General features: G+C 42.1%; 2 protein-coding genes across 2 annotated transcripts; both read left to right on the top strand.

Moving 5' to 3' along the window:
- The first annotated feature begins 39,149 nt into the window (after positions 1-39,149).
- Positions 39,150-40,942, top strand: LOC141629555 (uncharacterized). Its single transcript, XM_074442535.1, has 3 exons — positions 39,150-39,301; positions 39,367-40,321; positions 40,436-40,942. The coding sequence occupies exons 1-3, from the start codon at positions 39,150-39,152 to the stop codon at positions 40,940-40,942; spliced, it is 1,614 nt and encodes a 537-aa protein (XP_074298636.1).
- Positions 40,943-41,995: 1,053 nt separating this feature from the next.
- On the top strand, positions 41,996-66,230 carry LOC141629554 (uncharacterized). The gene is made up of 4 exons (XM_074442534.1): positions 41,996-42,215; positions 63,108-63,612; positions 63,820-64,785; positions 66,068-66,230. The coding sequence occupies exons 1-4, from the start codon at positions 41,996-41,998 to the stop codon at positions 66,228-66,230; spliced, it is 1,854 nt and encodes a 617-aa protein (XP_074298635.1).
- The last annotated feature ends 5,859 nt before the right edge of the window (positions 66,231-72,089 follow it).

The following is a 72,089-nucleotide window of genomic DNA, read 5'->3' as shown; positions in this document are numbered from 1 at the left end:
GTCTTGGTCAAAGAAGCAGACGGACAACAAGACCCCGTCTATTATGTAAGTAAAAGTCTACTGGATGCAGAGATCAGGTATGGCCTACTTGAAAAATATGTTTTAGCTTTAATCATGAGTTGCACAAAATTAAGACCATACTTTGAAAGCCACCCTATAATAGTCAGAACCAATCTTCCTATCAAATCGGTACTTAGGAAGCCGTAATTATCCAGGACGAATGTGTAAATGGTCGATCTGACTAAGCACATACAACATAACATTTGAACCAAGAACAAGAATTACGTCACAAGCACTAGCAGATTTTGTGGTGATTTTAGTCCAACCCTAGAACCCGACCTAATAAAAGAAGTAAATAAACTGACCGGCGACAGGCGGACCTAGAATGGACCCTATTTGTCGACGGTGCAGCCAACATGAGGGGCACAGGCCTGGGGTAGTACTAAAATCACCACAGGGGGATAAGATAGTACGGGCTATAAAGTCGTGCATTTGAAGCCACCAACAATGAAGCGAGAATACGAAGCCCTAATAATTTGGACTAAAGGTATGTATTGACCTTGGTGTACAAAACCTAAAGGTACGTACCGATTCCCTCCTTATTTCAAATCAAGTAAATGGGATATATACAGCTAAAGACTCAAAGATGATGCTTTATTTGGATGTTGTTCAAATGTTAAAATAAAAATTTCGCAATTTCAATATTGACCAAATTCCCAGGGATTTGAATACCCTGGCCGATGCTCTAGCCGGCCTACTTAGGATCCAACTTGATCCCCTAGACTTCGACAAAATACCCATTGTACATTTACTAGAACCTGCAATAAATAAACAAAATGAAAGCTTCCCAATTTATATTGCCAATTCCCCGGACAAAACCCTACTATGATCTGGCTACAACAGGGAATCCTTCCCTAAATAAGCAAGATGCCAGAGCACTAAAAATAAAAGCTGCTTCGTATACTATTATTGACAACGTGCTTTTTAAGAAATCGCAGCCGGCCGTACCTCAGTGCCTGGAACCGCAAGAAGTCGAGCAGATACTATCGAAATCCATGAAGGATACTTGTGGAAATCATAAAGGTGGAAGAAGCCTGGCAAGCAAAGTACTCGAACAAGGTTATTATTCGCCTACCCCGAGAGCCGATTGCCTCGGATTTTAGCTCTAAATGAAAAGCTTGTCGATTCACGGACCATATATCCATCGCCTATCCGAGGAACTACATTCCATATCCGCACCGGCCATTTATGAAGTGCGGCATGGATATAGTAGGAAAACTACCTCAAGCACCCGGACAGAAAGTTTTCATGCTAGCAATGACCGATTACTTCTCCAAGTGGATAGAAGTGAATCATACAGTGCAAGTCAAGGAGAAGGATGTCATAGCATTCATCAAACACAACATCATATGTAGATATGGCATCCCCTCCGAAATAGTATGCGACAATGGCACACAATTTGTGGGAAAAAGAAAAGAAATTTTTCGTGCTCAATGGAGCATCAATCTCGGTAACATCCACACCAGGATATCCAAAAGCCAACGGTCATGCAGAATCCAGTAATAAGGTGGTAATCAGTTTGCATAAAGAAAAAGTGGAAAGAAGAAAAGGTAGATGGGTCAAGAACTCCCCCTGGTCCTTTGGGTGACAGAACCACGCCTAAAACATCCACCGGCCAAACCCCCTACTCCTTGGTCTATGGATGTGAAGCAAGTAATCCCGCCGAGGTGGACATTCCATCGCCAGATGTAGCCCGAACACAATAACAAACAATATACCTCTAATGGAGGATAGCCTAGACTTAACAGAAGAGCTAAGAGATGCAGCAAGCATCAGATTAGCAGCATATCAGCAAAGAGTTGCGAAAAGCTACAACAAGACTATCAAAGCCAGGGTATTCAGGGTAGGAGATCTTGTCCTCAGGAAAGTATTCCAAAACACAAAAGAAAAGAATCTTTGGCAAATTGGCCCCAACCTCGGGAAGGTCCCTATCGATTGATTCAATAGTCGGCCAGGGAGCCTATAGATTACAAACCCTGGACGGCGAAATGATCCCAAGAGCTTGGAATATTGCACATTTAAAACTATTTCACATATAAAATACATCTCTCAATCCAGGTATAATTCTTCACCTTGACATTTCTTGCCTGGAAACTACATGTATGATACTTGCAATTATATGAATAAATGCCGTATATGATTTCTTCAAAATTATGTGCCCAAGTACTTATCTATGTTCTCATATTTACTTAGTGAAATCTTCAATACTTGTTTTACATATTGCATTTTTAAAACAAATCTTAAAGATTGGGGGCCAACCCCATCAAATATCCAAGCGATATCCAAATTTCGATTTGCAAAACAGCCTTAAATATTGAGCTCCACTCAAACATACAAATCTGGAAAACTCCTTCCTGACTTGTATAACATAGATGGGTCATAAGCCCTCCGACAGCGGGGACATAAGCCCTCCGCATGTGCAACAACCCCACCCATAACATACAATAAAGACGGCTAGATCAAAGACAAAAACCGGCCCGATCCAGTCAAAAAACCGGTCGATCCAGTACACATCCAACATCACAAAAGTACCTTGTCGTAACACAAAAAGAAACAAACAAAGACCAAATATTTATTCATCCAAAATAATTGGCCTTACCACACACCTAATAACCATCCATTCCAGGGACATCCCCTCTGGATGGGCCAAAAAATGTTTCTAAATATTCATTCCAGGGACATTCCCCCAGGATAGACCAAAACCTAAAAGAAAAACAAAACTAAGTTATCTTTGAGCCAATGACCGACTCGCCCATCCGCCATTTCCTGGTCATCGACTTTGCCTTGGAAGGAGGAGAATCCACTTCTTCTTCTTGACCCATCTTGGCCAAATCAGGATACTGAGCGTCCAAAGCTATCTCATCCCGGTCCGGATTCCATTAGCTTGGTCGGACTCCGGATCCCTCATAGCATCGACCCGGCCTTTCCCGACGCAAAGATCGCCCAACCTCGCCTCCACAAATTCCTTTTCAAAGACAAGCTCCTCATTCTTTCTCAACCGATCCCGCATTGCCGCTTCTCACCTCCAACTCTTGCCCGACATCCTTCTCAAAGCATTTTTTGCAGCCACCTCACAAACTATAGCACCCTGGTAGCCTCCCGGGTCGCCCTAACCGAGATTGAAGTACTACTTCATTACCCCGGATGTGTGCAGTCACGGTTAAGTTTATCCAGTTTTTCCTCCAAACTAGAAACCCCGGCCCTGGGCATCCCCGAGCCGACAAGCGAGCCAACCCAAAGATCCAATCCCTACATATATATAAAATCAATCACCAAATACAAGGCAAAACAAAAAGCACATGAACAATTAAAAATATCCCTTTACAACTAACCTCCCTAGCCTGGGAAGCAAGTTCAGACCCTTGTTACAAGAGAAGTCGAATAGAAACCACTCGGTAGACGACTCAAGGGTACTAGCAGACAATAGCTGGTCGCTCATCTTTGCAGAAAACTCATCTATCCGTGCCCGGGCATCATCCATGTCATCAATCCTAGCAGGCACTTGCCTTATACTCCTGATTGGCTGAGCCTGGATAGGCTCTCTCTCTCCTTCCTCCTCTTCCAGGATAACGTCTTCCCTCTTTCTTTTTTGAGCATGGACGATCTCCGTGACGCTACCCCTGGGTGGATCTTGAGAAGGCTTGGATATCGAAACCAGGATATCAAGCGTTTTGTCACTCCCACTAGCCTCCGGCTCTTGGACATTAAAGCAATCCTAGCCACCCCCGCCTTCAAATCCTTTGCGAAAAAGCTGGCCAGCCTAGCAGAAGACCTAAATACCGAATATATAAAAAATATACGTGAGTATCAAACAAAAACGACAGGAAGATAACGTCTAACATAAAAACATACGTAAGACGTACAGAAAGAGCAAAGAGAACTAGGCTTGCCTTTGGGTACTCTAACCTTGATCGGCTTGGTCTTCATATACGGGCAACAACTCCCGCCCAAACTAGCGGCCAGGTCCTCTCCTCCTCGGGAATAGCAAGGAAAGCCTCTATCCTGGAAACAGCTTCCTCATCAAGAGGATCGAACTCCAATCGGGAGCCGCAAAACCGTCAAAATTACACACGTGGTAAGAATCAAAATCCATTAATTTTATGTAATGTATATTGCAAAATAAAAAGTACAGGGAACCTACCACTCTCCAAGGGAGGATATCTCAGATAATCAAAGCCAGATCCCAAAGTCTCGGTCCGGACAAACAGGAAAGTCTTTGCCCAATTTTTATCATCTCCGAGTCCAAGTTAGTAATTAATGGAGACATTTTCGATTTTATTCTCAAATTAAAGCGACCATCAACAGGATTTTTCATATGATATCCGCCTTGATATCATTAATAGTAATTACAAGATTGTGTTTAGCACATAAATTTTCAATAGAATGGACAAGTTTCCAAACCATTGGCATAATCTGAAAAGGGGATACCTCCATAGCACGAATGGTGTCAATCATTAAGGGAGTAAAAGGTAACTTACGGACCGCTTTGAACGCCCATTCAAAAATACGAGAACCGAGCCAGGTGATACCCGATTAGCCCCCGACCAGGACAAGACTCGGGGATCCATACCTCAGTTGACTCGGGACTTATTTTCTTCTCCCTTAGAATCTTGTCATAGTTTGTTTTTAGTAAGTTTTCCTCGGGAAAGAAGAATCCGAGAGATTGAAGAGCGCAAAAAACAGAATCCACGATACTTGAAAGCCCAAAGACGAGGGGAGGATCAATTTCCCTCACCTCTTCCTCTTGGATGTCGTGAGTTCAGCTCTCAGCAGCAGACTCTCTTGGATGCATGACGTTTTTGGCTCCCATGTCTTTTATTGTCGATTTATTGTGATGAAGTTAAATTATTTATAGAGTATAAACTAGCGAACAGGGATTCACGAGAAGTAGGGAAGAATTTTAAGAAAATTTAGCAAAGAAAGTGGAGGAAAATTGGTGGAGAATAATCTCGTCCAATTTACCGTATTTATAGAAGATGAGCAACGGCATGAAAACCCTAGAAATTGCAAAACTCTCAAAGATGACATCACCTAGCCGTTACGGTGTCCAACGGTAACTAGGAGTCTAAGAGTCATTGATTAAGTATAATTCTCTTTATCATTTAACCCGGTAAAAATTGACATCTCACCCCCGGCCCGGTTCAAAGACGGGTAAAATGTCAAGGGGCAATTGTTAGGCCCAGATTAGCCTGGCCTGACCATAACCTGGCCTGACTTTACAAGGCTGACTAAAGAAGACGAAGACCAGACCATTCTAGCTATTACTGCAATAAGCTTGCCTTATACTGGAAGAGAAGCCTGAAGGAAAGCATAGAATAGCCTGGAAAAGCTCTCGAGCAGGCTGTATTGAATTACCAGACAGTGTGACTATCACATAAAGGAAATGATCATGCCCTATTTTCATGGAAGACTAAGTCCAATTCCAAAAGCATCTTATTCCCATATAACTGATCGTATAAAAGGAAAGAAGCCCACGTTCATTGAAGAGGACTCAGTCAAGCGGATTAATAGGAGGTGTGCGCTATATTTCAGGAAGTAGCTACCAACGGCTAAGAGGAACGTTGAACAGTATCCAAACGTTATCATTTGAGAAGTATAAATAGAATGAAAACACAATTGTAAAAGATATACACTTTTTGCTTATTAATCAATATATATCACAAATTATCCTCTATTTTCTCTCTAGTATTTGAGTTTATACGCATGTTTGTATTTAGCCTATATTAAAAACATAACAACACAATTTATATCATATTCTCTTCTGTCATTCGTTCATACTTTTATTTCTAATTTATAGAACTAGATACCCTGATCACGTAATAAATAGGCCGGATCCTTTCAGGAAAATCCTGCTAAAACATATATATATATATATATATATATATATATATATATATATATATAAACATACATCGTGTTTGTAACCACAAGTAAAAGGAGGATAATATAAAGGGCATACGATTTTTTCTAGGACGAGAGACCTAGGAATTTTAGAAGAACATTGATGAACTTTGATAAATAAACAAATTAAAAAAAAGGAGATTAGAAGAAGAAAAAAAGAGAATATAAAATTAATGTGCAAACTATTAATATTTCGCTTATATAAACACATCAATAGTAGTCATAACAATAATGAGGACCTACTCCCTCTGTCCATGTGAATAGTTTACATATTGTCCGAGACGAAAGGAGTATATCATTTAGCTTAAGTTTATTATCCCTTAATTTTATTTAATTAATGAGATAAAAGTTTAAATTGGAGTTCACACTCAATTAATAGTTCTAGGGACTCCCGACTAAGAGGTTCTCAAACATATAGTGGTGAATAATAATAATTAGAATCATATCGTGTTGATTATAAGAGTAAGGGTTCCAAACATTAGCAAAATCTCATTTTTATACACAACACAAAATACATATGTTTTATAGAACCGTATTTTTAACGAGCTCATATAAAAACAAAACACAATTTAGTTACCGTGCAACGCACGGGCATGAAATCTAGTAATCAATAAAAAGATGATTGGACATAGGCCTTTAAAGCGTTGGCCGAACCAATTCAAAACTCATTGGGTTGATCTCTCGTTACTTTTGATTCCGCTGCAATTAGTTTACTTTTTCTTCATTTGCATTTTCCTTTAAAAACAGCCCTGAATACTGTTACTTCTGGTCTGTAGCCTTAACTGAATTTGCTAAGACAAACAAGTAACAGTCAGAACAACTGTTGTTTCCTGATTTCAGCAATTCTCTTTCACAATGTGATACACTTCTAATTTCTCGATTTATTTGATGTATCCACTTGTTTCTCATATTGTTAATCAACTTACTTTAAAACAATAAAGATTAAGTTGAAATTTTTAAATACTACCTAATTCACCCCCTTACCCTCTTAGGTACTTTGAATCCTAAACCGACTCTGTTTATTGGAGTTTGGAGGATGATTACTACAGTTGGATTGAATTGTGTATTGGTTTGTGCTTCTGTGATTTCTTATTTTTGTTATGCAGTTGACTGACCCTGTTTATTGTTTTCAAAACTGTGGCAATCCTTCGGGGATTGTGAACAGTTGGCTTAGCAGGTAATGGCTGTGGATGTAGCTCGCGAATTATGGATGGGGCCGAGTCATCTCTTTGTGTTAAGCTAGCTTCCGCTGTCGCATGAACTTTAGTTTCTTTTTGGTTGTTTTAGTTTGTAAACAGATGTGGTTTTAACTTTGAGTTGTATTTTGATTAAACAGTTTTGTACTCTTAATAAATTTTCTTTGATGGTCTATTTGATATACTTTACCTTGGGCAACCGAGATGGTAGCACCTTGATAAGATAAGGTGGTCTTGGTAAGGGACCTTGGTGTATAGGGGTGTTACAAAGTGGTATCGGAGCGACGATTTTGGAAACTAAAACCAATGAACAAAATGAACATATGGCATCTAATAAAATGAACTCGGGTACGATTGTTTGGAGCTACCGCAAAGGTTTGGGAGACGTCCTAAAACTGCAATGTTGCCCTTACAACTTCGAACCGGTCATTATGGGGTGTGTCAAGGGGATCGTTATGTGTATGTGTGTTCGATGTATGTGTGTGTAGAATGAATGTATGTATGCTTATAAGAGGTGAAGTATCATGATGTGGAGTATATGGAAATGGAGTGAAGATATAAAGTGGATATAGTGTGACATGTTATATTTAATTTATATGTTTGTATGACAAAGTTTCACCTTGGGTACTGGTTTTAAGATTGTTGAGTTGTTATTGTTTGCTTTGTTAAAGTTTAAGTTGTTTTGTTAAGGAAATTTGATTTGTATGAAGTCTGATTATGGAAGGACTGTCTTTAAATGGTCAAAAGTTTAGTTCTAGGAATGATATTCATATGATTCCAATTGGAGGTGATATCTTGTTCTCTAACGATTCTAACGATAGGTCACACGCCCAAAATAACCAAGAAATGAGGGAGATATGACCGTTTTACGAAAACTGACGCTGCTGAGAATTTTGCAGGGTACTCGAACGAGTACTTCAGGTACTCAAAATAGTAAGCGGTACTCGGTCGAGTATCACTGGCACTCGACCGAGTTCGGTGTTTGTGATTTTGCAGTAGCTACTGGAATATGACCACTCGGCTTAGTAGAGGCATTACTCGACTGAGTGAGGCGTACTCGACCGAGTATTCTTTATGTGCATTTTAGACTAGCCACCGGAGTTGGAATACTCAGCCGAGTAGACAGTATACTCGACCGAGTAGCTTGTACTCGATCGAGTACTTCCAGGTACTCGACAGAGTACCTCTTTTGGGGATATGATATTTGTTTTGAGTCATAGACTATGTGCTTACGTTTATCTTGGGTCTTAAAGCATTATTTTACATATGTGTTGGTCTTGATGCGTAAGTTACCAGATCTTATGACCTGGAGAATACCACCTTGTGATGGGTGTGAGTTTAGTGTATAGGGGAGGACATGTAGTTATACGTGGTTATGGTGGATAGTGGAAAGAGGAAGTGAAATTAATGAGCTTACTGAGGAAAGCGGCACATTTTGTGAGGTATGGTGAGTGTTATAGTCATGAGCTTGGGTAATGTGTTAATAAGTTTATATGTTCAAGGGGTAATGTACTTCTGAGGAATGTGAGAATGAAAAGTTTGAAATGAGGGATGTGAATTGTGGTAATTTGGGATATGTAGGGGTCTAATAGAGGGAGATGTATATGACAATGTTGGTGGCGGATATGTGTAATGGGAAGCCGTGATAGAAGAATGGAAAGGAATGGTGTTTAGTGAGCCTATGTCAATGGATGCCGCAATGGGGATTTGTATGTAGTGGTTGTGTAATACCCCGTATTTTATTATCTTGGCCAAAGGCTAGTCAGCAGTAAATGGGTAAATATATTTTATAAATATATATATTTTATATTTTTATACGAGTTATGCATGAGACGGAATAATAATGAAAATAATAATAATAAGTTGTAACGATAATAATTCGATACGCGTATACGTGTATACGTATACGTATACTTATACTCCACCTTACCTCATATACTCCACCCTTATCCACCCATCAACCTTATCCTTTCATAATCCAACAAAATCCACAAAACTTAGAGAGAAAGAAGAGAGAAAAGACAGAAAAGGAAAATGGAGATTTTGTCCCTCCGCGTCGAGATCGTAAGGGAAAACCGTCTTAAACTAGTTTATTTATTATTTATTTAATACCGTTGACCCACCTTGACAGCCGACTCATCTATGATTGTCTTTGACCGAGCCATTGACTACCGTTAACCACCAAATATCGAGTTTGACCAAGTAGATCTAGGTTGTTTATGTGTTGGTGTGACCCGATTTTGGGTTGGGGTTTTGACCCTCGAACCGTGGCTGATGTGGGGTGGTTGTGGGGTGGTTGTGTCGGGGATTGAGAGGGGGAGTTGCGTGGTGGCCAGTGGTGATGGGTGTAGGTGGCGGTTTTAGGTGTTAAAAAGGGGGTGGGGGGGGTGCGAGTTGGTTATGGTTATGTGTTGTTGAGGTTGTTGTTCTCAGTTTGTGTGGGTACCATGCATGGTGTTGGGTCAGCCATGGCGGTGGCTGGGCAGGCCATGACCGCTGTGGCCAGGAGAGGGCGTTGGTGGTGCACGGTGGTGTTTGGTGGGTGTGTGAGACGGTGGTGAAGTAGTGTTGTTGTTATTGCCGTGGGTTGTTGGTCACAGTAGGAGCCGACCTAGGTGGTGGCTGCCGGAGTAGGGTGGTGGTCCACCGTGTCTAGGTGGTGGCCCACAGTGGTTGGTGGTTAATCATTGACCTTGTATGGGACGGGTTTGGATAGTTCAAGACGGGTTTTTTTAATTAGATTTCGTATTTAATTTAATTAGATTAATTAGTAATTATATCAGTTAGTAATTATATTTAATTACCGTAATTAGGTGCCGACTTTATGGAAGAGCATATTTGTATCCGGTTGCTTTATTGTTTAGTGGGATTTGCTAAAAGGTAGGTTAATCCTACTCAGTTTCAATATGCATTTGAATAGTCATGTGAGTCGTATTTTAGCGGTCTTTGCATTATAACATGATATTGGTTTAGACGATTGGATGAGTCGGTAATTGGCATATTGTATGGTATCTTGCATTATTGTATTTATCATGTATATTGAATATTACGACGGTTGTGATTGTTTGGTTGTTGTTGAGGAGACGGAAGGCGGTTGGGAGACCGTCTTCCGCTTGGGTCGTCTCTTGGAGCTTCCCACTCCAAGAGGGATGTACACATTAATAACTTGAGTACGGAGGGACTCTTGTAGTTGAGACACGACGTCTGGCAGGGGATCCGGTTGTCTTTCAGACCCGGTATGTCTTAGCGTGTCCCGGTCTATATTTGTGGTTGTTGTTATATCTGGGTGTGTCCCGGTACCAGTGTGGTTGTCAGTATGTCTGGGCCCGTCCCGGTACCGTGGTGGTTGTGGGTACGTCCGGGTGTGTCCCGGTACCGGAGTGGTTGTTGTTTGATAGCGTTTCATTCATATTATAATCATGTTGCATACTCACACACTTTCAGTTGTGTCACACTTTATTTATTGAAACTGACGTTTGTGTGTCTGTGTAATTGTTACCTATTTTCAGGGTGGCCTGTGTCGATCCATATGATATTTCCGATCATATGAGAAGCAGGTTGAGTACAGGTTTTGCTTGTTGACGTGATCGGGATTCGGGCCGCGCTACGGACTTTGGAGTTCAGTACTTAGCTACTAGGTGGATGATATCATCATAGACGAGTTGTATTTCATTTACCATTCGTTTACGTTTATGGTTTGTAATCACTAAACTCATTTATTTATAATAAATGTTTCTTGATTGTATTTCCGACCTACCGCCTTGGGAAACCGAGATGGTAACATCTCCCAGTTACCTTGGCGGGTAAGAAGGGGGATTTACAAAGTGGTATCAGAACGACGATTTTGGAACCTAAACCAATGAACCAAAATGAATATAGGAGTGTCTAATAAAATGAAAACGACTGTAGATACCCAGTATCTGCTGAGACTCCGACAAACACCCGAAGATTATCGGACTACAACATGCTTTGGAATCGCGTCGTTTGATCGATAGTTCGTGTACAACTTTACAAAAGTACCTAGAGTGTTTAATGCATAACGACGGGGTCGCAATGACACTAACTAGAGTCAAAACCGACACTGGACCAAAAACCGACTCAAAAATTCAATTTCCAACTCCAACAACGAGTCAAACCGAGTCAAACACAAAAAACAAACCATTCAAACGCTTCTATGTTAAGATTTGCCGGATTCGTGTATGGTCAAGTACCAAACATGTGCATACAAATCCTAGGATAGAATTGTTCCGGGTGTAATTCCAGAGCAGTTATTTGTTACCACCCGTGCTTGTAGAATGTCGTCTTTGGTTGAATCCTCCTCGCGGTCTCCTGAAAGGATGAACAAACTGAGCGCTCGGCTTTGGACCGAGCGAACTCACTCCGACGCTCAAGTCAGTAAACTTAAAGAGAGAAGTTGTTGTTACTTGGCGAAGTATATATTGTAGAGAGATAAGGAAGATATTACCAGATGAATAGTGATTCTTAGGTTAAATTGTGGATCCTCTCCTCAATGGGAGTTGAGGAGTATTTATAGACTTTCACCTTTTGTCACGTAGTGGCCAAGTGGCCAAGTGGCTAGCAGGTGGAAAGACTGATCTACCCTCGGCCGAGGGACCCATGGCAGGCCAGCGGGCCCTGTTGACTCGCCGCCGAGGGGTCTTGGATATGAGTTCGCGGATATGTGCCCTACCGGCTAGTTGTCCTAGCCGAGGCACAAGAGACAGACCGACAGGCGGCGTCGGTTAGGCTGTCTAAGTCGTTGACTTGCTTGTGGATATCTTTGACCTTGCTCAATGTGTTGACTCGGTCAGCGGGTGCAGAATATGCCCAATCAATTTGCCCCCAGCGTAGTCTATGCCGTGGTATGGGCTCCGATGTGTGTTGAGCGTATATTCTGCGTAAGACAAAATTTTCTGCCCCGGCTACTTCTACCTCGGCTTGGTTCTGCTTAGGCCGTACCATATCCCCCCTCCACATGGATGTGTAAAGGGCATCCGATGTGGAAAAGAAAGTGACGCTAGCCGAGACCAGGGTTGAGAGTGCCGGTTGTTTTTGATTGCCCCCGGCCGGTGCTACCTAGCTTGGTTGATCATGTGGCCGGCGGAGAAGAGACGCTTAGGAATTTGTTGAGGAAGATGAGTAGGCAGAGAGATATGAAGGGGCGTGTTGAAGACACTTGGTCACTGTTGCATTGATTGACGTTCAACTGTTGCAACGATTGACATTTCGTGGTTGCATGTCTGACACGTGTCTGTTCGCCAAATAATTGGCCGACGTTTTTTGGGTCGTGCCCGATTGGTCCTTCATCATGGGCTTTCCCCTATAAATAGGGCAGTTAGTCCCTGAAATTGGCCACCAATTTCATTCTCTCTAAAATTTTCTTCTCTCTAAACTTTCAAGGGCTTCTTTCTCTTCTAATCTTCAGAGTCGTTGCTTCGGCTAGTGCTTTTCTTCAAGGTAAACAAAATTTTTTCTTAATCTCTTATTTTGTTAAGTAATTGTTGCTACCATGTCTTCTGTCTGGGACCGGACCTAGTAACCGTGCGCCGGGGTTCCTGTCGCGTCTTGATGAAGAGGAGGCAGACGGCCGCCGTCCCGCTAAGGTCCGGGGTCCTAGGTCTCCTTCTCCCGAAGTTGACCCGAAAGTTTTGGAGGGTTGGGAGGATGATGACGAAGCTGATGAAGACTTTGATGATGACGGTGAGGAAAGGATTCCTCCTGGTGATGAGAGGCCGCATCTCCTGGATCACGGCAAGGCCTGCATGACTGGCCTTGACCGTGCCTGGACCAATAAATTTGCCAGTTGTTCGGTGGAACTCTTTTCGAGGGTCATTTCTCCATTGGTGAGGGGTACAAAATTGTCATCCCTGAGGAGGGTCAGGCGGTCTGTTGCCCTCCCCCGGGTCATATCGGCGTATATATCAGGCACCTGGAGTATGGGCTCCGGTTTCCTTTGAATGAGTACGTTACGGCCATCATCAAAACTATGAACGTCGTTGTGGCTCAACTGCATCCGTTGGCCATTAGAACGATAGTTGGCTTCGTGTGGCTCTGTCTCTTTAAGGGGGAGGCCCTACGTTAACTTATTCCGCCGGCTTCATCATCTTCGGCCATCGACCCCCGGTAAAGTGGGGTGGTACAGCGTGCAGATGGAGTCGGGCTACGTTTCCGTTGATAAGCTTTCCTCCTGCAAGGAATGAAAAGAGCGGTGGGTGTACGTTAAGGTGCCGGATGACTATCCACTGCCCCGGTCCTTCCAGCACCAAGTCAACTTGCGGTGCGAGAGTAAGGGGGAGCGTGAAAAATGGGTCTCCCGGAGTAAGCTCAAGATGGACGCCAGTAGGATTCCTCTTAATGCGGATGAGGAGCGGGCGATGCAGCTGTTTGATGTTGAGAAGGGATGGGTGCCCCCGACTCAGATTATTCTTCAGGATGAGCTGCTTTGCCGCGTCGGCCTCATACCGGCCCTCAACCAGGGTGAGTAGGGTCGGTGTGAGGCCCCTCTTTGCCTGTTATGCTCCTGTTTTTAGAGCTTTGTTTTACTTCTTTTATGTAACTCTTGTCTGGTTTCTTGCAGACCGGTTTGGCCAGGATCTGTCTGAGGGGACCTTGAAGAGGTTAGGGCTTGATAAGGACGGGAAGGTCGTTCAGCGGCGTCCTCAGGCTGATGCGCATGATCGTAGAATGGCTCCCAACGAACTCATGGACAAGCAGCTGAAGGCACTGGATCCGGCGGTGGCTCAAGCACGGGTTCTCGGAGGCGTGCCGAAGAGAAAACCAAAGGCAGCGTCCAGGTCGGCGACGGCGTCGATCCCAACTCCCTCTTCAACCCCAACGGTCCAGAAGGAGAAGGTGGAGGTCGTCGATGTTACCGCGGAGGTGGTGACTGTTGCGAAGGGCCCTCCTCCTCCAAGGAAGAGAAAAGAACCACTACCGGCTTCTACCATTGCCGGGGGAAAGAATGATTCACCCGGTCCTTCATCTAAGAAGGTACAGACTGGTACGGACCTAACCTGTGGTTCAGACTTAGCTGGTTCATTATGCATTCCCGATGACAGACTCTCTGATGTGTCAATGAATGTTGACATGGATGCGCTGTGTGAATTTTTTGTAGATCCGCCGTCGGCAGCCGCCGTTCTCACTGATCGGTAACTAGAGAAGCAGCCTGAGAAGGCGGGTGATAGAAATGTCACCGTTGACTCCTTACTCCAGAAGGTTCCCCCCGCCGAGCTTGTGGCAGAGGGTACGAGAATATACAAGAGGCTGGCGAAATGGACTCAACTAGCCGGCTCCCACAATATGGAGCAAGAAAGGCTATGGCCAAGCTGGGCCATTGATCGAACGGCTTAAGTTTGATCTTTCCGCTGCAAAGGGGGAAGCCGGGAAGGCTAAGCTTGACCTCATTGCTGCACGAAAGCGTGTGGAGGAAGCTGAGAAGCTGCTATTGGCCGAGAGGGCCAAAGTTGAGGCTGTTGATGCCAACGCTGCCAAGTTGCTGGAGGAGCGGGACAGGTATAAGGGCGGTTACGACGTCGTTGTTGCCAAGAGGGAAGAATGGAGGGAAATGTATTTAGCTCAGTCGGAGGCGCATAGGGACACAAGGGCTGTACTTGCCCAAAGAGAGAAAGATATTGAGATGCTTCAAACTGTGATCATCCCTAACATGTGCGCTCAATTCCGGGATCAGGCCGAGGAAGCGAGCAGGGAGGCAATCAAGAAGCTCATCCCTGAAGGCTCCTTCCCGTGGGAAAAATTTGAGCAGCTTCTGGATGAGATGGCCAATGCTGCGGAAAAAGCGGCTGCGGAAAAGGCAGAGGCGGCGAAGGCGGCTCAGATAGCCGAGGCCAAGGCGGCCTACGATGCAAAGGTAAAGGAGGCCAAAGAGGAGGTCGAGAGGCTAAAGGCACGTGAAAATGACGAGCTTTCCTCCGGGCCGGCCACCGAAGATGATCTTCTTTGCTGCCGATGGTGGGCAAAGAACAAGCGTAGGGAGACGGGCGGTTGTCACCAGACTCACCCGGCGTCTCGGATAGCTTTAGCTGTTCGGGGGCCAACTATTGAGCCTTTCCTCCCTGCCATCTTTTGGCGCTTCAAATGTCATGTCTGTAACCTTTTGCTTTTATTTTCCTTGTTTTTGTAAAACTTTGGTAGGTTGCGTTTTGGCTTATCCCTATGGGGACGGCCGTCGTCTGTATCCTTCTCATTTGTAAACTGTTATCATTTTTAATAAGAGTTTGCTTATTTTGCCTCTGGCTTGGCCGAGGTCTTCTCTTGTCTTCTTGCGTTATTAATTGAGCGCTTTTTTCATTTTTACCTTCGGCTTGGCCGAGGTAGCTAGAATGCGTATCTCAACTGCGTTTAACGTCTTTTTCTTGAACATGTTAGCATGTTGGTCGCTTCCTCTTTCACTCTCGGTCTAGCCGAGGCGTCGGAATTGCGCTTCCAACCGCCGTTGTGAACATGTTAGCGTATCGACCGTTGTGTCCTCTGCCAGGCCTTCGATTGGCCGAGGCGACTAGAGGTTACGGCGCGACAGCCGTATGTTAGCGTATCGACCGTTGTGTCCCCCCGCCAGGCCTTCGGTGGGCGAGGCGACTAGGGGGCACCGCGGCGCCGCGTTCGTTAGCGTATCGACCGTTGTGTCCCCTGCCAGGCCTTCGGTGGGCCGAGGCGACTAGAGGTTACGGCGCGACAGCGTATGTTAGCGTATCGACCGTTGTGTCCCCTGCCAGGCCTTCGGTGGGCCGAGGCGACTAGGGTTACCGGCGCGATAGCGTTCGTTAGCGTATCGACCGTTGTGTCCCCGCCAGGCCTTCGGTGGGCCGAGGCGACTAGGGGTTACGGCGCGACAGCGTATGTCGGCCAGATCGACCGTTGTGTCCCCTGCCAGGCCTTCGGTGGGCCGAGGCGACTAGGGGTTACTGGCGAGAGACAGCGTTCGTTAGCGTATCGACCGTTGTGTCCCCGCCGGGCCTTCGGTGGCCGAGGCGACTAGGGGTTACGGCGCGACGGCGTTCAGTATCTGCTCAATCGCACGGTAGTGATCGCCATGGCGTCTACTTCTTGGGTGACTGCTTGCCTTGGGCCGTGGCGTCTACCTCGATATGACTGCGGAGGGGATAAACACTTTGATGGAAAAATTGGGTGATTCTTCATTAGATGTAAACATGCGTTGGGGTGCCAACAATTTTTTTGGACACCTCCGCCGCTACACAAAGTATTTCCTGAGATTGTCAGTGTTCCAATGGCTCATCAAAGGCACACCCTCCATGTCGATCAGCCGGTATATACCCGGCCTCATTTCTTCAACCACTTTGTAGGGACCCTCCCAGTTGGCCGTTAGTTTACCATGAATGTTTCCTTTGTTGGTGGCGGCCGACTTTCTTAGGACTAGATCCCCTACTTTCAAATCCCTTTTGTGGACTCTCCGGTTGTAAGCTCTTCTCATTCGGTTTTGGTATACTGCCAAGTTAAGGCGTGCTGTATCTCGGCTTTCTTCGACCAGGTCTAGGGAGGTTCTTAAGCCTTCCTCATTTTCAACCGGGTTAAAGGTGGTCGTTCTGAATGTCGGCACCGTTGCTTCAACTGGCAGGTGATACGTGCATTTTATATAGTCTTTTTAGTCTATTCTTGCACGCATCTTTATGCTATTTTAGTAGTTATTTGCTACGAATATGCCCCGAATTGCATACTTTGGAAGTTCTTGTCTTATTTGCAGGAATGAGCCATAAAGTAGTGAAATCAAGTCATTTACCGTCCGTTTTGCATGCATTTGGAGGAAGAGATAATTTGGAGCGGGAAATATTGCTGTCTTGGGATGCGTGAAGCTATTTCGGGAACTAAAAGGCCAAGTCAAAGAGCAAATTACAAGACCAACATGAGCTGGAACCAGGAACCACTCGATCGAGCAGTTTCTTTTGGTCGATCGAGTAAACAGACGCAGGAACTGTTCGATCGAGTGGCCAACTGTTCGATCGAGCCTTATCTTTTGGTCGATCGAGTAAACAGACGCAGGAACTGTTCGATCGAGTGACTTAACTGTTCGATCGAGCAATTACAAGCTATTGGGCCTCAATTTACGTTAAGCTTAGATTAGGTTTATGCTTTTAGACTATAAAATAAATCTTAGAGGAGGACGTTACTCCCCCCCCCCCCTCTTCACCTCTCTAATTACTCTTAATACACGACAACTTTTACACTGTTACTTTGCTCTTCCTTTTCCGGATCAAAATTCAGTAATTGTTTCTCTCCCTTTTCCCTTTCTTTTTAATGTTTATTTATTGTTCTTATTTCTATTATTCTTGTTTCCCTTTAATTATGTCTAGCTAAATCCCCTTAGTATGTTAGGATTAGGGAAGCCATGGTAGCAATGTTTTAATTGACTTGAATGGATTAGTCTTGCGATAAGAATTGTATTAGGCAATTTAATTGTTATTACGTCGAATGAATGCATGCAGGAGACCAATTTATCTAGTTAACCCCGACCTGGATCGAAAGATTGGAAGGGAAGGCTTGCTTAATTACAATAGGGTATCGTAGTGTGGGCGAAAGTTAAGCTATTTACGCTCTAGGGTGGTTTAAGGACCAAAAGGTGACGACCATAGCTCTTCTTATCAATAGTCTAATCGCCTCAGTATTTCCGATAGTGTAGCTGCCACGGTGGACCGACTCTTAGCATACTCCCTTCTCTTACTGTTAATTCTCTTATTCATTTCCCTCGCCTTAATCTCTAGTTTAGTTAAATCAATCAAAACCCCCATTGTGACATCCGACAGACCAAATGAAACAGATATTTAGCAAAATAGCCTACCTGTGGAGATCGACCCTACTTGCTGCTAGCTTCTGTTAGTTGTATTTAGGTATTTATTTTTGGTACAAAACGACAGTATCAAATTTTGGCGCCGTTGCCGGGGAGGCGACGTTTTTTATCTGTTTTATTTTGTTTGTCCTTTCGCCTCAAGGGAAGACTAAGTACCTTGAGGCCGTTCTCATCTTTTTCTTTAGTGCTGTTTTGATAGGCCTACAGGTTTATTAGACAAAGCACGAGGGAGATTATCGAAGGGAAGGCTTGAGTACCTTCGACCCCTCTTGCCAAGATGACATCTGTCTCCCAACTAATTGCTCGGTTTGAAGCCCAAGTGAAAAACCTGCTAGTTGGGAAAGGAAGAAATCTTGGGGATGTGGTCTTCTTGAGCACAATGCGGTATAGTTGTGCCGCCACATCCACCCTATCAATGGCCATCGCAACAAGACCCTCCTGATATACAAAAAGAAATTGCGGAGCTGAAATATTTAATGCAAGAATATGATAGACGAATTTTCGCGGGCGTTGATGAGATAAGGTCTGGAATAGCTCAGCTAACAGCTGAGTCGGATAATTGGCAACCAGAAGAGGTGTACTTGACCAAGAGCGGTTTTTCCCATGAAGAACCCGTGTTGCCCAATGCTGAGAATGATTTTTATATTTCGGATGACGAATTTCTATCGTATTTCCAAAGTTTATGCGAAGATTTTAGCCCTGTACAGGAGGAATCACTCGATCGAGTGACTTATATTAGTCGATCGAGTGAATTCCCAGAAGAAAGTGCTCGATCGTGTACAATTTCCACTCGATCGAGTGGAATTCAGGAGGAAACTGGTCGATCGAGTGGTTATTCTGCTCGATCGACTGGATTGGCCATTGGGAGCTTTGATTCGTCACTTGGGGTCATTTTGGATGACGATTTTGACGATGATGACGGTTACGGTGAACCTCACTTATTCACAGCCGAGTCGGATACACTTGAAGCTGCGATTTACGGGATGGATTCCACTGAGGAGGTTGATGAAGAAGCAGCTGAGTCGGTAATTGCTCCTAGCACAGAAGAGGTAATAAACTCTTTTACCTATGATTCCGTCATTGAGAGCGACCAATCTGAGGTAGTAAACGATAATTTTATTATTGTTTGTTCTAATAGTATTTTGCCTCGTTTGACTTGCGCAATTTCTTTTAAAATTATACCCCCTCTCAAGTGGACGATTAAATTAGCAAATTCTCACCGTACATGTCATCTCAAAATTGCTAATCTGAATCGGGACCCTTATATATTGACAGTTGCTCCCGCGCTCCTTTATTATGTGGATAAATTTAGGAGCTGTCATAGGAAATTTGTTAGACTTAAATGCTTACATATTTTTATTTCCTATTTCTGTATTCCACTTTGGTGCTACTTATGCTTTTGTGTAGCACATGCGCAGATGTATGATTTGATGTCGCGCTTTGAGTGTTTTGATTGTGACTAATTATAGAGGCTCGAAGAAAAAGAAGGTTTTGGGACTGATGAAGCTAGCGCTACCCGGGAGGCAACCCGGCGATTTTAATTTTGCTTTTTATTTTATTTCAGTTGTAATAAATGGTTTTTATACCATAGACGGTCTCAGTTAAGCTTGTCTTTGTTAGTTGCGGGCTATTTTTATTGCGTTTTGCAGGAATTACACCGAGGATCACTCGATCGAGTAGTCATTCTACTCGATCGAGCACTTTTGCTGCTAAATTCACTCGATCGAGTGATTAATCTACTCGATCGACCACCTGCAAGATGAGGAACTACTCGATCGACTGCAATTCTCTTCGATCGAGCAGTTTTTGGATGCCCTTTCACGCTTTTGACTTGGATTAGCTTCCTGAGACGGTTTTCCGGGCCCTTAGCAACCTCCCATTTCATGGTCGGTTTGGGGAGGTCCCTTATTTCGCGTATCTTGTGAGTTTTCCGTAATTACTCTCTTTCTCCTTTAGTTTGCATTTCCTTTCCATGTTTTAGTACAATGGGGGCATTGTACGGTTTGGTTTGGGGAGGTTATAAATCCATATCTGTGTCTGCATATTGCTTTTATTGCATTTCAGTTATCACATTTAATTTATTTTTGCATTGTTGTTTATTTTCGTTAAAATTCAAAAAATTCAATAAAAATTGAAAAATTGTTAAAATTCAAAAAATTTCACGTTTATTTTAGCATGTAGGTTGAGTCGGAACGGTAGATTTCCATGATGATAATGCACTATAACTTGTCAATTTACTTAAGCCTTGCACTTCCGTTGATAGTTTTTAGCTTTGTCATACGCATAATCTACGAAATTTCGTTCAAATATAAGTCGATGTTTAGACTTGACCTATAAATTGGCAAACTACTTAAAAATTCTGAGATTTAGAGCCCATAACTGGTGACATTCATGACCAGTTCATTAGGAATTTTGAGTAGTACTCCTTGCATAGCATGTTCGTCTCTTTTGCACATTTATGACATTCAATTTCTCGTCAAAATGCACATATTCGGGTTCGTGGTTGGTGTCACATGCAGGGAGGGCCTTGCAAATTTCCCTTTCCTTATGTTTTTCACCCATTTAGCTCCACGTTAGCCAAATTTGCCTTTTGACCCATTAGCTACATCCCAAACTAAGCCTGCCTAGTCAAGCTAGTTAGTATGTTCTTTTGTGGTATGAGTTTTCGTCCGCAGTTTGGCCGTATCTCTTTTGTATGGAGTTGTTGGAAAATAAAGGAAGGAGGAAAGAAAGAAAAAAAAAAGAATTGAAAAAAGAGAAAAAAAGATGATACGTGAATAAAAGAAAGAAAAAAGAAAAGAAAAAAAATGAAAAAAAAGACATGGTGATTCACGTAAAAACCAGAGAAGCAAAATTATCAAATTTTTGAACTGGTTGTATTTCTAGACTGTATATGCTTATCTTTATCTTGTGACGGTCTCCCCTCCTCCGTTTTATTCATATATTTTTGAGGACATAGTGTATTTGGATGGTGAGTTTTGTGCCAATGAAGGGCACTTGTGTTTATTTTTCAGTCAGTTGAGATTGGGACGGTCTTATATGGTCCTGTTAGGAACTAGCTTGACGCTTTTACCTCCACATTTCCATAACATGTTTTGCCCTTTCTCACCTGAACCTCACTGTTCCCAAATTATTTGTAAGCCCTCGGCTGTGACGGACATTATTGGTTGGAGTATGTGCATTAGTACTTGAATTGTCTTTCATTTTTGTTGCATGCATGCTATGTAGGTCGCAGTTAGGTGAGTGACTGTCCTTTCTTCTCTCTTTTACATATAAATATTCACCCTTTGCTTCATGAGAGAAGAGTGACCACGAGAGAGTCCGATTTTGTTGGTCTTGCAAGGTCGATAGGTTGGCTATAATTCGAACACTCATAATTCGTTTGCGTATTGACCGCTTAGCTTAAACTATTAATCTTTGTTGCATTAAATTGGTTCAAGTAGACAAGTTAAGCTAGCTCTGAGTTATCTTTTTCCGTTCCTTTAGTTGCATTTAGTTTACTCGGGGACGAGTAAAGGTTTGGTTTGGGGAGATTTGATACGTGCATTTTATATAGTCTTTTTAGTCTATTCTTGCACGCATCTTTATGCTATTTTAGTAGTTATTTGCTACGAATATGCCCCGAATTGCATACTTTGGAAGTTCTTGTCTTATTTGCAGGAATGAGCCATAAAGTAGTGAAATCAAGTCATTTACCGTCCGTTTTGCATGCATTTGGAGGAAGAGATAATTTGGAGCGGGAAATATTGCTGTCTTGGGATGCGTGAAGCTATTTCGGGAGCTAAAAGGCCAAGTCAAAGACCAAATTACAAGACCAACACGAGCTGGAACCAGGAACCACTCGATCGAGCAGTTTCTTTTGGTCGATCGAGTAAACAGACGCAGGAACTGTTCGATCAAGTGGCCAACTGTTCGATCGAGCCTTATCTTTTGGTCGATCGAGTAAACAGACGCAGAAACTGTTCGATCGAGTGACTTAACTGTTTGATCGAGCAATTACAAGCTATTGGGCCTCAATTTACGTTAAGCTTAGATTAGGTTTATGCTTTTAGGCTATAAAATAAATCTAAGAGGAGGACGTTACTCCGCCCCCCCTCTTCACCTCTCTAATTACTCTTAATACACGGCTACTTTTATTTGTTACTTTGCTCTTCCTTTTAGGATCAAAATTCAAGAATTGTTTCTCTCCCTTTTCTCTTTCTTTTTAATGTTTATTTATTGTTCTTATTTCTATTATTCTTGTTTCCCTTTAATTATGTCTAGCTAAATCCCCTTAGTATGTTAGGATTAGGGAAGCCATGGTAGCAATGTTTTAATTGACTTGAATGGATTAGTCTTGCGATAAGAATTGTATTAGGCAATTTAATTGTTATTAGGTCGAATGAATGCATGCAGGAGACCAATTTATCTAGTTAACCCCGACCTGGATCGAAAGATTGGAAGGGAAGGCTTGCTTAATTACAATAGGGTATCGTAGTGAGGGCGAAAGTTAAGCTATTTACGCTCTAGGGTGGTTTAAGGACCGAAAGGTGACGACCATAGCTCTTCTTATCAATAGTCTAATCGCCTCAGTATTTCCGATAGTGTAGCTGACACGGTGGACCGACTCTTAGCATACTCCCTTCTCTTACTGTTAATTCTCTTATTCATTTCCCTCGCCTTAATCTCTAGTTTAGTTAAATCAATCAAAACCCCCATTGTGACATCCGACAGACCAAATTAAACAGATATTTAGCAAAATAGCCTCCCTGTGGAGATCGACCCTACTTGCTGCTAGCTTCTGTTAGTTGTATTTAGGTATTTATTTTTGGTACAAAACGACAGTATCAGCAGGACTGCTTCGGACCCGTAGACTAAGTGGAATGGACTGTACCTCGTCGCTTCTTTCTCCGTGGTTTGCAGGGACCACAGGACGCCGGGTAGTTCATCGGCCCATCTTCTCTTTAGGTCTTCAACTGTTTTCTTCAAGCCGTTGAGGATTGTTTTATTGGCTGCCTCCGCCTGTCCATTGCTCTGTGGGTGGCAGACGGAGGAGTATGCAAATTTGATACCAAGTTCCTCCAGCCAGCTCATTATTGTGTCACTCCAAAACTCTCGGCCGTGGTCGAATACCATGACTTGGGGTAACCCAAAACGAGTTATGACATTTTCCAGCATTACCTTTCTTACGCCGTCGTCTTTGCAGAAAATCGCTACGGCCTTCAACCCATTTGGTGAAGTAGTCAACGGCGACAATCAAGAACTTTCTTCCGCCGGATGCCGTTGGAAATGGCCCTAGTAGATCCATCCCCCACTGTGCAAAAGGAAGGGGACTAAGTACTGGCTGCAGGTCTCGGGATGGCGCATGTATCACCGGAGCATGCATTTGACAGTTGTTTCACTTTTTGGTTTTGGCTCTAGAATCCGCAAGCATGGTGGGCCAGAAGTAGCCGGCTCGGAGAGCTTTGTGGGCTAGTGTTCTTGCCCCCATGTGATGGCCGCAGATGCCTTCGTGAATTTTCGGTCACAAGATAGCTCGCGCGCCGGGCCGACACATTTCAAGAGTGGCCTCGTCACGGACCTCCTGTACAATTCCCCTTCAAACACCAAGTACCTTGATGCGATCCTCTTTATCTTCTGCGAGAGACTGCGGTCCTCCGGTAATTCATTTGTCAATTTGTATTTCATTATTGGAGTCATCCACGTCGTCTCGGTCTCTATGTTACCCACCATGCCGACGGCCTCAGTAATGCTCTTGGCATTCCGATGTCCACCAAAGCACGGTTGGTGACATTCTTGATGGTTGAACGGCAAGCTTCGAGAGAGTGTCGGCTCGGTTGTTCTCGGACACTGGGAATGCATTGTATCTCGAAAAGATTTCAACTTTAAGGTGTCGCTTTTACCCTTTCCGGGTATCTTACCATTCCGTCGTCTCGAGTCTCGTACTCTCCTCTGATTTGATTAGCCACTAAAAGTGAATCTGTTTTCAAAATGATGTGCTCCGCCCCGGCGGCTCTAGCTAGCTCGACTCCGGTTATCACCGCATCGTATTCGGATTCGTTGTTTGAGGCCGTGAAGGTAAATTTCAAGGCGTACTCAAACTCGTCCCCGTTTGGGCCGATGATAAGTATCGCGGCTCCGAGTGTTCGTCGTGGAGGACCCGTCGGTGTATACCTCCCATACTCCGGGGTTTTGCTATTCTTGGTATGTGCACTCGGCCAGGAAATCGCGATTCTGTCCCTTTATCGAGGGCCTCGGCTTGTACCGAATGCCGAAGCCGGATAGCTCTCTTGCCCATTTGATGAGCTGCCGGATTGCTCAAATTTTTCCAATGCGTTCTCCAATGGCTGGTCGATTAAGACCGTCACGGGATGTGCGTCGAAGTAGGGTTTCAATTTCCTTGCGGCGACGACAACAAAGAAAGGCCGCTTTTTCAATCGGGTAATTTCTCTCGGGCAACAACGTATGGCCGACAAAGTAGATTGAGTCGCTTTGCTTGTCCTCTTCTCTCGACGATTACGACCGACCGTGGCCGAGGTAATCGCTATGTACAGATATAGCGTCTCCCCAAAGATCGGCCTGGACGGGGTTGGGAGAGTCGAAGATCGCCTTTCGGTTGCTTGAAAGCTGTGCTCTGCTCCTCCCCCCAGCTGAAGTCTTTATTCCCCTTCAACACCTTGAAGAATGGGGTGCTCTTGTCGGCTGACCGAGAGATGAAACGGGCTAGAGCCGCCATCCTCCCGGTCAGCATCATAACCTCTTTTCGATTCCTCGGCTCCGGCAGGTCTAGGATTGCTTGGACTTTGTCTGGATTGGCATCAATTCCCCTGGCGCTGACAAGTACGCCGAGGAACTTACCTGCCCGGACACCGAAGTTGCATTTCATTGGGTTGAGCTTCATCTTGTATTTCCTTAGTGAACAAAATGTCTCGTGTAAATCGGCTAAGTGCTCGCTGTCAGACTTGCTTTTTACAATAGCATCGTCGACGTAAGCCTCAATGTTCCGCCCTTTTTGATTTTGGAACACTTTGTCCACCAGCCTTGTGTAAGTTGCGCCGGCGTTCTTCAAACCAAACGGCATCATTTTGTACATGTATGTGCCGTTAGCGGTGATGAATGCGCATTTAGGCATGTCTTCCTCGGCCATGAATACCTGATGATACCCTGAGAAGGCGTCCAGCAGGCTCAGCATAGTGTACCCTGCCGTCGCGTCAATTAAACTATCTATTCGAGGCAAGGGATAGCAATCTTTGGGGCATGCTTTATTAAGATTGGTAAAATCTACACACATCCTCCACGCCCCCGACGACTTCCTCACCATTACGACATTAGCTAACCACTCAGGATAAGTACAAGGCATGATGAAGCCCGCCGCCAGTAATTTATCTACCTCGGCTTTGATGGCCTCATCCTTCTACCGAGGAGTTCCTCATCCTTTGCTTGACAGGGCGAGCGGTGGGGAGTACGTTCACTTGTGAACAATTACCTCCCGGCTCACGCCCGGCATCGGCATCTCGGCCGAGTAGGCGAAGACGTCTTTGTTCTTCCTCGGCAGGTCAGGAGGGCGGCCCGAATTTTGGCTCCAGGTTGACACCGATAGTCACGGTGCGCCCTGGGTCAATTTCCACCTCTTCAGTCTCGGCTCCCTCGACCATGCCGACAGTTGAATCCACGAGGTTGCCCTCCTGTTGTAAGGATGGGCTCTTCCCCTTCTCTGACTTTTTTACCACTTTGAGGGACTGCATGTTGCATCCTCTGGCAGATATCTGGACGTTGACCACCTCGTCCTTCTCGTCCTTGGAGACGAGCTTATGCGCTTCCCCCCGGTCCGAGACATACATCAGTGTCAGGGCCCGGATGGACATCACTGCGTCGGCCTCGCTCAGAGTGACTCGGCCTATGAGAACGTTGTAGGAGGACGAGCCGTCAATGACCATGAACTCAGCTAGGACATTCTTAGCCGCATTCCCCTCGCCGAACATCACTGGCAGTCTGATTGACCCCAGGGGTACCAGGCCGGCCCCGGAGAAACTGTATAGCGGATTGGTGCAGGGGCTCAAGTTTTCAACCTTCAAACCGAGGTTGAGAAAGCACTCCCTGAACATGATGTTCGTGTAGGCGCCTGTGTTAATCAGGCACCTCTTGACCAGGTGGTTGGATATGTCCAAGTGGACTACGAGCGGGTCGCTGTGAGGGGCGATGACTCCCTCGTAGTCCTTCTTTCCAATAGTCATGTCGGGGATGTTGGAAGCGGGGATCGCTGTTTTGGGCACAAAGTTGATGGCCTGATACAGCTCGTTCAGGTGCCGTTTGTGCCCATGAGCGGACCCACCGTTCTCGTTGCCCCCGATGACAACATGGATTACTCCTATCCGTTCAAAGACGGATTTCTTATTCGAGCCGCCGACATCAGTCTTTTGGCCTTTGGCGACATATTTGTCGAGGCTCCCCTTCCGGATCAGCTCTTCGATGGCATTCTTCAGATGCCGGCAGTTGTCAGTTAAGTGGCCGGTGTGGCCATGGTACTCACAGTACTGGCTCGTGTCACCGTCACTCCTCGGCCTGGGAGGCCTTTCCCACTTCTGACCCTCGTTCTTGCTCAGGGCGAAGACCTCGGCAGCAGACACAACCAGGGGGGTGTGATCATTGTACCGCTTCTGGTAGTACGTTTCCGAACTCCCCCCGGCGCCCACCGAGTTCTGTTTCCTGGCGGACCTGTCAGACCGTGACCTATTATTGTCACGGCGTCTTTCATCCGGGTTGTCCTCCCGGCGGCTCTTACTCTCTGAGTGCCCGGCCTCGTCGGGGCCTACCCAGGTTTTGTGGTAGTCCTCCACCTTAATGGCTTGATCGGCCATCTTCCTGGTGGAGTCTAGGTTCAGGCCGCCGCACTTGATGAGCTCATTTTTTAAGTCTTCTCTCGAAAGGCCTTTCATCAGTGCGAAAGCCGCCAGTTCACTGTTCAGCTCTCGAATCTGCTGAACCTTGGCGTCGAACCTCTTCACATAACTTCGGAGAGACTCGCCTCCCTCCTGCCTGATAGTCAGGAGGTCCGATGTCTCGACAGCCCTCCTCTTGTTGCAAGAATATTGGGCTAAAAATATGTCCTTTAGGTCGGCGTAACAGTATATCGACCCATCGGGTAGCCCCTTGTACCAACTTTGTGCCATCCCCTGCAGAGTCGTAAGGAAAACTCGGCACCAAACCTCATCAGGCTGCTCCCACACCGACATGTGAGACTCGAAAGCCTCGGCGTGGTCGGTTGGGTCGCCTTCTCCTTTGTAAGATATGGATGGCAACTTTAGCTTGGGCGGCACCGGGACCTCTAGGACGTAGGCGCTGAGGGGCTGTCTGACCACGTGTTGAACGACACGCGGCGATCGGCTCCTCGCATCCCTAGTCCGGCTCCTCTCCCTGTGGCGGGAAGGGCTTCTTCTCCGACTCTGGTGAGTCGGGCTTCTTCTCCGACTCTGGTGAGCCGGACTTCTTCTCCGACTCTGGTGAGTCGGACTTCTTTCACTTCTCTGGGGCAGGCCTCGTCGGTGCTGCAGCGACACCGTCCTCTCGTGAGTGCGGGAAGGACTCAGGTCTTCCACTAGCACTCTGGGCTCCCCCGGTGTCTTGATAGGGCCAACTTCCTCCAGTGCTCCGTTCAAGTCTCTTGGAGTCACATTCTGGGCCCTGGTCTCCTGGACGGGTTCCGCCGCTCTTGTCGGTGTGACAGTGTGAGCCGGCGTACTACCAATTAGGTCCAGAAGTAGCTTCAATTTTGCTGCATCAACCACATGTCCCATGATGGTGACCTGGTCGGCGGCAGCGACGTATCTGGTATTATTGGCATCCCGTACTCCAGTTGAATTACCCGGCCGGTGGAGGGCTGCGCAACTCCAGAATTGTGGACGGTATCATCTTGGTAGAACTCGATCTCGTCAGTCACGAATACCTCTTGTTGTTTTGACATCTTCTTAGCTTTTTGGGTGGGTTTTTGTTGTGTTTTTTTTTGTTTGGGAATGAATGTGACTAGCTTCTAGTATCAATCCCCACAGACGGCGCCAATTGTTCCGGGTGTAATTCCAGAGCAGTTATTTGTTACCACCCGTGCTTGTAGAATGTCGTCTTTGGTTGAATCCTCCTCGCGGTCTCCTGAAAGGATGAACAAACTGAGCGCTCGGCTTTGGACCGAGCGAACTCACTCCGACGCTCAAGTCAGTAAACTTAAAGAGAGAAGTTGTTGTTACTTGGCGAAGTATATATTGTAGAGAGATAAGGAAGATATTACCAGATGAATAGTGATTCTTAGGTTAAATTGTGGATCCTCTCCTCAATGGGAGTTGAGGAGTATTTATAGACTTTCACCTTTTGTCACGTAGTGGCCAAGTGGCCAAGTGGCTAGCAGGTGGAAAGACTGATCTACCCTCGGCCGAGGGACCCATGGCAGGCCAGCGGGCCCTGTTGACTCGCCGCCGAGAGGTCTTGGATATGAGTTCGCGGATATGTGCCCCGGCTGGCTAGTTGTCCTAGCCGAGGCACAAGAGACAGACCGACAGGCGGCGTCGGTTAGGCTGTGTAAGTCGTTGACTTGCTTGTGGATATCTTTGACCTTGCTCAATGTGTTGACTCGGTCAGCGGGTGCAGAATATGCCCCATCAAGAACAAATCATGATTGCATTTGTGTGAAAGCGACAAGACACCTCGAAGACGTGCTACATTGCTCGCGCCTCTTTGAGCAGCCCAGGTGGCCACGTCGCTCAAAACTCACACAACCACTCAGTTTCCTATAAATATCCATCAAATGCCCCCATTTGAGAATTTACGCGAGTGTCCGCCCCCTCTTTCTCCCTTAAAATTCTCGACTCGACTTCCTAAGTCCCAATCCGATGCGTATTTACGACCTACCGATCGTAAATAAAAGCCTTACACATTATTTGGTACCGTCATCGTGAAATAAATCACTTGACCGACCATTTCGACCACTACACCATCACTAAACTTAATAAAACTCTCTTTTTACTTACTACAACGGTTTTAAACCGAGTCTTTTCCGACCAAATGAGTTGATACACTTACGTCGGTTTCTCGCCATAAACCAAGCATGTAAGTATGAGGGTGTAAAAATCATTCTTTTATTATGTCTTTACTTGTTTCATAACTATAACATGCTAAATCATGAATAACATGGTCCAAAACATGGGAAGAATGAGCCGAAACCGGACTTTTTGGTTGAGGCAGAGGCTACTTACATAGCACACAGGCTCGCGCCTAAAGCAGCCTGCCCAGCCTTAAGTCCAATCCGTGTTTGGTCACCTTCTTTTACTCTATTTATCATTTTCATATTTGTAATCGGTTTTTACCATTTCAAGTATTTTCAAACCCATTTTATTTTCTTTTACAAGTTTTAACCATAAAACATTTTTTACCTTTGGTTCTTGATACCATGACGGTTTAATCTGTGTTTCGGTGATAATATTTGGTTAATTACATTTAAGAGGTATTTTAAATCCTTTTATTTCATTTCTTTACATTTTTGGAAGATATTTTAAAGCCTTTCATCATTTCTTTAAGATCCCCACCTTGAATTGTCCCTTTCAAGTTGTGTTTTGTTCTGACACCTCAAACATCCCGCCAGAATGCTCGCGCCATTTTGGGATGGTCCGAGACATTTTGTGTTTCCTCACACTAACATTTCCTTGTTTTCGCGTTTTACGAAATCCGACACGGTTTCCTTGACGCAGCTTTAAACATACGGATTTTTCTTTCTTTTTTAAAAGGGGGAAGGGCTAGTCGCCCTGATCCGCGACGGATCGTTTCCATGTCAATCAAAATTCCGAAATTTTTTTCGCTTTTTCGCAATTTCCCAGCAAAAAAAAAAATTAAAATTGATAACACGACGTCAGTTTTCCTCAAAATTTCAAGCACTCACAAATTCGAGTCTTGATCTCACAAAAAAATCAAATCAAATACACTCGTAAAAATATTTTCTAAAATTCATCCCTGACGGTTTGAGTTTGAATTTTTTTTCCGAGTCACAAATCAATTTCAATAATTTCGATGCAATTTAATTCAAGACACGGGTTAGTTGCTCAAAAAATGTTAAAATCAATTCCTTTTGGAGTCCTAACGCGACGACATGTCGCAAATTTTCAAAAAAAAAAAAAAATCATTTCATATTTCAAATTTCAATTTTTAATTTCGTGTCATCACGGTTAAATTTTGTCTTCAATCGAGTGCTTTTTACGTGTTTACGTTTACGCATACGTGCTACATATTGCATGTTTTCTACACTAACGATGCAGGAGCTGATGCAAAGCAAAAGGGGAATTGACAGCCGACATCGCTCCTCCGAAACACAAGACAAAAAAGCCAAAAATCACAAAATGAACCACAATCCTAAAACACACATATAAAAACCCCCTCATGCAAAATACATCGAGACACGTTTGATACAAACGACTGACCATGCAAAGAGGAGCTAGTACAACCATCTATCATACAGACGCTGACCTAAGACAAAAAACTGTGGGCTACCCGCCACCTACCGAACTAAGCACTCCCTATCCTTCCAATCGGAAAAGAAAAGGAGCAACACGGGAAACAGAGGAGCAATAACGGAAGCAGAGGTGGTTACCATGACGGTAATACCTCGTTCCTGCTCCACGACAACAAAGAAGACAGCGTGTGGCAGACTTTCATTGATAAGGAGGCCAAGGACCATGATGCGACGCACCACCCCGATGTTGACCTCCAATCATCAGCTGCCCTGTCTATGAGCCACAACGAAAAGGACAAGCCGTCTGCGACAACCGCCTCCCCTCCTCTAAGGAAGCATCTTCTACCACAACCTCGGCTACATCAGCCTCCCCGGTCACATATGCTCCTCCTGGATCCTCCTCCTCCTCCAAGGCCTCAACAACAGATCCCGTAGGCCTTGAATGATCTCCTGTAGCCAAAGGTAAACAAAGAACGTCAACCGAAATTTCGGCATTACGACGACGTAAAATGAACAAATCCAAAAAAACCTGCAAAGTAAAACAAGGGTAATCCCACCCAAACCCAACCGAACAAAAACAATTCACAAAAACGCACAAAAAACGACTCACCCTTCTTTTCAAGCAAAAGACGAGTCAAAACAACCACAACAAAAATGGCACCTCAAGATCCGCACAAGGTCCGCCACCAACCCAAAATACATTTCCGATGCAATGGGGTATTTTTCTACAACTCAAAGAGGCAATTTCTACGCCTCTTTGAGCGCAAACCGGTCAAAATTTTAAAATATGACCTTAACGAGGCAACGTGATTTTATCACGCCTCAAAGTGACCTAAACTACCAATAAGGTCCATTTCAAGGCAAGCTGACTCAATTGAAGCCATAAACAGGCGCTTATTCTGTCAGACATAAGACCGTCACAAAAGGCAAAAATTCCAATTTTGCCCACAATACCCAACGAAAGTCCACAATGGCAAATACGGTCTTTCCCGACTACAATGCAACCTAGTAGGACCCATTACCCAAGCAAATAAACTTGACATTGTGAAATGAGACGGTTTCTTTGCCTCACTCACGTTTTTCGAGCATAGGGGACGCAAACGGGGACCAAAATGCAAACTAAAAGCACCCCTATACTCCTAAACAGGTTTCTAACTTAATGCAATCATCAATTTCGCTCGAAATGGGCTCAATCAAAAACGCCCAAATCGATTTTCAAGGGTAAACATTTCGCCCTAATTCAATCTATCAAAAAGACCAATAAGTTCAAATGGATTCAAGAGGAAATACATATCTTGATATGGCATGTTGATAATGGCACGAACGAGAGCAAGCTAAAAGACCAACAATGGCGGTTTTGTGAGGTTTTGTCGAGAGGTTGAAGAAGATGAAATGAGAATGGTATGCAAACCAATGTCGCGTCTTTTACAGGAAAATAAGGAAGGCCCCTTACCTCACCAAATTGCTCGCGCCTCAATGGGGTGCTCCCTGCTCTATTGTAGCGGAATTTTGGGCCTTGGCCCAATTCCCATCAAACCTCAAATTTTCAATGACAACATTAGGAACCGTCATTTTGCAAATACAAAAGTAATAGTGAAAATTTAAATTCACTATTTCTTCAAATTTCAAACGACGGCAATTAAAACCGTCATTTTCAAAAATAATAGTGAAAATTCAAAATTCACTATTTCTTCAAATTTCAAACGACGGCAATTAAACCGTCATTTTCAATAGTGAAAATTCAAATTCACTATTTCTTCAAATTTCGAACAACGACAATTAAAACCGTCATTTTCAAAATAATAGTTGGAAATCAAATTTCACTATTTTCACCACATTTGTGAACGGCGGCAACATAAACCGTCACTTCAAAAGCAATAGTGAAGATTGAAAATTCGCTATTTCCTCCACATAAGTCAACGGTGGCAACATAAACTGTCACTTCAAAAGCAATAGTAAAGATTCAAGATTCACTATTTCCTTCACATGTCAACGGTGGCAACATAAACCGTCATTCCAAACGTAATAGCAAAAATTCAAAATTCGCTATTTCCTTCAAAATTCAAACAAACGGCGAGTAAAACTGCCACTTCAAATTCAAAAATGAGTAGTGACGATTCAAAATTCACTATTCCTTCAAATGTCAACAGGGGGCTTCCTCGCGGAAATCGCTTATTTCAAAAATTATAATAGTGAAATTCAAAATTCACTATTTCCACGGTGGCATCAAGAGTCCGATATTTCCAAAACAAGCCCATCCAACGCGGCTATTCTCACGGTCGATCAACCGACCACCTCATGGCTAGTGAGCCTTACGAAGCATCACGGCTGGCGAGCCCTCCTTATATACGCCCCATGGCTGGCGAGCCTTACTACGCACCGCGGCTGGCGAGCTCTCCTCATATACGCCCCATGGCTGGCGAGCCTTACAACGCGCCACGGCTGGAGAGCCTTCCTCGTATACGCCCCATGGGTGGCGAGCCATACAATGCATCGCAGCTTGCAAGCCCTCCTCATGTACGCCCCATGGCTGGTGAGCCTTACAACGCGCCGCGGCTGGCGAGCCCTCCTCATATACGCACCATGGCTGGCGAGCCTTACAACACACTGCGGCTGGCGAGCCCTCCTCATATACACACCATGGCTGGTGAGCCTTACAATGTACCACGGCTGGCGAGCCCTCCTCATGAATGCACCATAGCTGGCGAGCCTTTGTCCGCAAATACGCAAGGACATATCTGAAGATGCCTCAGGTATGACTCTTTCTTATGGCTGGCGAGCCTTTGTACGTAGTCTAACGGACTTTAAACGACCCGCACGGACAGTCTACAGACTCTAAACTATCCCCGACGACAGGTCCTTGGCTTGTGCCCTCGAGTCGCCTTGGCGTCGCCCTTCCCGACGGCAGGTCCTTAGCCCGAATCCTTTTGAGCCGCCTTGACGTCGCTTGGGTCTCCAAGTTGTAATCTTTGATAGACCTGGGGCTCTACTTTGACTTTCGCCCTGTCCAAGCCTCAGTCAAAGTGGGGGCTCTGTAGATACCCAGTATCTGCTGAGACTCCGACAAACACCCGATGATTAACGGACTACAACATGCTTTGGAATCGCGGCGTTTGATCGATAGTTCGTGTACAACTTTACATCGAAAAACTTAAAACGATTTCGAAAATAAAACTTTTTAAAAATTTTCAAAAGTATCTAGAGTGTTTAATTCATGACGACGGGGTCGCAATGACACTAACTAGAGTCAAAACTGACACCGCACCAAAAACCGACTCAAAAATTCAAATCCCGACTGCAACAACGAGTCATACCGAGTCAAACACAAAAAACAAAGCATTCAAATGCTTCCATGTTAAGATTTCCCAGATTCATGTATGGTCAAGTACCAAACATGTGCATACAAATCCTAGGATAGAACAAATCATGATTGCATTTGTGTGAAAGCGACAAGACACCTCGAAGACGTGCTACATTGCTCGTGCCTCTTTGAGCAGCCCAGGTGGCCACGTCGCTCAAAACTCACACAACCACTCATTTTCCTATAAATATCCCTCAAATGCCCCCATTTGAGAACTTACGCGAGTGTCCGCCCCCTCTTTCTCACTTAAAATTCTCGACTCGACTTCCTAAGTCCCAATCCGACGCGTATTTACGACCTACCGATCGTAAATACAAGCCTTACACATTATTTGGTACCGTCATCGTGAAATAAATCACTTGACCGACCATTTCGACCACTACACCATCACTAAACTTAATAAAACTCTCTTTTTACTTACTACAACGGTTTTAAACCGAGTCTTTTCCGACCAAACGAGTTGATACACTTACGTCGGTTTCTCGCCATAAACCAAGCATGTAAGTATGAGGGTGTAAAAATCCTTCTTTTATTATGTCTTTACTTGTTTCATGACTATAACATGCTAAATCATGAATAACATGGTCCAAAACATGGGAAGAATGAGCCGAAACCGGACTTTTTGGTTGAGGCAGAGGCTACTTACGTAGCACACAGGCTCGCGCCTAAAGCAGCCTGCCCAGCCTTAAGTCCAATCCGTGTTTGGTCACCTTCTTTTACTCTATTTTTCATTTTCATATTTTTAATCGGTTTTTACCATTTCAAGTATTTTCAAACCCATTTTATTTTCTTTTACAAGTTTTAACCATAAAACATTTTTCACCCTTGGTTCTTGATACCATGACAGTTTAATCTGTGTTTCGGTGATAATATTTGGTTAATTACATTTAAGAGGTATTTTAAAGCCTTTTATTTCATTTCTATACATTTTGGAAGGAATTTTAAAGCATTTCATAATTTCTTTACATTTTCAAAATAAATGTATTAGTCACCAGCACAAAGTCATCCTTGGTTCTACATACCATGTCGGATTTTAATCCGAGTACGATGATGAGTATCGACTAATTATATTCAAATGAACATAAAACAATTACTTAATATTCATTTCAAGCTTATAAAGTCGAACCCGACATCGAATATCATCAAAACAATGATGATTATTCAAGTCTCGTTCTTCAAATCAACATAAATACGACCTAAACGGTCCTTTCAAACCAAAACTTGTCCAAATACCCATTTTAAATACGTTTTATATACGGTTTTCAATGATCAGAACGCGTCTTATACGGTTGACTGACCCGCGCCTAAACAGGCCATTTCTTTTCCTATTTTCAAACCAGGGGAGACTCCCTTATATCGCCAATAGGCTCGCGCCTCATCTGGCTGCCTGGTGCAGGGTCTGTTCCTTTCCAGCATTAGTCTAGCATGATCCCGACTCCGATTAAACCAGATATAGGACGGATCAGACGAGTAACTTGCTCATTCAAAAACCGTATTTGCAAAACGACTTATTAAGACAAATGGATCACGTTATTCACCATAAACCTAATTTGGTAAATGTATGTTTAATTTCCGTCTTGCATGCAAATCAACCATAAATCCAACTCGACATCTTATACTTGATACTTGGATTAAATCAACCGACTTAGAAAGCTCTCAGATGTTAGGTTTAAATTATTGGATGCGTATTCATGCATTTAAAGCGTTTTATCAACTTTTGCATTCAACCAACATGTAGATACCCATATCTGTCGATATTGGAATTTATAGAAAACCCGACAAACACCCGATGATGATAGGACGCATGTATTTATTAGTTGTCATTGTCATTATTTGGGTTCGTTTTACGATGTGGAATGAGCGTTGTCGACGGAGTATTTTATTAATTTAAATGATATTTAAATTAAAGCTTTTTTAAGTGAATTCATTTTATTGTTTTAACTTGAATTTATTTTCTTAAATTTATTCTATTGAAAATAAAATATATTTTTTGATTTGAAAAATCATTCATTTTAATGTGCTATTTGATTTGAAAAATCGAATTTGAAAATTTAAAACTCGTTTCAACCACGCGTTTTGGAGCTCGATTTTAGCTCGGTTTTTGAGCCCGTTTTCTTTACAAGTTGGCACGAATCTCGAGTACACTAACCAACCTAGGCCTCTACCCATTCAACCCCAGTTCGAACCCCCATATCCACACCCAAATCTCGTCCTAAACACTCCCCAACACAGCCCAATTCCTTCCTTTACCCGTGTTTGTATAGCCCACCGAAAGCCCTTCTAAACCGACTCAAACTTGGTCTAAACCTGCAACCCATCACCACCAACCCACGCTCCACATTACCCACAACAACCCAGCACCTAGAACACCACAAAACCCATCCAATTCCCGTCCCAAATACTCCACAAACAGCCCGCAACACAAGCAGCCCCCCTGTTTTGCGTGCTCAATCCCGAGCCCAAAACCCGCTCCAAACAGCTACCAAACCCGTGCCCATTAACCCTACACCATACCCTAATATCCTACCCATATTACCTTAGCTTAACCACCAAGAAAACCCCCATACAAACCCTAAGAACCCCACGAATTAGCTGATGGGCAGCAGCTATGCGAAACAGGCCCGACTGCTTGTTGCCCTACTTCTACCCTTCGAAACTCCTTATAAATACCCCCTCTCCACCATACATTCATTCTTCTAAGTTCTCCATAAATCATATTGCAAATAACAACCATCAATCGTCCAAAAAAACCCTAAACTAAAGCCGTGACAGCCGCTCGAAAACAGGGACACAAATCGTGTTTTTGAGTTTCTGTCGTGGTTTTTGGCCTTGAATCTCGTGCACAAATCCCATTAAAACTTTTGGTTTGTTTCCATATTCACAAAATTCAGTCTTTCTAGTTTCCAAAACATCTTTCGGTTTGAAAAATCGTTGAGAAACGAAGTCGTGGTGAGCGATTGAAAATCGCTGCTCAAGTCTGCCTTTTGAACGTGTTTGTTTCGTGATTTCAAAATTCAATTTCAATTGTCTTCGTCGACGACGGCCCCTCGAGATAAAATCTACGATCGATTACGACCCAAGACGGTGTCAACGATACATGTAGGTTGAGGGTGCATTAAAACTCCCTTCTCTCCTTTTTATTTCGTTTTTTTATTGTTTATTTACTAACCATTGTCTAACATCGTCTAACTAATATCGAAACTAGAATAGTTTGAGTATGAGTTAAAGTACCATTCCGGCACCCGCGTTGACTTGATATGGGAAAGAAATCCGCCATATCGGTCGGTCGTACACACCGTCTCATTTACATATCCTCGTGTTGGAATAGGGCAATTTAATAAATCGAGTTTATTTAATTTACGTGTATTTATTTTTAACCATATAAAAATTGATTTTTTATGATTTTCCAGACCTATAATTTGTAATTTTAATTTAGGTAGATTTTCGTAATTTATTGCATTGATTTAGTATTTATTTTGTAATTAGCAATGTATTAATTCAAAACCCGCGCAGTGCACGGGTCAATTCTGACATATTTCGAAAATTTCAGATCCGTGCAGTGCACGGGTTTGTCCAGGTTTTGTGTTTTAATTTGCTTCCTTGTTTGACTTTGTTTGATTAATCCTTAGTTTAATTAGTTTATGTTTTAGATTTTAATTTACTTTATTTATAATTTATATTGTATGTATGAGCTAACACTAATGTTTGTTAATACATCTTATGCTAAGCGTAAGCCTTCCTATCCCTCTCTTTGGATGTGTTTTCTAGTTTAATCAATGAACCTCACATGCTAAACCACTTCGACGAAGTTAAATGCATTTTAAACGACTTAGAATGAAATTCGCATGATAGGATTTAAATTCAATGGTTGCAAACGCATGCGATATCTTTCCGAAATAGCCATCTTTAACCTAGTAGAGACCGTTATTGCAACGGGCGGGGTTGGGTGTTGTTTTAACGAAATTAAATTAACTTCCTAACACGTAAAGTCACACGAATTCAAATCTCTAAAATTGGTTTCTAAATTCCATTTAAAAATTTAGTGGCGACTCTTTTAAAATTTAAAATGTTTTGAAAAAGCATTTGAGTGGAGCGTTTTTCCATGGTCCACAATTTGGCGACTCCGCTGGGGATAGTGAAACTTGAAAAGTTTAAGATGGCTATTAGGATTGTTGTCACATTCTTTTTTTTTTATGTTAATCATGCATAAACCCCCGAGACTTTAGGCGGGCCAAAGAATCTCTTGGGTTAATTCCAAGGGAGGATATTGATGTCCACTATGTCCGATTTAAGTATCAAGGTGATTATGTGGAGGTAGGCAGCTGCATACGAGGCATATTGCCACGGGTATATGACGGTATGTGGATTCCCCGAAAAAGCGGTTTCACTGGCATAGACCCATTTTAGAGGACTGACCGAGACTTAGAAGAGTCTAGTTCATGCATTGCATCCCTAAAATGCGAATGATTACATGCTATGTGAATCCCGGGTCATGTTTTCAAAATAGCATTTTCAAATCCATCTTCTTTTTCTTTCGAAAATTTGATTCTTTTTCAAGTCCATTTCTTTTCGAAAATTTCGGCCCTCTATTTCGAAATTTTAAACCCTCTTTCAAGCCGAAGTGCTGCCCATTTTAAAAGTCAATTCAATCCTTCTCGATTTCAAATTTCGATGAACTGTATCCCAGGTCCAATCCAAACCTAGAATAGAGTTTGAGTCAGTGGGGTCGGGTTAGTCGAGTTGGGCTTTTGCTTGCTCGATATAGGCGAGCTAGTCCACCCTTAGGCTCGAGTGAGCCTTTGTTTGGTTAGAACACTTGTCAAGTGAGTCACCTAAACCGATCTTTGGGTCTGAGTCATGAAAGTCGACCATTTGGTCCAAGTCAGTCCACCAAAACGTCCCCACTAGGCCACCTAGGGCGTTTGTCACAAAGCCCAAGAGCCATGTCTGGTTTGAACACGGGTTTGTCATGTCAGATTTATGATCACGTTGAGTCTAAAACCCAAGCCACGTGTGTATCACGGTTAGGGCCCGTTCCAACGAGCTAGAATAGTTCGTTCGTAGGATCCATGTCAAGTTATAGCCAGTTTTTAGGTTTGAAAAGCCGTCCCTAGTCGTGTATGACCCAAACCGAGGGGGCCCAATTGCTCGTTCTCCGGGTCTAAGCCCAATATTGAGTCGCATAGAGTCCGTCATGTTGTTATGAGTCGAGTCCTGTTTGTGCAGGGGATTTTGATTCGATAACTGATACTCGCTCGGGATTTTATTGTAGAAAGGCCACTACAAACAAGAAGTATAACTACCGCAGAGGCACTAAAGCAGATTAACGACACTTTGGTCGCAATGATGGAACGCTTGACGGCTGTGGAAGCCAAGATCGCGGTGGAAGCTCCCATACCACCACCCCCGGAAACTGAATTCGAAAAGAGGTTCCGACTAATAGAGGAACAATTGAAGCTATCCCGAGGGGAAAATGTGCATTATGAGAATGCCAGAGGGTAAATACCGGTTCAGGACAAGCTACCAACCAATTTTGTCCTAACTGATATCCCAAAGTTCAAAGGACGGAAGATCTATTGCAACATATCCGTTCCTACAAGGAGTACCTTGCGTTGAAAGGGGTACCTGCTGAGATGTTGCCCCACATTTTTGCTCAATCCCTAGGAAAACACCCGAAGGCGTGGTTCTACAGCCTTGAGCTTAAGAATTTCCCCACTTTCGAAGATATAGCGGTGGAGTTCTGCAAACACTTTGCTGATAATGCCGAGATTCAAACTACTGTGCGCACACTCGAGGTGATGACACAGAAGGATAAGGAGGGATTTACTGAATTCCTCAACCGCTGGCGCGCTGAAAGCGTGAAGTTGGCCAAAAGGCCAGAGGAGACTGAAATGGTAGATAAGTTCATCAAAAATCTTCGACCTGTCTACCGTGACGCTATCAAATATCAACATTTCGGCTCATTCAAGGACCTTATTCGAGTCGGAAGAAAAATTGAGGACGATGTTCGTTCTGCTGAGGCTGAAAAGCCAAAAAGGTATCAGGGTGCCTCCTCTTCCAAAGCTAAGGCATCCAGTTCTGCCAATCATATCCAAGCCATCGGTCTTTTGGGAGGAGCTCCTAAGGGATCACAACGCCATGGGCCAAGAGCGTTCACTAACATCGGGTGTACCTATGCATACGCCCTCCAAAGGCTCTCGGCCCAAGGGAAACTGAACCCAATTGGTCCAACTCCGGACCCGCTTGCGGATCGACAGAGTAAATGGTATAAGCCCGACGCCTACTATGCTTATCATCAAGGAAAATGTCATGATACCGAAAATTGTTACCGTCTTAAACATGAAATCCAAGACATGATCGAGAATGGGTCGCTCCCCATCCCCACCGTCCGACCTAACAACCTGAACAATCCTTTTGGCGACCATGCCAATGCAGTATTCGTCGAAGACAATACCGATGTATCTCACTTAATCCAACCCATCTGCCGTCTCACTTTGTTTTTCGTGGGGAAGGTCTATGTAAGTTTCGCTCCGAGTATATCCTCAAGCTAAGAACGAAGTTCGAATTGGGGATTTTGCTATCGATTGCACACCATACATTCTCCGAAGCGAGAATGAAATTAATGGGGTCAGGCCGACGATGAAGACGATATCTATCTCACCGAAGGTGCGATTATTCCCCGAACTCAGGAAGAAATTTCTAAATTGAGGAAAGATGTCCTCGAATCTAATCATTTGACTCGATCGGGACGTCCCTATTGTGCCGAGAAGGCAAACCATGTCTCTATCTTTGGAGACAGTCCGAGTAAGACACCCACCAAGGAGGCCACCTCAGTCCGGGCTCTTGGTAAAGGGTCGACCTCAGAGGCCTCCCTCATCAAGCAGTTACAAAAGACTAAGGCAGATGTCTCCATCTGGGAGTTAATGTTGAGCTCGTTTGAACACCGACAAGCTCTGCTTCAAGCCTTAATGAATATGACCGTGTCACCGCAAACTACTCCAGATGACGTGGTCTCATTTGTTGCTCAAAACCAACCTCGGTTCACTAATGACGTAACCTTTTCTGATGAAGACCTGCCCTCATTTGGGCCACAACATTGTCTCGCTATGTACATCACGGTAGAATGCCGTCATAAGTGACTCTCAATGACCCTTGTCGACGACGGGTCTGCAGTTAATGTTCTCCCACTACGGACCGCTTTCATTTTGGGACTCGAGAAAAGCGACTTCGCACCCACTACGCAAACGGTTCGGGCTTTCGATGGCACAGTGCGTCGAGTGTCCGGACTCGTCACTTTAAGCGTGAATGTGGGAAAGGTGGAGCGCAAGGTCAATTTCCAAGTGATAGATGTTGCCTCATCTTTCAACATTTTGCTCGGGAGACCATGGATTCACACAGCTGGAGTCGTGTCTTCTACCCTCCATCGCAAGATTAAAATCCCTCTCAAGGGAGAAGTAGTAACCATCGATGCTACTCCTATAATTGTGACGGGAGGAGATGTTACTTCCGAAGTGCAAACTGATAATACCGCCTTGGAGTCTTGTGGTTTCGAGGTAGTAAACGCAATTGAGTCCACTTTCGAGGCACCGAATATGGACTTATATACGGGAAGCCGTGTTTGTAAAACAATCTTCAAGACCGGAAAGTACTTCGGGTACTCCATGTACCCCCGAAGGGAAAACGCATTCCATTTGAAATCGCCAGTGCCTAAGGGGACAAGATACGGGCTTGGGTATGAGCCAACTGAAGAAGACTCCCTGAGAAAGAGAGTCTCGACCGAAGACCGAGACATCAAGATGGGGTCGTACTCGCTAACTCTAAACGGCCATTTTGTGAAAGCCGGGGAGGAAATGCCGAGTTTAGACTTCCCCGAACCACTGTTCAACTCAAAGGCCAACAAGCTGGTCCCCGGAATCGAAGTATTCCGTGATTGTTTCTATATTCGCGAAGACATTATGGCAGTAGCTACAATAAAGAAGGAGTCTGTTCCGATCGAAGATGGGAAAGCTATGGGTCTCCTCTTTGGAGAGGAAAAGAAGCCGGAAATACCAAACGAAGTCTTGGTAAACATGATCGTAAGGAGTGATCGTTTCGATCCATCTACCCTCACATCGATGTAGATCCTCGAGAGGAATACATCTGGATGGCGGAAAACCATAAAATGGACCGACAACAAGGGTTCGCTTTTCAAGATGACCATTGGAGAAGGGCAAATGTTCAAACCTGATGACGATTCTGAGTCTGAGTCTGAGTCCGAGTCTGAGTCTGACATAAGTCCTAAGGCTAAGTCTAGGGTTTTAGGTGTCGAAGATACCCCTTCCCCAGTCTTTCCTTTTCCTGTACCTCCCCCTAGTGCTTTGGTATTCCGGGCTGTCCCGAACATCGCTCCTATCTCGCCACCGACCTCGACCGGTTGGCCCAAAATGTAACGCAATTTGCGCAGTTTCAAATCAATAATAAGATGAATCAGTTTGCTTACGACTTGTCTCATTTATATTGCGATTCAATTGATTGTTTTAATAACGTTGAGAATGAGGTCGAGGATAGACAGGTGGAAGAAGAAGTGTGACTGTAATACTCCGTATTTATAAGTCTTGGGGTACTCTATCGAGTAGGCCTTACTCTGTCGAGTAAGGGTAAGTTGCGTTTTAGAAAAGTTTCGACCAGAGGGGTACTCTATCAAGTAGCCTTAGGTACTCGATAGAGTAAGGGGGTACTCTATCAAGTAGCCTTAGGTACTCGATAGAGTAAGGGGGTACTCTATCAAGTAGCCTTAGGCACTCGATCGAGTAAGGGGGTACTCGATCGAGTACCTTGGGTACTCGATCGAGTGTCCGGTTTTACGGGGAGTTTTTCTCGGGTTTTGTTAATTACGCGATTAAGGTATTTAAACATATTCGTCATTGTTTTAAATCACTTTTGCAAAACCTAAAACCCTGTTTAAGAGAGAAAGTCGATTCATCTTCCTAATCGCATTCTTGACAATTCCGGAGTTGGGACGGTCGATTCGTATCGTAGTTCGTGTCGTTGGATTCCTTGCGTCGAGGGTAAGCTTTTAATATAATTTCTATAATGTTTCGTTAAGATTGGTTAAACCCTAATTTAGGAATTGGGGGTTTTGGTGTGTAGTTTATGATGTGTAGTCTTTATGTGCTGTATGATAGGAGGAGAATTCGTAGAGGAGCCGTTTTGATACAGCTGTAGATACCGTCTGCGTGTTGTGCTTTCCAGGTAGGATTTCCTACTCAGTATTAGTCCCATAATGGGATATTGATGATGTGCTGTAGTTAGTTGTTGATATGATGATTGTGATTGTGATTGTGATTGTGATTGGTTTCTATGGCTCTCGAGATGCGTTCTCGGCTGAGTGGGGTCACTTGCGGGAGTGACTTCACGCCCTAGTTTCGCCCTTCGTGGAACCCGCCACGAAAGGGGATGTGCACATTAATGGGACAGGGTTATCGCTCGTATGATGAGCGGGGCTTAGGTGGGAACGGCTGCGGTCCCCCCATTGGGTGGGTCCGGTGGACAATCGATCGGTATTGAGATGATGGGGATTGGTTGGTGGTGTGCGTGTGTGTGTGTGATTCGGTCAAATTGCCTGCTGTTTGTCTTATTATTGATATATATATATAAGTTGTGTGATTAATCTTGACCCCGTTTAAATGTTTTAAAATCGTGGTGATCCATTCGGGGGTGGTGAGCGATTTTAGCGGTATATCTTGGATACGCGTGGGATCTAGCTGGGGATGGAGTCATCACATATCAGAGTCTTTAGTCTTCCGCTGTGTTTATTAGAACAGTTCCTTTCAGTTGGTTTATAGTTTGAGGACAGTTGTACTTTGCTTACAGTTGGTTTTGTAATGTAATCACTTAAACTTATTTAATAAAGTATGTTTCTTCATTGTCTTATGATTATCATGCCTCGGGTAACCGAGATGGTGACATCCTCATACCTGAGTGGTCCTGGTAAGGCACTTGGAGTATGGGGGTGTTACAAATGGTATCAGAGCGACGATCCTGAAACCTGTAACCAATGAATCTAATGAATCTAGGGAGTCAATTAAAATGAACCCGGGGTAAAGGTTGTAGGAGCTAATGCAAAGACTTGGGAGACGTCCTAAAGTCGCGAACTCGCCCTAAAATTTTGAACCGGTCACCATGGGATATGTGTCGGGATCGTTATGTGCTTATTGTGTGCTGTGTGTATTTATGTAGTAGTATGTTGTATGAATTGATGGATGAAAGATGATAATGACGTGAATTGTATGTTGGTTGATTGTAAAGCATGAAAGTATAATTATTGATACATGTAATTTGACATGTTATAATTACGCAAGGAAAAGTGTTTTGTCTATATATATATATATATATATATATAAAGCGATGTGTAAGTATACATGTTGTTGTTGTCGTGTTGAGTAAAAGTACAGAAGGTTAGGAGTATGAATTGAACATGTGCTGGGTGAATATGTTGAACGTATATGGTGGATAAATATGTGGTATGATGGATGAATTAGTGGAAAAGATGAATCATCGTGGTAGTAACATTTGAATAGGGGACTTGATCTCATGTATTTGTGATTTTGTTTACGAAAAGTGATAGAATAAAAACATGTGGGAAGTCATAATTGGCAAGTTAGATAAGCTAAGTGCATGATGAATGTTGTTGTTTGGCTTTTGAAAATAGTAACAGATGATTATGAATACTGGTTTTATGAGGTTTGGGTTGTTTTCGTTTAACTTGGTTGTTGTTTAAGTTGTTTGGAAGTAAAAATCAAATAATTATGTCGTCTGATTACAGCAAAGTTGTCCTTAAACTGTTATAACTTGAGATGCGTAAATGATTTTATTGTGATTCAAATTGGAGGTGATAGCTTGTTCTTTTACGATTCTAACGATAGGTCACACGTCCAAAACGACCAAGAAATGAGTGAGTTATGACTGTTTTCTAAAAACTGGACAGTCTTGAGAATTGGGGTACTCGATCGAGTATCCTTGGTACTCGATCGAGTAAGGGGGCACTCGATCGAGTACCTTAGCTACTCGATCGAGTAGCCCTGGTAATTTGTTTTACGTGCTTCTGATCTTCACCTACTCGATCGAGTAAGTCCCTTACTCGATCGAGTGGCTATATTCGATCTAGTGACCCCTATTTTGGGTCATATGTTTATCTTTTGACTTCGTTGCATATTATGTTAAATTCAAAGGCGTTATTTTGCTTCTTTATGCATTGTTTTACATGTATGTTGGTCTTGACGCGTAAGTTACCCAATTTTGTGGTGTAAAGAGTGGCACCTATGATGAGTATGAGTTCGGTGGGGAGGACATGATTTATATGTGTTGGGATTAGTAAGACTTAATTGAGGCATAGAGCATGTTGTGTGAGACGAGATGAGTGACATGATTGTATGTTGAGTAATGAAAATGTAAGTGAATGTGGGCAAGGCATGATGTAAGTTTAAGGAACGTGAGAATGAAAAGATTGAAAGAAAGGATGTGGATAGTAGCAACCTGAGATGTATAATAAATTATGGAGGGAGATGGCTAGAAATAGTGTTGAGTAAGAACATATTTAATGAAAGGTCGTTTGGAAATAGTGGAATATAGCGAACTTAATGGGACATGTCGCGACGTGGATTTGCAGATAGTGACTGAGTTTGGAAATTTGTGTTATCGAGAGACGAAACTCTTTGTGTGATTTCCTTGGGTAATTAACGGTATTAAATGAATTATGATTTCTAGAGATGTAAAAAGGGGAGATGCAATTGTTTGAACATTAAACGTTGATTCTATGGATAGATTAGTGGCAAGTGTGAGTGATAGCATAATAAGAGAAGATCCATGGTAAGAAAGAGTGGGATGATGTCGGTAGAAAATAATGGAATTTGAGTTTTGGAGCAACGAAAGGGTAAATGGATTTCTAAAGAGTTAGCTAGAAGGAATAAGGAGTTGAACTATTAATTGGTATTATTGAGTGTAAAGAGAAAAGAAGGATAAAAGTAAGTTGAGGAAAATATTCACATAGGAGTTATGTGATATAAAGGTAAGGAATCATCGAAATGTGTGATATTATCATGAGGATGTTAGTTAATGGTTATATGGGAGCTTCAGGACAACATGTTTAATAATGAGTTTCGAGAAATTAAGGAAAGTAAGAAGTTAGTAGAATATCTGCATGATATGAGATTTTGGTGGAAAAATGGATGATGATTCAATTAAGGAAAATATTGGGAAGAATGTTGAGGTAATTTTGTTCATGGATTCGATGTTTGTTGTTTGGGATGTTAACCAAAGATAGAAAAGAAATCATGATGTTTAGAGATGAGTGAAGAGGTTTGATGTCCAGACAGTGGTAGTGTTATGGTCTTTGACTAGTGGTTAAGGTTAAGGGTATATTAGAAAAGTGGCAATTCTAAAGAGGTGATTTTGTAAAAGACCGAATTGATAAAAGTATGGTTGTCGGGAAGTATAAGACATAGTCTTAGGAGGTGGTTTCTCATAATGAGTGTTAGCTGTATGGTTATGTATGGCGGAAGGTCTTTGGTGATGCGAATGGAAGAATGTGATGAGGGGCATGCGAGTTAAGCTCGGACAACAGGTAACCTTTGTTGAGTGGTAACTTACGTGGTCAGGATTGACTAGTTGGTTGTGATTACGGGTCTATGATATGTGTAAATGTTTGTGTGAGGTTCTGACCTCACAAGAAGTGGTATGGTGTGATAATTATAAAGCTGTTTTATGAATGTTCTGTAATATATATGTTGGACACGGTAGTTTAATTGAATGATATCCAAAAAGGTAATAATTTGATTAATTTGACATGGCTAGTTATAATTTTATGTGTATTAATAACACATGTGTATTCCGTGAAATGGTAGAGATGATGTTCATGAGATGCTTATCTGTTTAATTCATATAATATATTGCGTTGTGATTGAGTAAAGTGGATTTGAGTAAGTTTTTTTGTCCGGAAGGTTATTTCCGAGTCAGTATTTATGGAATTGTATGTAGCTGTGATGTCTATCGATGTGGTTGTGGTGCCTCCGGTGGTGATCCGGGCACGGTATTTAGTATTGTGATGCGGGTATTTTCGCATTGTGGTGTGGCTGTTGGTGGCGGTGTTGTGATGCCGTCACCGGTTGTGGTGGAGTAGGCGGGATGATTATGATACGAGTTTTCGAAAGTGCATACCAGTTATACATAGATCGTTGTTTTGTTTGCTGTTGTTCTTTGTGAGTTTTGGTTGAACATGTAGACAGTTGTCTTGCTTATTGATGTTTTCTTTACCAAGTTAAGTTAAGAATGAGGTAGAGTATGATATGAAATAGAGTTGAATATGTTTTCGTTGTTGTCATGGTATAGTGATGTTCTATTGATGGGACACGGTTGTGGGAGGTTGTTATAGTAATTTTGATCTTGTTCTAGATAGGGCTTTAGTAGACATGGTAATGGAAAATGATTCGTGGAACATGTGTTGTAATGATCTGAAAGCGGCAGGTAGTTCATAATCTTTTGTTGGGACAGTGAGTGTAGGGTATTGGGGGAATTAGTGTCATATTAAGTTATGTATGAGTTTTGCGGTAATGAAGGAAAGAACTTGAGGATCTAGTGTGAGTATAAGTAACGAGTGTGGATCGGGAGTTATGCTACGGAAGATAAGTGCTTTACATAGCGAGGTATGTTGGTTTGCAGTGATAATGAAGAGTTAGTATGGTGATTTTGCTACGAGCCTTATGGTATAGGTTAGGAGTGTGCAGATTGATTTGAAGTATGAGAACTGTTGAAGTAAGAGAGCCTTGAGAAATAGGAGTGATTATGGAAATGAGGTTATAGGCAGTTATCTTTGACATATGGTGGTGATGAGGATAATGAGATAATATAGCTAAGGGTTTAGTATTAGTGAGTTACGAGGACGTAACATTTGTCTTAAGAGGAGTAGGATGCAATAAAAGAGAGTTTCATGGTGGTGCATGCGGTAATATAATTGGAAGTAGAGTGTTAGCGTAGCGTAAAGGAGGGATTTGTTTTGTGGACAATACTTATAAAAGGCCATGGCCGTGCTTGTAGTAGTGTGATGCTTAAGAGTGTGGGAATATTTTATATAGTGTTGTGAGTTGAAGGATGATGTTATGAGTCGAGTAAACTTCGAGGACGAAGTTCCTTTTAAGGGTGGTAGAATGTAACATTCCGTTTGATGTCTAGGAGTGTCTTGATTTTGGATTTGATAGTGGATGATATTATGGAGCTAGCTGTGTTAGTGGATGGTGGTTGGTTATGTATGAAGTTGGTGTCGTGAGAGAGATATATATGTGGTGGATACGATATCGTGAGTCATGTTAAGGAAGTAAACATAGTTGGTGGAGTGGGTGTTAAGAGTTCATGTTTTATGTTTGGTCGAGTTGTTGAGTTCTTAGTTATGTTGTTGTGTCTGGGTCGAGTTAGTATGGTTGCTTTTAGAGTATGGGTTGAACTTCGGGGACGAAGTTCTTTTTAAGGAGGGAAGACTGTAATACTCCGTATTTATAAGTCTTGGGGTACTCTATCGAGTAGGCCTTACTCTGTCGAGTAAGGGTAAGTTGCGTTTTAGAAAAGTTTCGACAGAAGGGGTACTCTATCAAGTAGCCTTAGGTACTCGATAGAGTAAGGGGTACTCTATCAAGTAGCCTTAGGTACTCGATAGAGTAAGGGGGTACTCTATCAAGTAGCCTTAGGCACTCGATCGAGTAAGGGGGTACTCGATCGAGTACCTTGGGTACTCGATCGAGTGTCCGGTTTTACGGGGAGTTTTTCTCGGGTTTTGTTAATTACGCGATTAAGGTATTTAAACATATTCGTCATTGTTTTAAATCACTTTTGCAAAACCTAAAACCCTGTTTAAGAGAGAAAGCAGTCAGTTCATCTTCCTAATCGCATTCTTGACAATTCCGGAGGTTCAGACGGTCAGTTCGTATCGTAGTTCGTGTCGTTGGATTCCTTGCGTCGAGGGTAAGCTTTTAATATAATTTCTATAATGTTTCGTTAAGATTGGTTAAACCCTAATTTAGGAATTGGGGGTTTTGGTGTGTAGTTTATGATGTGTAGTCTTTATGTGCTGTATGATAGGAGGAGAATTCGTAGAGGAGCCGTTTTGATACAGCTGTAGATACCGTCTGCGTGTTGTGCTTTCCAGGTAGGATTCCCTACTCAGTATTAGTCCCATAATGGGATATTGATGATGTGCTGTAGTTAGTTGTTGATATGATGATTGTGATTGTGATTGTGATTGTGATTGGTTTCTATGGCTCTCGAGATGCGTTCTCGGCTGAGTGGGGTCACTTGCGGGAGTGACTTCACGCCCTAGTTTCGCCCTTCGTGGAACCCGCCACGAAAGGGGATGTGCACATTAATGGGACAGGGTTATCGCTCGTATGATGAGCGGGGCTTAGGTGGGAACGGCTGCGGTCCCCCACTGGCAGGGCTGGTCCAGTGGACAGTCAGTATTGAGATGATGGGGATTGGTTGGTGGTGTGCGTGTGTGTGTGACAGTTCAGCTGTCTGTTTGTCTTATTATTGATATATATATAAGTTGTGTGATTATCTTGACCCGTTTAAATGTTTTAAAAACTCGGTGATCCATTCGGGGTGGTGAGCGATTTTAGCGGTATATCTTGGATACGCGTGGGATCTAGGTGGGGATGGAGTCATCACATATCAGAGTCTTTAGTCTTCCGCTGTGTTTATTAGAACTGTTCCTTTCAGTTGGTTTATAGTTTGAGGACAGTTGTACTTTGCTTACAGTTGGTTTTGTAATGTAATCACTTAAACTTATTTAATAAAGTATGTTTCTTCATTGTCTTATGATTATCATGCCTCGGGTAACCGAGATGGTGACATCCTCATACCTGAGTGGTCCTGGTAAGGCACTTGGAGTATGGGGGTGTTACAGTGACACCCTCATTTATCGCGGAAAAATAAACACGTAATTCTAGAATAAAACAGCATGGATATGTTTGTAATAGGTTCATTTGGGTAAAAACCTGTAATTTTTAAAAACCTGAACCTGTTATAAAGATATCTAAATTGGAAGGTGTCAAAACATACAAGGTCTAAATAGATGTTTCGCAACAAACCATCGCTAAAGTCGCGAATAGCAAATTATACAACCAAATGTAAAGAGGGAGACATGTGTCCCTAAAATGTATGTGACATAAAAAGTGTTTAAGGGTCACAATAAAATAAAGCCAATCTAGGTTCCAAGGTTACTTTGCTCGCTAGCTCGTCCATGTACCCCATATATGCATCACCTACCTGTCATTCGCATTTTATACAAATACGAAAGCCACAGTCAGTGGGGAGTAACTCCGAGTTCTCCCAGCCACGAAATGTCATAATTAATATAACATGTAAACATAAGAATATGAATATGAATCACACAATGCCTTAGCATATAGATGCTAGACAATCGTGCTTATCATGTGAACAACAATATAACACCACATAGTCCTAGCATGTGAATACTAGACCGACTCATACTACACTATCATGTGAATCACATAACATCCAGGAATCCAAACTCTATCAACCATAGCCGGCTTGCATCTCACCTTCTATGATTCATAGAATCATCAAACAAGAAAGGGCAATATATCAAAGACAGGCATAAGTTCTTAGCACCGTCAATAGTCACTCTGTAACTCGAGTCTATACCACGAGGTAGGGAAGGTAATCGAACCGGTATCTTGGCTCAGAGGTTCTATCAAAACATGGCCAAGACACAACACAACCCTAGTACTAAATCTGCGCAGACCTAGACATGCGGATACACACCACCGCACCCAAGACCCACAATTTTATAAAACCATGTGAGTACCCTAAGGAGTCCACCAAAGGGTTGGCTAGTACTTAAGCTGACCACTTACTCTCAAAATAAGTAACGAGGTCATGCCCCAACTTGGATATAAACCCACCAAGTCAGGAACACAAAGGCTATTAAGCAGTGAACATACACTCGTCAAAGACTATAATGACCTATCTATGATGAAGGCCGAAATACTCACCTAGGACCTAGTCCCAGCTAGTCCCAGCTTGAATACTTTAGCCCACACCACACAAGACAAGTAGGATACCCAATTAACCATAAGAGGGGCAAAGAGTCCAACTTACCAACATAAATGCTAACATTCTATCATGTGAAAGGCTATATAAATGTCTATTCAGCAGACAATCCAACCATATCCTCAATGTCATCAATAACCAAATTATAGCTAACCATCAATATCATAGTCCATGAGAATAAACTACAATGGCTAAAGGCAAACAAGACTCAAGCATAAGGCATCCAAAGCATCCAACAACCAACATGTGAAATGATAATTACAAATATCAAGGCATAACATAAAACCTCCAATAACAACCAATCTTACCTCAAAGACAAACCCTCGACCCGAGTCCTGCGACGGGTCATCGGTCAAATCGAGGCTGACCGGTTTAAACCTAGTTTGACCAAACTCGTTCGGTCAATCTGGCCCAGCTCAGAGTCTTTGCCTACTTTGGCCCAAATCATAAAATTTATCACAATATAATTCTCATGCTATTTCTAATTTCTATCATGTGAAAAACGAAAGTAACACATTATCAATCACCTAAACACTTAACAAACAACAGGCACAACATTAACTACTAATGTGACATTAATTCGTCGAGTAACTCGGAATAGTTACCTTACGCTAGCAAAGAGACAAGTAATAACTTGAGAAAGCTTCTAAAACCCAAAATTACTCTTCATCTTCAACCACATATGAGCCACCTAAAATAATTATGTGAAAGGACGATATTAACGAATTATCTTTATATAAAATATGAGACGGAAAATAATTTAATTATATTTTAAATAAACCTAACTAGCGTCAAAACAATTTATAGACACGGCTCAAAAGTTATTATGACAACCTCAAACTCGGCCTAACCACCAACTACACATGGCCTCAAACTCGTGACTTAGCTAGGCCCTTTGCCAGGCCACGGCCAGGCCTTGCTAAGCTACGACCAGGCCATGCTGCCAGGCCATCAGACTCGCCTAAAAGCAAGCCACAAAGAGTCCGACACGACCACCACCCGACTACCCATAGCCACCCTTCACCCTACTTCATAACCTGACCCAAAAATCAGTCCAAAACAGAACCCCAAAAGATGCCTAAGTTCGACCCCAACTCCAGTCCTCAAATGCAAAGTGAAAACCCACGATGATAGCTCTCGTCCCTGCCCAAAACAGAGTACCAATCGTCCCCTTAAGACTCCATTCTCGCGCCTAAAAACAGTCCTAGCTGAGCCAACTAAGTCAGCATTTAAAACGGTTTTAGAGCGGAAATCCACAAGTATAAAGCAACTCAAAAACAGTCCCTAAAGACTACAAAAATCTGAAGGAAATGTAGATTCATATACATACTAACATACTCATATATGTCAAATAATTTGTCATAAAATTAAAACAACGGATTTTATGCATGCAAACAATAATATAAAAGAAGAGAAATAATGTCCTTACATTGTTGATTTCGGATTTAAGGGCACAAAAGAGATCACCTTTCTCTTTTGATCTTGAGCTTTCCCTTATGGATGAACAAGATCTAAATATAAGATCTCTCCCCAAGCTTTATACCCAAGGCTTAACACTTAATCTAATTAATATTATAAGTACTAGTATAATATTAATCTTAGTAGAAAATAAACCCAAAAATATTATGTACTCTTAATATTTTCGGTTTTATGGGAGGAAGAAGAAGAGAGGATTTTGTCTCTCTAAAACTCTAAATTTTGGATGAACAAGTGAATGAATATTATACAAAACATTTTGTATATTATTAGGTAAAAATATGAGAAAACCATCATGGTTTCCTCTTCTCAAAAACCGGGTGGTAGGGGGGCTTTTGGGGTGAGCCAATGCATGAAGTTGTTGCTCTAAACAATGTTCATAGGCTTGCATGGCTAGACTAGTAGATAATCATTATGTTTACTTAATAAATTAATCAACACAATGTTAATCTAATACCCCATTATTTCGGTACATATCATAATATGGTGTCCATATTATTTTTGTCAATTTCTCAATATGTCACATGTCACATGTCACATAAATTTGTTATGTATTTTTAACATATTAAAAATCAACGTATTAATAAAAATACGTCACATACAAAAATCGATTTAGTAATTTCATAATTACTTGTGCTGAAATATTTTTACCAATTTATAAATCGCATTTACAAAAATTCATTCAATTCCGATTGTTTCCTTAAACAATAATTTCATCCGAGTAATGAAACAATTCGATTACTCATCAGTATCTCATTTAATCATATTTCAATATGATACGTAAATTTTACTTCCAAAATCGTCCGTCAATTTTCAAGTAATTTAATCAACTCGTAACGTTATACGATTAATTAAATAATCAATTAAGTGTATTGCCCTTTAGGTATGACCTAGGGGGTCAACTGATCACCACCGTCACACGACAAGAATGTCAAACTCTAGTCAACCAATCATTACCGATATATGTTGACCGGTTGTGATAACAAAATTACTTCCCAATTGTATTCTTCAAAATGAGATTTAATAATGATATTTAAATCATGTGATCGCACTATTGTTGAGGACACATTTCCCAACAATCTCCCACTTGTCCTCGACAAGTGTGCGTCACCAATTCTCTTGTCCTATTACTATCTCCCACTCAATGCAAGGTGTCTTTCAGGTCGTACTTGCAAGTGATCATATCGAGAGTGGTTTCCTCGATCTGGAGAATAACTGATTGACCGGACTTATCTATCATAGATACTTTCCGAGCGTGGCCACGCATTTCCAGTTCATTACTCCTCGAGTGGCCCTGAGATATTGTTATAACCCTGACAAGGGGTGGACAATTCCTATCGCACTCATTCCCTTCGACTAGCCACAGCCATCATAACCCAAAATATGCCCATTTGACCCCATTTACGAAGGTCGTAGTAACACAAATCAAAGTTAATCGAAAACTGTGCCATCTTAGGTGAATAGTCTTTAGTCAAAAGAATCGACTCATTCGAATACTATAGTAGCTCTCGCCACGACCAGGCTATATAAATTTGCCAGAACTCTATAAGCGGTCATAAGGCCCGACAAAATGTTCCTAACAGTCTGCCTATGTGATCGACTAGTCATCTCATATGACTCTATGACACTTGAACTTGCCATCAATCGCCTCACACTCTAGTCACTTCGAGACGTCACCTCATACAAGTGACTATGGGCAAATACTATGTTAATCCGTGTTCACTTTAACGGGGTTCAATTGTCTCTACAACCCGTTTGGATTTAACAAAGTATAAATTAAAGATAAAAGACAAATGTGATTATGAACATGAACAAAAACAACACTTTTATTTCATTTCAAAATCTAACAAAAATTTGGTACACGTTTAAGTCCCATGGACGTAACATGTCCATCATGCTTAGCCTGTGATAAAGGCTTGGTGAGCGGATCGGCTATGTTGTCATCCGTCCCAACCTTACAAATCGCAATTTCCTTTCTTTCAATGAAATCTCTTATTACATGATACTTTCTAAGTACATGTCTAGATCTATTACTAGACTTTGGCTCCTTAGCTTGGAAGATCGTCCCACTATTATCACAATAGAGAGTGATGGGATCATCGGCGGTAGGTACTACTTTTAGACCTTCCGTGAATTGCTTGATCCACATAGCTTCCTTGGCGACTTCTCGATCTTTGCTATGTACTCGCCTCCGTTGTCGAATCCATGATTCTGACTTCCTTGAAGCTTCTCCACTACGGCACCACCATTGAGCATGAAAACAAAACCGACTTGTGATTTCATGTCATCTCTATCTGTTTGAAAACTTGAGTCCGTGTATCCTGTAACACGCAACTCAGTGTCTCCTCCAAACACAAGGATAGAGTCCTTAGTTCTTCTCAAGTACTTAAGGATGTTCTTGACAGCAATCCAGTGACTCTCACCTGGATTTCCTTGATATCTACTCGTCATGCTCAAGGCATACGAGACATCGAGACGTGTGCATATCATGGCATACATGATTGATCCAACAGCGGAAGCGTAAGGGATCAACTTCATGCGTTCAACATCATGGGGTTCGGAGGGACATTGAGTCTTGCTCAATATCGTTCCGGTTACCATAGGTACCAAACCCCTTTTGGATTTGTCCATGCTGAATCGTCGAAGAATCTTATCAACATAAGACTCTTGACTTAGTGCCAATATCCTCTTGGATCTATCTCTATAGATCCGGATACCTAATATGCGTTGTGCCTCTCCTAAATCCTTCATTTGGAAGTGGTTACCTAACCACTTCATAACAGAAGACAACATTGGAATATCATTTCCAATGAGTAGTATGTCATCGACATACAAGATTAGGAACACAACATTGCTCCCACTAAATTTCATGTATAAACATGGTTCCTCAACATTTCGAGTGAAACCATTTTTCTTTATCACATCATTGAATCGATGATTCCAACTTCTTGATGCTTGCTTAAGACCATAAATGGATCTCTTAAGTTTGCACACTTTGTTAGGATTTTTAGAATCAACAAAACCTTCGGGTTGTATCATGTACACCTCCTCTTCTAAATGCCCATTTAGAAAAGCGGTTTTGACATCCATTTGCCAAATTTCATAATCATGAAATGCGGCGATCGCTAACAAAATCCGTATGGATCTTAGCATGGCTACGGGGGCGAAGGTCTCATCATAATGGAGACCTTGGACTTGGGTAAATCCTTTTGCCACTAGCCTAGCTTTGTAGACATCGTCATGTCCTTCTATGCCATTCTTGACTTTGAATATCCATTTACATTGAAGAGGTCTTGCCCCTTTAGGCAAATCTACCAAGTCCCAAACTTGGTTTTCAAGCATAGAATCCATTTCGGACTTCATGGCTTCAAGCCATAAGGTGGAATTAGGACTAGAGATTGCGGCCTTGTAGGTGGCGGGCTCGTCACTTTCCATAAGCAACACATCGAGCGTTCCATCTTCTTCGATAAGTCCCACATATCGATCAGGATGGCGAATAACTCGGCCCGTTCTTCTAAGAGGAGTAGGAACGACCGTGTTAGATGACGAAGGAACTTCTTCTTGCGCCTCTATTTTGGTTTGTGGCTCTTGAACTTCATCAAGTTCAAAATTTCTCCCACTCTGTCTCCTAGAAATAAAATCACTTTCTAGGAAGACAGCATCGCGAGACACAAATACTTTGTTCTCTTGAGGCTTATAAAAGTAATAGCCTCGTGAGGCCATGGGATATCCTACAAAAATGCATTTTTCGGATCTTGGGGCAAGCTTGTTGTCGTTCTTAGTTTTAACGTAAGCATCACATCCCCAAATCTTCATGTGGGATAGATTTGGAACCTTTTCTTTCCATATCTCATATGGAGTCTTTTCAGTTGCTTTGGTTGGACTCATGTTCAAAGATTTTATTGCGGTTTGAATTGCAAATCCCCAAAACGAGTTCGGTAACTCGGTTTGACTCATCATGGATCGAACCATATCAAGTAAGGTTCGATTCCTCCTTTCGGCAACACCATTGAGTTGTGGTGTTCCGGGTGGAGTAAGTTGTGATATAATCCCACAACCTTTCAAGTGTGAATCAAATTCAAGGCTAAGGTATTCTCCACCACGATCGGATCGTAGTGCCTTAATCCTTTTGTTCAATTGGTTCTCTACTTCGTTTTGAAATTCCTTGAATTTCTCAAATGCTTCACTCTTATGTTTCATTAAATAGATATACCCATATCTACTTAAGTCATCGGTGAAGGTTATAAAGTAGTCATAATTACCACGAGCGGTGATACTCATTGGTCCACATACATCGGTGTGTATGAGTCCCAATAGTTCACTAGCTCGTGTCCCTTTACCACTAAAAGGATTACGAGTCATCTTGCCAAGTAGGCAATATTCGCATGTACCATATGATTGATAATCAAATGGTGTAATCACATTAGTCGAAATTAATCTTTTGATGCGATTCTCGTTTATGTGACCTAATCGACAATGCCAAATGAACGCTTCACTTGGGTCACTTGTTTTGAGTTTCTTTGATTGTATGTTATAAATATTATTAATTGGATTTGAGGTCTCTAAAATGTAAATGCCATTGATAGAAGTAGCTTGGCCAATAACCAAATCATTCCTAGAAATAGAGCAACGATTGTTCTTAATGACAAAACAAAAACCGTCCACGTCTAGCATGGCGATTGAAATAATGTTTTTAGAGAGTGTAGGTACATAAAAACAATTATGCAAATACAACTCAAATCCGTTCGTCAAAGCTAAAACATAAGTTCCCTTGGATTCGGCCGCTACCCGAGCTCCATTTCCAAGGCGTAGATCCACATCTCCCTTGCTAAGCCTCTCCACATCTCTTAAACCCTGTAAATGATTACAAAGGTGAGAACCACAACCGGTATCTAGTACCCATGTCATAGTGGAAGTATAATTTATATCAATAACATAAATTTCTTTAGGAATTGTACCTTTTGGAGTAATGAGTCCTTCCCTTATATTTCGCAAATACATAGGGCAATTCCTAAGCCAATGTCCCATGCCATAGCAATAATGGCACTCATCATTAACTTGATTGAAGTTTTTGATTTTCTTTCCTTTCTTCTTGAACCTCTTACCCTTTGATGCAAGAACTTGATTGCTAGAGCTCCCACTAGCTTTGGCATCTTTATCTTCCAGAGACAAAGATCCTATAGACCGTATGAGGTAGTCTTCCTGAGACGGACTCACACGAGGTCTAGTAGTAGTGGGTGGTTTAGAAGTGGTGATGAAATTAAGGTTTCCATCCGAACCTATCCCGAAATGAAGTTCTCTAGTTGTATCGAAATTATTGTTGGAGCATACGTCGTCAAGAACATGGTGATATGACTCAATAGTTATTGGTGCGGTAGCATTTGTTGGATTCATTGTAAAAACTACAAATATGGAGGAAAGGAAATATTAACATTTGTCTTTTTAAATCATACTTGCAAATAAACAAGATATGAACATTTATATAGTGACCTCTACCCAACTATAATAAATGATTCCAAGACCCAAATTCATATTAACTTAGGGCACGGTGTGCCGAAATACCCCTTATTAACATAACTCGGTGGATTAACCTTTTAATCGATTCTACTTTTAGAACTCTTGGTCGATGATGTTTACATTAATGTTCATCTCTAGCCCGAAACACATCCGGAAATCGTCGTGAATACTTTCGTTGAGTACAACCCAAATTTCGAATAAATGTGTCCATAATCCAAACCCATATCAATTTAGGGCACGGTGTGCCGAAATACCCTTCATTAACATGAACTTGGTGGATAAACATTCATCACCCACTTCCCCTACGTAACAAGGTTTGTACCCCGGTGTGGCCGAGTGCACTCCCTCGCGAAATAGGTTTTCATGGTTTCTACTATTTGGTAAGGCTATGTCTCAATTGATTGTTTTAGCGAGAGGTCATGTCAATTTATTATCTATCACGTTTTAAGTGAACTAAAGCGGTGAACTACGATAATTATATTTGACACGGTCGATAAACTCGATAAAAAAGGATGCATGTTTTAGTTATGGCGATTTAGCGATGCATGTGACATAAAATAAAATGCAAGCATAAAGATAAATAAATCCTAGTATGGCCTTCCTAAAATAGAAAACTATTTAACTATTACATATTCGGAAACCAACTCCATTGGTCCCTTGAACTTCGGTTGTGGCACGCATCTCGAGGTAACACCGTCTTTATGTATCGCCATTCTTGAAGAAATCCGTCTTTTGGAACTCCGGAATGAATAAAATTACATAATAAATTACATAATTTCCTATTATACATTTGTAACTAAAATAAAATAAATCTATTAAATTACAAAACGGTGATACGAGATCACAATAAAAATTACAACCGAATCGATATTCCCATACATTTCGGGAAATACCAATTAAAATCTAAGGCCATACTAAGTAAAATTACATAATTCAAAATTACATAAATTGAAATTATGACAATCATAAAGAAAATGCAGCATTATAATATGTAAGAACATGCTCAATTTTATGCTAAATCGCCTTTAATTAGCCAATATCGTATATTACTCGATTTTTACGGATTTGCGTGATTTCAACATTTAATAATCACAAAAATACATAAACTCATATTTATGCATAAGTTAATTACCCTAACCTCTTAGGACTCAAAATATAGTCTTCACTAATAATTTGACCATAATTAACTTTCATTTACAAAATTGTTCATAAATGTACCAAAAATTACAAAAATAAGCTATTAGACTTCAAATAAATCCAAAAATTTCAAATAAATTCAAAATTCAAAATTTAAATTCATGAACATTCTGGAAAAATTCCATGACACTCATAATGTTCAAAATCTTAGGTTAAAAATTTCGAAAATTTTCCGGAAAAACAATGTTGCGGTTTATTGATTTTAATAAAATAATCATAAAAACATGGAAAAATTATTTTCATTAAATTTTCAATTTTAGATCTGAAAAATATAACAAAATGCAACATTTGACGTTTTTTCTAAGTCATAGATTATGTTTTTATTAATTTTCACTAATAATGTCACTATTTATGCTATTTTTCTTCAAAAATTCATAAATCATGCAAAAAGACTTCTTTATAGCCAATTATTTTACACACATCTTGTTAAATTGCATGTGACAACATATTAATTTTCTATGACCAGATTCGAAATTTAACTCATATTAACCTATTTTTCACTTAAATCCGAATTTAATAATGAAAAATTCATTTTTCGAGCATAACAAGTCCAAAAATTATGAAAATTTACAGGTTATCTCAAAATAATATATGTGACAACATATCCAAAAACCAAGTGAAAAATCGAAGTATAGCTAATTTTAGACCAAAAATGACATTTTTACTCATAAAATCACATTTAAATGCCATTATTGTAAAATATGAACAATAAAAATCCGAAAAATTAACCAAAATATCCTAAAACATTTTAGGACCAGAAATATTAACATGCATGTAATAATTTCGTGATATATCATAATAACACAAATTTTACAAGTTTTATTTGTTATTCATATAACTCGGAAAAACTTTTAACCAATTTGCATGCAAACAACCGTGGCTCTTGATACCGATTGAAGGAAATGTAGATTCATATACATACTAACATACTCATATATGTCAAATAATTTGTCATAAAATTAAAACAACGGATTTTATGCATGCAAACAATAATATAAAAGAAGAGAAATAATGTCCTTACATTGTTGATTTCGGATTTAAGGGCACAAAAGAGATCACCTTTCTCTTTTGATCTTGAGCTTTCCCTTATGGATGAACAAGATCTAAATATAAGATCTCTCCCCAAGCTTTATACCCAAGGCTTAACACTTAATCTAATTAATATTATAAGTACTAGTATAATATTAATCTTAGTAGAAGAGAGGATTTTGTCTCTCTAAAACTCTAAATTTTGGATGAACAAGTGAATGAATATTATACAAAACATTTTGTATATTATTAGGTAAAAATATGAGAAAACCATCATGGTTTCCTCTTCTCAAAAACCGGGTGGTAGGGGGGCTTTTGGGGTGAGCCAATGCATGAAGTTGTTGCTCTTAACAATGTTCATAGGCTTGCATGGCTAGACTAGTAGATAATCATTATGTTTACTTAATAAATTAATCAACACAATGTTAATCTAATACCCCATTATTTCGGTACATATCATAATATGGTGTCCATATTATTTTTGTCAATTTCTCAATATGTCACATGTCACATGTCACATAAATTTGTTATGTATTTTTAACATATTAAAAATCAACGTATTAATAAAAATACGTCACATACAAAAATCGATTTAGTAATTTCATAATTACTTGTGCCGAAATATTTTTACCAATTTATAAATCGCATTTACAAAAATTCATTCAATTCCGATTGTTTCCTTAAACAATAATTTCATCCGAGTAATGAAACAATTCGATTACTCAGACCGTATCTCATTTAATCATATTTCAATATGATACGTAAATTTTACTTCGAAAATCGTCCGTCAATTTTCAAGTAATTTAATCAACTCGTAACGTTATACGATTAATTAAATAATCAATTAAGTGTATTGCCCTTTAGGTATGACCTAGGGGGTCAACTGATCACCACCGTCACACGACAGTAATGTCAAACTCTAGTCAGCCAATCATTACCGATATATGTTGACCAGTTGACAGTAACAAAATTACTTCCCAATTGTATTCTTCAAAATGAGATTTAATAATGATATTTAAATCATGTGATCGCACTATTGTTGAGGACACATTTCCCAACAAAATCGCCCCAACACAGAGTCCAAATCAGTCCAAAAAAATCCCTACATGTCAGTATACACCGTCTCAACTATAAAACACACCAATTATCACCCAAAACAATCCATACATGTCAGCATACACCGTCTTAAATATACCACTTACTAGCTAGCATCCCAAATGATCCCTAGAGGTCAGTATACACCATCTCAATTATCTCCACATATCAGTATACACCGTCTCAACTATACAACTGACTAATTAACATCCATAAGGATCCCTATATATAATTATACACCGTCTTAATTATAAAACAGACTAACCAGCATTCGAAATAAACATATTTTACAAGTAATATCGAGTAATCCATAATTGTTACCTTTTTCCGATTGAACTAATCATTTATGACTAACAAATCTTCTACAAGACCGTCTATTTTAGTACATACAACCGTCTTATAATAAATAAAGCTGAAAATATAAATGGGTTTGTAAAAATACATGACGAAAATGAATTTTACTTACAACGGATTGACGAGAACGACGAGAGGAGTGCTATGGAACAAAAATAGTTGAAAACGGATGACAAACGGAGCACCAGGACGGATTATAGACAAAAATTGAAGAGGTAACAGACAGAAGGAAAAAGAAGGGCGAAGAAGAGGAAAAGAAGAAAGAGACGTGGGAAATCAAAAATGAGGCAGCAGCCTGCCAGCCTGCTATTTATTATACGTACGTTTCTTCGTCGTTAAGAAACTTCGATAGTTATTAAAACCGTTTCGAGTTAAATTTAACCGATTTAAGAAAGAGTCTCATAAATGAAATGGAATCAATAATAAATAAGTTTAAAGAATGAAAAATAAAATAAACTCAGATAGTTAACGGAAATAATAAGAAATCGGCTTGAAACGGAATTATTAGCGATTTTTACGAAACTAACGGATATTAATAAAAAATTTGCTAATTTAGTGAAATAAGCTCAAAATAGCTAATTGGACGGTTTTGTTCCCAAAATCCATCTCGGGTTCACTTAAAACAACTTTCATAAGGACTCGTAAAGAAACGGAAATTATTAAATAAATAAACTCGAACTAACTTCAATAAACTCGAACTAACTTTAAATAAACTTATTAATGATTATTAAAATTAACGTATCGAATTATGATGAAATTAATTAATTATCTAAGCATATATATATAAATCGTTAAATGATGTAATTAAATTCAAAATAGCAATTAAAAGAATTTTATCCAACTTAATAAAATACGGGGTGTTACAAGAAGAGGAGGAGGTGGAACCGCCTCCCCAGTTAGTAAAAGGGTTGGAAGAATACGACCAAAGAAGCTCGGTAATCGAAGATACCGAAGTTTTTAATGTGGGGACTACCTTAGAGCCTCAGGAGCTTAAGAAAGGAACAACCTTAGATCCCGCAAAAAAGAAAGGGTTTGTTGAATTGTTGAATAAATTCAAAGATGTATTTGCTTGGTCCTACAAAGATTTGCCGGGTATTGATAGGGAGATTGCAGAGGACAAGATTCCGATCAAGCCGGGGTTCAAACGAGTAAAGCAGAAGCCACGTAGAATGCGTACCGAGTGGTCTTTGAAAGTCAAAGAAGAGATTGATAAACAGTTCAAGGCCGGGTTCATCAAAGTATCGGAATACTCAGATTGGAAAGCTAATGTGGTGTCGGTCCCAAAGAAAGACGGAAAGGTTCGGGTCTGTGTTGATTTTCGTGATCTAAATAAGGCTAGTCCAAAGGACGACTTTCCGTTACCTCACATTGACATCTTGGTTGACAATACCGCTAACCATGCATTATTATCCTTTATGGATGGGTACGCCGGTTACAACCAGATAAAAATGGCCGAGGAAGATATGCACAAGACTGCTTTCACAACACCATGTGGCACTTATTGCTACACAGTGATGCCGTTTGGATTAATAAATGCAGGTGCGACTTACCAGAGAACATCAACGACGTTGTTGCATGACATGATTCATAAGGAAGTAGAGGTCTACGTCGATGACATGATCGTAAAATCGAAGGAACGTAATAACCATTTGATGGCATTACGAAAATTCTTCGAGAGGTTGAGAAAGTATAATATGAGATTAAACCCACAGAAGTGCGCGTTCGGGGTCACCTCTGGCAAGCTTTTGGGTCATATCGTTAGCCACCGTGTCATCGAAATCGACCCATCAAAGATTAAAGCCATTATGGAAATGCCCCATCCTAAAACCGAGAAAGAAATTCGAGGTTTCTTAAGCCGAGTGCAATACATAAGCCGTTTCGTCTCAAAATTAACTATGATTTGCGAACCAATTTTTAACAAATTGAAAGTTGGGGAGCATATTATGTGGGATGACCAATGCCAAGCCGCGTTTGATAAGATAAAGGAAGTGTTATCTTCTTCGCCAGTTCTCAGTCCGCCTGTAGCCGGTTTGCCTCTATCACTGTATTTAACAATTACAGATACCGCGATGGGAGCAATGCTGGCACAAACCGTTGACAAAGAAGAAAGAGCAATTTACTACCTTAGTAAAAAGTTCTTGGAGTATGAATCAAAGTATACAGCATTAGAAAAGACATGCCTAGCTTTAGTCTGGGCAACGAAGAAGCTACGTCACTATATGCTCAGCTACAGTGTGAGTATATATTCCAGAATGGACCCCATCAAGTACTTTTTGGAAAAGCCGGTGCTAAACGGCAGAATGTCAAGATGGACCCTCATGCTGTCGGAATTCGATCTCAAATATGTGCTGCTGAAAGCGATAAAAGGAAAGGTCATTGCCGATTTCCTGGCCGATAATCCAGTCGAAGAAACTGACATTGTTGACACTTGGTCGTTCCCAGATGAGGATATTGTCCATGTCGCAGATGATGCATGGGATCTACATTTCGATGGGGCATCGAATAACATGGGATGCGGAATAGGTGTCCTTATAATTTCACCGAGAGGAAAGCACGTACCAGTTTCGATCAAATTGGACTTCGCCGTCACAAATAACGCCGCGGAATACGAAGCATGCCTACTTGGTTTGCAGAGCGCTAACAAGTTAGGAGTCATGAAGTTGACAGTACACGGGGATTCCTCCTTGGTCATTAATCAAGTGACGGGGTCATGGAAGATCAAAAGTAGCAGCCTGGCACCCTACCAGGCTAAGATAGAAGAGCTAGAAAAACTCTTCGAAGAGGTGCGATACGTGTACCTCCCAAGGGAGGAAAATCAGTTCGCTGACGCACTGTCAAAACTGGCAGCATTGATAAACATCCCTGATCATATGGACAGCATGCCATTGTGTGTCGAACGAAGGTCTTCACCAGCTTATATAAACGCTGTCGATGATGCCGGGGAAAGCGAAGCCGAACCTTGGTATGCATCCATTGTGAGATTCAAAGAAGCAGGAGAATACCCTGCAGACCTCGATACACGTGGAAAGCGTGCATTGCGAATGTTATCCGCCCAATTCGTTAAAACTAACGATGGACAATTATATAAGAAGACAAAGACATGGTGTCTGTTGCGATGCGTCGACAAGACAACGTCAGAAAAGGTCATGGAAGAAGTCCACGACGGGGAATGTGGGCCGCATATGAACTCCCACATGCTAGTTCGGAAGATCATGAGGTTAGGATACTATTGGACAACGATGGAAACAGATTGTCGCAGATATGTCCGGCATTGTCACAATTGCCAAATATTTGTGAATATTCAACATGTACCACCTTCTATACTATACACCATGACGTCACCTTGGCCTTTCTCAACCTGGGGAATCGACATCATCGGAAAAGTAAACCCTTCTGGAACAGGAGGGCATTGTTATATCCTAGTCGCTATTGATTACTTTACCAAGTGGGTAGAGGCCAAGTCTTACAAAGTGCTAAATGCGAAGCAAGTAGCCAAGTTTATTCAGAATCACATCATCGTCGCCGATGCGGAGTGCCGCACGAGTTCATCAGCGATCATGGAACTCACTTTCAAGCTGAGACAGCCGTTATACTTGAAAAGTATAGAATCAAGCATCATAAGTCATCTCCATATCGACCTTAGACAAATGGAGCAGTGGAGGCCGCTAACAAAATGGTGGCTACTATATTGAGAAAGATGTCTGACAATTACAAGGAGTGGCCGAAGAAAGAGCAATTTACTACCTTAGTAAAAAGTTCTTGGAGTATGAATCAAAGTATACAGCATTAGAAAAGACATGCCTAGCTTTAGTCTGGGCAACGAAGAAGCTACGTCACTATATGCTGAGCTACAGTGTGAGTATATATTCCAGAATGGACCCTATCAAGTACTTGTTTGAAAAGCCGGTGCTAAACGGCAGAATGTCAAGATGGACCCTCATGCTATCGTAATTTGATCTCAAATATGTGCCGCTGAAAGCGATAAAAGGAAAGGTCGTTGCCGATTTCCTGGCCGATAATCCAGTCGAAGAAACTGACATTGTTGACACCTGGTCGTTCCCAGATGAGGATATTGTCCATGTCGAAGATGATGCATGGGATCTACATTTCGATGGGGCTTCGAATAACATGGGATGCGGAATAGGTGTCCTTATCATTTCACCGAGAGGAGAGCACGTACCAGTTTCGATCAAATTGGACTTCGCCGTCACAAATAACGTCGCGGAATACGAAGCATGCCTACTTGGTTTGCAGAGCGCTAACAAGTTAGGAGTCATGAAGTTGACAGTACACGGGGATTCCTCCTTGGTCATTAATCAAGTGACGGGGTCATGGAAGATCAAAAGTAGCAGCCTGGCACCCTACCAGGCTAAGATAGAAGAGCTAGAAAAACTCTTCGAAGAGGTGCGATACGTGTACCTCCCAAGGGAGGAAAATTAGTTCGCTGACGCACTGTCAAAACTGGCAGCATTGATAAACATCCCTGATCATATGGACAGCATGCCATTGTGTGTCGAACGAAGGTCTTCACCAGCTTATATAAATGTTGTCGATGATGCCGGGGAAAGCGAAGCCGAACCTTGGTATGCATCCATTGTGAGATTCAAAGAAGCAGGAGAAAACCCTGCAGACCTCGATACACGTGGAAAGCGTGCATTATGAATGTTATCCGCCCAATTCGTTAAAACTAACGATGGACAATTGTATAAGAAGACAACACAGGGTGTCCTGTTGCGATGCGTCGACTAGACAACGTCAGAAAAGGTCATGGAAGAAGTCCACGACGGGGAATGTGGGCCGCATATGAACTCCCACATGCTAGTTCGGAAGATCATGAGGTTAGGATACTATTGGACAACGATGGAAACAGATTGTCGAAGATATGTCCGGCATTGTCACAATTGCCAAATATTTGCGAATATTCAACATGTACCACCTTCTATTCTATAAACCATGACGTCACCTTGGCCTTTCTCAACCTGGGGAATCGACATCATCGGAAAAGTAAACCCTTCTGGAACATGAGGGCATTGTTATATCCTAGTCGCTATTGATTACTTTACCAAGTGGGTAGAGGCCAAGTCTTACAAAGTGCTAAATGCGAAGCAAGTAGCCAAGTTTATTCAGAATGACATCATCCGCCGATGCACGGAGTGCCGCACGAGTTCATCAGTGATCATGGAACTCACTTTCAAGCTGAGACAGCCGTTATACTTGAAAAGTATAGAATCAAGCATCATAAGTCATATCCATATCGACCTCAGACAAATGGAGCAGTGGAGGCCGTTAACAAAACGGTGGCTACTATATTGAGAAAGATGTCTGACAATTACAAGGAGTGGCCGGAGAAGATACCCTTCGCGTTGTGGGGATATAGAACATCCATCAGAACAGCCACAGGGGCAACCCCGTATTATCTAGTTTACGGGATGGAAGCAAGTACAACCGATCGAATCGAAGTACCCTCCCTGCGCATCTTGCTCGAAAGCCAGGTCCCGGAAGCGGATTGGGTCCAAGCCAGATATGATTTGTTGGTGTTACTTGATGAGCGTCGTTTGAATGTGTTGTATCATGTTCAGCTCTATCAGAAAAGGATAGAGCGGGCTTTTAACAAGAAGGTGAAGCCCAGGGGAATTAAAGAAGGCAATTTAGTTCTCAAATCAGTAAGGGCTCTATTACCAGTCGATCCAAGAGGGAAGTTTAAGCCTAATTGGGCCGGGCCTTATCTCGTGAAGAAGATACTCACAGGAGGCGCGGTACGTTTGACAGATTTGGATGGAAATGATTTCTCGAATCCAACGAATCTGGATCAGTTGAAGAAGTACTATCCTTAAGACCTCACTCTCAAAGTTATGAAATAACACTTGAATTGTGATGTATTTGAATAAGTTTTAAGTTTGGCATTTGTTGCCTTTGCTCGAAATGTTTTATGAGAGAACTACGACCTCGGTTTGATTCTCGTTGAAAAGCGGATACGTAGGTAACCCTTGAAAAGGGTACAACCACAATAAAAATGAAATATTCAATGCAGAAACTGAGGATTTCTAATAAATAATACGTGTCTTTTATTTTGATAAACCCGGGCGACGCCCATTACAAATCAAACTAACAGGAAAGCAAATAAAAGCATAATAGTAATACTAAATAATAGAGCCGTAACTACCGCCTATCTTTAGTTGGGTCGCGTGTCCCGTCACTACGAGACGATGTCTCACCCATCATCATTCTTGCCCGTTTCTTCGGGGGGACCACGCTGTCTTCTCGCGGGCCCAATCTCTCTTTTACTCTTAGTCGAGGGCCAAGTCTCTCTGCAAGTGTCGGAACGTCACCACTTGTAGTACCGGTCGGTCCCACACCCTAGGAGCACCAGGTTTAGCCCTAGGGTTCTCGTCAGGCCTAGTCTCGGTCTTAGTCGGGCCGGAATCGGCCTGAAAGAAAGAATTGTTGATTTTTTAACCCCCGTCGTGCTTCTCCCGATCAATGGCATCATCTTTCTGTAGTTTCTTCCTTGCTTTAAGGCCCGGTTCTGTAGTCCATTTGAGATATGAAGGAGAAACCCAAGTAGACTCGCGTGGCTCGGGAATGCGCCACACGGTCCTTCGGCGCCACGCATGGAGCCAAGTATGACATCTACCCTGAGAAATAACAAAAGCAGGACCTCGCGAAGCCTCCGTCGCAGGGACAATTTGTTGACGACCGAATTGGCGAAGCACTCGGTCCGGGTAAAAATAGACAGGGTGATCCAAGCCCAACAAAGTGACATACCGTGTATGATCAGTATCTGCGAGCCCGGTAAGTGAGCTCAAATGAAGCCATGGTAAGGACCAGCGAATGTGAGACCCTGTTCCGCTAATCAGCATATTTCGCCAGTAATCGGATCCTTGCTCAGAACTGTAGCGCCGTCGCCGATTAGTGAGACTTCTGACATGATAATCTTCTGGTTTCAACGACGGATCAATCAAACCAAGACGCTCGCCGAGCCATACCGTTAGACAGACGAGAAAAGGTCAAAAAAAAAAAAAAAAAAAAAAAAAAAAAAAAAAAAAAGACGAAAAAAAAAGAAAAAAAAAAGAAAAAAAAAGAAAAAAAGAGACGAAAAAAAAGGAAAAAAGAGAAGAAAGACAAACTTGCAGTAGACGGGTTGATCCCATGAATACAGCATCCGGATTGGCTTTTTGTGCATCCAAGCTTTTAATAGTCTCAGCTAGTATAATCCATGCAGGATTAGCACCATTCTCCATTTGCTCCACGACTCGGATTAGTCTAGCTTGGCCGCGATAAGATGGAATTTCTATCGCCCCCTCGAAACAATAAAGATGCAATAGAATGAGGCCAAAGGCGCGGCGTCGATAAATGATCGGTATATCTGGGTCATTCGCACGCCGGAATTTATGCACTAGCGCAAGCAGGTCCACCTTTCCACCATCTACGATGGTACAGGCTTCATCACGCGACAAGTTTAGATATTCGCGGTATTTTCGGGTCCAGTTGGACACAAAGTCGGGAACCACAGGCTCTTGCGTGGTCCTCCATCCTCCTAAGACGGTAAATTCTTCAGGAAGGGGACAGATTTCTCCCTCCGGAAAAGCAAAGACATGATGCTCGGGATCCCACACTCTCAGGCACTCTTTAAGAAATGCGGGTTGAATCATGACTTGCCTCAGGAAAATAATTTGTTGAATTCCCGCCGCATTCAGATTTTGGATTTCTAAACCCCTGAATTCTGTCGCCCATCCCTTCATGGTCCCAAACAAGGAATTCATGACTAGTTTTTTTTTCTAAGAAAGATATTCCTTTAAGCAGAGAGATTTCTGTTTGAGAAATTGTGGGAAATCTCAACCCTTAGCCCTTCCTCATATATGAAAAGAGATGAGGAATTTTGGAAGTATAATTCCTTTAGGTTTTGGAAACCTAAATCTTCTAGGAAATTTGGAAACTTGGAAGCCTACTAGTTTTAGGAAATTTGGTAGCTTTTTGAAATAAGAAGGCAAGTCCCATACCTCCTCTATTTCGGCCGTGTAAGGCCTGTGTGGCGCGCCAAGTGGGCCCCATCCGTCTCGGGTTTGGTTCGCTCATTTCTCTTGCGGAAATTGTCATAGTTCGTGCACCGAAGTGACTAATTTACAATTTCATCCCCTGCGCGTCCCATGTTGAATTAACATCCCGTACACACTTATGGATTTTATTAGGTTACGCCCACATTGGTTACGAGTCAGAAAGTCCGAGTCTTTTCGTCAAAAGGTCGTGTCTACCCATCGCTTTCACTCTAGAAATTTGAAATAAACTTCTGCGATTAATTTTATTGAAAATAAAATATGTTTTGATTTGAAAAATCATTTAAATCCAGAAATTTGAAATACTTTTTCGCAATTAATTGAAAATAAAATTATGTGTTAATTCGAAAAATCATTTGGATCCAGAAAACTGAAATAAATTCTCGCCTCGAAGAGGCCAATGATTTTCGAGATATTCAAAGTTCGGGTCAATGACCCACCTTTTCTAAGCAATGTTCATATCTGCGGGTCGATAACCCATTTTCCTTTTCTTTCAACTGGGGGCTCTGTCGCCGTCGGCTCCAGAGACCCATCAAAATTCGGTCGAGGACCATTTCAAGTATCAAAATGTCGCTACGTGAATCGCATGCTATATATTATGATTAAATTTGCAGAATATGCTCCAACTGGGGGGGGGGGGGGGCTTTGTCGCCGTCGGCTCTAGAGACCACCACAAAACAGACAGGATGGCATCCTCATAACAAAGATCAACAGCAGAATGCTACGGAAATGACATTTCCCCAACAGAAACGTCATTTTCAGTGAATCGTTCTCCCTAGCAGAACAGCGAAATTGATAAGCAAAGCGCAAGTTTTGTCTTTACTCACATGAACAATGGGATATTGGCATCCGAGCCGAAGCAGCAGAAAGCTACAGGCCATCGAGTGAACTACGACGCGGGTTTGATTCCGTCGAAACGGATACGTAGGCGCCGAGGATAAGGCTCAACCCACCATATATGCAATTTATGGGTCGATGACTAACGATGATAATTTGACACAATAGAAGCAAGAGTTAATCCCCGACGAAGTTTCAGGTATGATCTCTTCTTATGGTTGGCGAGCTTACATACGCAAGTCTAATGGACTATAAACGACCCATGAGAATCCTCGGTCGAGAGGGACTGGGGTATACTTTGACTTTCGCCTTGTCCAAGCCTCGGTCAAAGTGGGGCTCAGAGATACCCATATCGTCGATATTGGAATTTATAGAAAACCCGACAAACACCCGATGATGATAGGACGCATGTATTTATTAGTTGTCATTGTCATTATTTGGGTTCGTTTTACGATGTGGAATGAGCGTTGTCGACGGAGTATTTTATTAATTTAAATGATATTTTAATTAAAGCTTTTTTCAGTGAATTCATTTTATTGTTTTAATTTGAATTTATTTTCTTAAATTTATTTTATTGAAAATAAAATATATTTTTTGATTTGAAAAATCATTCATTTTAATGTGCTATTTGATTTGAAAAATCGAATTTGAAAATTTAAAACTCGTTTCAACCACGCGTTTTGGAGCTCGATTTTAGCTCGGTTTTTGAGCCCGTTTTCTTTACGAGTTGGCACGAATCTCGAGTACACTAACACACCTAGGCCTCTACCCATTCAACCCCAGTTCGAACCCCCATATCCACACCCAAATCTCGTCCTAAACACTCCCCAACACAGCCCAATTCCTTCCTTTACCCGTGTTTGTATAGCCCACCGAAAGCCCTTCTAAACCGACTCAAACTTGGTCCAAACCTGCAACCCATCACCACCAACCCACGCTCCACATTACCCACAACAACCCAGCACCTAGAACACCACAAAACCCATCCAATTCCCGTCCCAAATACTCCACAAACAGGCTGCAACACAAGCAGTCCCCCCTGTTTTGCGTGCTCAATCCCGAGCCCAAAACCCGCTCCAAAAAGCTACCAAACCCGTGCCCATTAACCCTACACCATACCCTAATATACTACCCATATTACCTTAGCTTAACCACCAAGAAAACCCCCATACAAACCCTAAAAACCCCACGAATTAGCTGATGGGCAGGAGCTATGCGAAACAAGCCCGACTGCTTGTTGCCCTACTTCTACCCTTCGAAACTCCTTATAAATACCCCCTCTCCACCATACATTCATTCTTTTAAGTTCTCCATACATCATACTGCAAATAACAACCATCAATCGTCCAAAAAAACTCTAAACTAAAGCCGTGACAGCCGCTCGAAAACAGGGACACAAATCGTGTTTTTGAGTTTCTGTTGTGGTCTTTGGCCTTGATTCTCGTGCACAAATCCCATTAAAACTTCTGGTTTGTTTCCATATTCACAAAATTCAGTCTTTCTAGTTTCCAAAACATCTTTCGGTTTGAAAAATCGTTGAGAAACGAAGTCGTGGTGAGCGATTGAAAATCGCTGCTCAAGTCTGCCTTTTGAACGTGTTTGTTTCGTGATTTCAAAATTCAATTTCAAT

The sequence above is a fragment of the Silene latifolia genome, chromosome Y, assembly GCF_048544455.1.
Source record: "Silene latifolia isolate original U9 population chromosome Y, ASM4854445v1, whole genome shotgun sequence".
NCBI lineage: Eukaryota > Viridiplantae > Streptophyta > Magnoliopsida > Caryophyllales > Caryophyllaceae > Silene > Silene latifolia.
This window is presented reverse-complemented; position numbering and strand designations above follow the sequence as displayed.

Coding starts and splice junctions, on each gene's coding strand:
- LOC141629555 (XM_074442535.1), top strand. CDS start 39,150: ATGGAACGCTTGACGGCTGTGGAAGCCAAGATCGCGGTGGAAGCTCCC. Junction 39,302..39,366: donor CATTATGAGAATGCCAGAGG/GTAAATACCGGT, acceptor CAAAGTTCAAAG/GACGGAAGATCTATTGCAAC. Junction 40,322..40,435: donor TTTTCGTGGGGAAGGTCTAT/GTAAGTTTCGCT, acceptor TAATGGGGTCAG/GCCGACGATGAAGACGATAT.
- LOC141629554 (XM_074442534.1), top strand. CDS start 41,996: ATGACCATTGGAGAAGGGCAAATGTTCAAACCTGATGACGATTCTGAG. Junction 63,613..63,819: donor GCCGGTTTGCCTCTATCACT/GTATTTAACAAT, acceptor TATATATTCCAG/AATGGACCCCATCAAGTACT. Junction 64,786..66,067: donor CTAGTTCGGAAGATCATGAG/GTTAGGATACTA, acceptor TCATATGGACAG/CATGCCATTGTGTGTCGAAC.